This window comes from Scomber scombrus, chromosome 13 (assembly GCF_963691925.1).
Source record: "Scomber scombrus chromosome 13, fScoSco1.1, whole genome shotgun sequence".
Taxonomy (NCBI): domain Eukaryota; kingdom Metazoa; phylum Chordata; class Actinopteri; order Scombriformes; family Scombridae; genus Scomber; species Scomber scombrus.
In genome coordinates, this window is record NC_084982.1 from 25,098,371 (window position 1) to 25,170,459 (window position 72,089).

Below are 72,089 nucleotides of genomic sequence, written 5' to 3' on the forward strand. Positions count from 1 at the left end.
ACTTTGTCTTTAGTGATTCTGGGGATTCTGCTGCATATCTTCCAATGTACTTTTTAACTTTGCACATATTTTTATTTGCACAAATATATAAAACCATGGTCAATACAGGGTGTAAATTTCGAAGGGGAGAGTGATGGCATCTCTTGTTTCTAACATGCACTCAGACAGTAATATGAGAGCAGATAGGACCCTGTCAGTGGCATCAGGATGTTTACCCACACACAGTCGGCTGTCAGAGGATCCTGAGGTTCACGCTTTTTTCCTTCACAGGTCATTTGGAATTTCATTAGCCTCTAAAAAAAACTCTAGGAAACGTTAGAATGGCCATATATTACAATTACGGGTTGCTGTTTGCATATCTTGTTCTACCTGGATTCTTACTTGGGGATTTGGTTTTCCGATGCCCAAGTTGCACTGCTGAGCTTTTGGCTGCTTGTCCCAAAGTCACATGTACAGAAATAGTGAGGGAGCCGGGCTGCGGTTGCTGTCCTGTGTGTGCCAGGATGGAAGGGGAACTTTGTGGCGTCTACACACCAAGGTGCTCCAGCGGCCTAAGGTGCTATCCGAACATGGAGGATGAATTACCTTTGCAACAGCTCATCCAGGGTTTAGGACGATGTGGACAAAAAGTGGACGTTGATGTCACGGCAAGTCAAGCCAACCAGGCTACAAATGGTAAGCACTTTAAAGAAAACATTGTAAAGAATTGAAAGAGGGAAATTAAAGCTGCACTAAAATATATTATTTAAACATTGGATTTCATGACTATGTAATGTAAAAGAGAATTATCACCCGACTCTGCTGTTCCCCTCAGCTCTACAGAGCATTTTAGCATCTTTTACATCATTGTTTTGGTTTTACAGCCTTCACTGTCACACTTGAAGAATACAGTCTCATCACTCTCATTAACCTTGTTCCAGCAGCGGCAGTGGTTTCGGTGAAAAAGCTCTGATGAACCCACTGCTACATGCACAACACTATGAGTTAGCAGCCAGCTGGTGAACATAGTGGAGCATTTGGCAGCTAAGTAGCCAGATATTATCTTCAAGAATTAGTGGAGACCAAAACAAAGGTAAAAGGAGAGTGAATATTTGACTGACATGTGTGACAATGTTGCTCTTTGTCTGCTGAATATTATAGGCAATTGATTATTACCATATTAGCTGTGTTGTTTTGTGTTTCCAAGTGGCCAAAAATCAATGATTGCAGGTTTAGGACTGTGTAGTGCCAGTAATGCTTTGTTAAATTTCAGATGTAGGAGATTTAAGCTTTTTACAATATTTATTTTTCTTAGTTGTTGAGTGTTTTGTTAGCTATTTTACTGTTTCTCTTTTGTTACATTATTAACAGAGAGGATGCAGTGCTTTCACTTTTTTTGTTTTTTGTTTTACAATTTAATTCTTTCCAACTTTATTTGTGTTATAAATGTTTTTTTTTTATTCCCACAAAATCAAATAACCACCACAAAATATACACTCATATGGTCCCAAGAACATCTTCTCACAGTCTGGGTCAAGCTGCAACTACCCTATTGTAGTTTTTCAAAGGATCTTTTAACAACGAACAAAACATTTAAGATGTAGCACTGAGATAAAAATCTGATTTCCAAACAAGCATATGCAGTTAATTGTTTACAGGTTCCGCAAGACTTACAGCATGTTTTGACTGTCTGAGAAGCAATGATGCTGTTTTCAATAAGCTTGTAAGTCTGTAACTTTGATGAAAGGATGAACTAATAATAAACTCAGTAAGCTAATCATGCAGCATCCTGTAGCTTTCATTGGTTTGAATGAAAAGTATATTGAACCTTCTCAGGAATTCAGCCGTTTTTTCAATAAATGTACTTGAATTACGGCTTCACTCGTGCTGTTAATTCATGGATCATGAGTTTTTAGCGATATTGAGTGCTGCATGTGTTTTGTCTCTCTTTAATAACTTGTTTTTTAGAATGTGAGTAATGGTTTACTGCCAAATCCTTGAATACTGCAATTTAATACAAACTCCTCAAAATATCCATCAGGGACTGCGACACATTGAATGATATTTTTGCAAGTGTGCCAGCATCATCTAGCCAGCTAGTTTAAACCTGTCATCATACCTGTGTATGATGTTAAATCCATTGGATTGAAATTTCACAGAGAGGTTGTGCACTGAATCACAATATTTTCACTGCGGGGCTCTTTTTAATGTCAGAAAAACCCCATCCCTTCATCACATCAAAAGTATTTGGTCACAATAACTACCCAAAATAAATAACCCATAAAATCTTGCAGGGACATAGAAATGTCAAGAGCTGCTCTCCCACATTACCGTTATTAGGGACAAAGGGTCACTATTGATTCCTGAAAATGAATGTTGACATATGCAATGTGTTTGGCAGGCGATGGCAGGCCCACATCTGTGAGTGCAAACAAACAGTATCCCTCCGATGAACCCATAACATGTCTGTAACCCACAAATCCTCAAAGCACTGCTATTGGGAGTGTATTATTTTGACATAGCCTATTATGGTACTTCAACAATGCTATTTAATAAACATTTAAACAAGTTAACATTTTTGAACTTGTACCTGTAGTAAATATGGAGGATGCCAGCCACAGACCCCTCAGAATGGTGTTGGGAAAGTTGTAGATCTCCATAGCAACAGGTGCAACCTAATTATTCTAACAGCCTCGTTTTGTATGTATCTCGCCTCGACTTTATGAGGAAACAGTTTGATAGAACCGAGATATTTTCAGATGAAAATAACTGCTGTCTATCAGATGAAAATAGACTGAGCAAAGGTGAATTCTGTCTGCAGGAATCTTCATTTGTTTTTTAAGAGTTTTAGTAACCACAGACTTTGCGTTTTTGGTGGGAGAGGGCAGTAAAAACAAAACCAATTCCAGTCTCTGTAACTTTAGCTAAGCGTGATGGACTTGTCTGCGCTCTCTGCTGTGATTTACCGTCTTTGGTATTCAAACCAGTAAGAATACATGAAGGCAAGGCTGAAAATGAGCATCAGTTGAGACTGTGGTTTGCCCTCAGTTCACTGTGTTATGCTTGGCTTTCCGAGCATGAGTAACTGCTGGCTATCAGATGTCAACATCTGTCTCCTCTGTACCCATTAAAATGCACATTTGGGGTCGTTTCCTGCAGTTGGTTGAGAATACATTCTCACTCCTAAGTAACCTCAGCTAAACAACCGTACGGCTGTTCACTTGAAAGAGACAAGAGACTTTTCAGGCGTTTTGGTGTGGTTATAGTTCAAATGCCATTATTCTCACCTGTTTGAACAAAACACAACCATAACACCATAAAACACCATAAACGCCTGGATAAACAGGCCAGAGCTTATATGAGTTACTTTAGCTTAGCATGGTGTGAGCAAAATTCATATCCACTTCCAATTTTGCCATTATTTAGCACTTTTATACTGTTAATCAATGTGGTATGAATCATCTCTGCCTACCTATTCTTCCTTTGTTATCTACTCATTGCTTTCTGTCCTTTTTCCAAATTTCTACATTGCAAAAATGATGAATAACAACACTAATGTTTTTTAAAACTGTGATTTCAATTCTTTCAATCACAAATCCTTGTAATATTAGAAACGACACATAATCTTCCATGTTTCCACTTTAAGTATTTTTGCAGTCAGGGTCCTCGAAGGTTTCAGTCTGTATCAACAGCTGAGTGTCTGAGCTTCAGTCTCCAAATGAATCAAAACATTTCTCTCCTCGTTCTCGGCATTATGGCAGTTCCAGGAACAAAGAAAGTAATTCACTGTCTTCTAAGTCCAGAGCATCTGTTAATGACATGGGTGCACTGTCATAACAATGAGTGCATTAGCCATTAATATCTTAACACTTACTGTATTTATGCAGGAAGGTCTGTTGAGCGATGCATGCTCTTTGTTTAGCACTGCTGTGTCTTTTTGACATACTTGATAAGCTGAAACCCAATACTTCTTTTCCACTGAATTATTTTTAGTCCACTGCCAGCAGCAGTTTAGACATTTAATTACTCAATTATTTGTTACAGTGAGAGTTGCTCTAAAAAGCCTATAATCACATAATCACATATAATCAGTTGGGCAGAATCAGCTACCCCTTGAAAACACCTGCAAAAAGAAAAAAAAAGTTTCTGTCTAACCAAGACCACAAAATCATAAAAGCATTAAATGAATAATTTCCATTTAAATATTGAGGTTGGTTCACTGTTGGTAAAACATTAAATTAAGGAGAGAAAATAGCTTTGCACTTTTCACCCTTTGAATGATTGATATTAGTCCGATCGCTATCTGGCCGAATGGTCTCAACTAGATATCATTGACAAAACCAAAGTAATCTCCCCTCTACAAATTCCTGTAGACTTACTGTATGTTTATTTTATTTTTTTAATACTCTATATGGTACATGACGATAAAGAGGAAATTGTAACTGTAACTGTGTCAGGGAAAATATCAGCCAAGAGAATAATAAATAATAATAGATAAAATTATAATAAAAGTCAGGAACACTCTCGTCATAGATCAAACCATTTATTGCAATAAATGGAAGTGCAGTTTTGCTTGGCGCTGGTTGCTAAGCTGCAACAGGGAGTGCAATGCGAAGCCCTCTATATGACTTCTGTGTTCTGTATGAACTAACGCAGTGCATCATTAATAAAGCAGGGGTGATTTTTTTGTTTTGTTTCAGGGTTTTTTTTTGCCAGTCTGGTGTAAGCTATGAACACAACATTGACATACATTCACAAGCTAGTTGGTAACTCTGTCTGCTGGTTGATTCTGGGCAGGCAGCGTACAGTACTGACAATATCAGTACTCCCCCTCCCTAGATCTAAACCTTAAGAAGAGAGAGTAAAATGCTTCATAGAGCTGGGGAAAACTGAACTGTCAGGTTTCACTGTGAGCGTCTCCTTTCACATTAGAGAACTATTGACTAGTGCAGCCCCAAATACCTTTCAAACAAGCCTTTTTCAAGTTACTGTTTAAAAGAAAAGAGTTAACCACATAGTATCGAGAAATGCAAGTAGAAGGGCGATTGAGTCTTCTTTTCAACAACGAGACCACAGGTTATTCTACTGACAAACTCCCATCTTAAGCAATACCTTGTATAATCTTTTGTTGCACTTTCCTAGATAATCTCTATTTCTCTCATTATCCTCCCTCATCTTTCCTCATGTCATCAATTGTCTAAGACTATCCTTGTTGCCCTGCAGGGGATCCTCTGCTGAAACATGCTCACTCTACTTCACGCACCCTCTGAGGTCTTTAATTACTCTGTGTAGATGTGTGTGCCAACAGTATGTGTGCTCCCCCATATCCACAGGAAAAGGTGAAGCCATAGGAGATCACTTTAGGTGAGAACTGCATGTTGGTGCCTGCAATTCTGCAATAAAACTCCTCCTGAGATATAAATAGGAAGCCCTCCCCCATTCATGCAAATGTTAAAACAGTTCATGATGAAAAGTCACATGTTACATAATACGATTACAACATTAATGTGCAAAAATTCATTACACAAAAGTAAAAGGCTAACGCAAGTTCAATTACTCAAGTATGGTCCTTAAATACTATTTTGAGGTTTTTGTGCTTTACATTGTAGCATAAAAAGACCCTCTAAGACCCCCTGATTTTCACGAGCGAAAATTAGCATCAACATTATCACAGTTAACCATAGACTGTAAGTGCTAACCAAGCTTGCAGATAGTGTTAGGGTAAGCCCCACCCTCTTGTCCAAATATGGTCATTTCTGGCTCCAAAAGTCCAAGATGGCGACGGTCAAAATGTGAACTCAAGGCTTCAAAATTGGAGTCAACAAACTAGTGGATGGTGGCTACGTCCGTTATTTGTTACAGTCTATATTGCCTATCCACATCCAGAAGTTATGGAGCAACATTGTTATTGTTTTGGGTTTCTGGGCATCTGGTCACAAGTTCAATATTTACTCTCTTTTAGCTCTGTTTTTGGTCTCTAATGACTCCTTAGTGAACTATGTGGCTCTCACAATACACCGAGTCATTTGATACACTGTTGTTATAAAAATATAAATTTGAAGAATTCTTGCAGTGTGGTATTGATACTTTTATTGAAACAAGGTTAGTTGCCTTTATTCATTTGTCACAGATTTTGAAATTAAAAGTTTCTATGAAGAATAAAAATGTATGAGATCTTATGTCAGTGGTGAAAAAGATACTTTTTGTAAAAGAAAAATCACCTTGACCTTAGAGTGTACTTACTGCCTGTTTGAAAAACACTGTCGGAGCGCCAATTGGCAGCAGTTTTCCTGTTAGACTACAAAGGCAGCTTCATTTGGTTAGGATGACACACAGACAGCCACATGGAAGCACAGTAACATCAAGAGTTGAAAGAACCAGCTAACCGTAAAAGGTTTGAAAGGGATCTCTGGCTAGACAAAACCTTCCTTATTATTCAGTTGCTTTTTGTCCGTTTGCCAGCTGTAAAATGTTTGAAGTGGTCGGTTCTTGAGAGGAACCATTTACACTGACAATGTTTTGAAGTATTGTAGGGCCACTTTCTTGGACATGGAAGCACATTGAAGTTTTTGACACACAGCTCCATACGATAACAGGGCAAATGCATTCATGCTAAGCAACTCTGGAAAGACATTACTCATTCCGTGCTGTGAGAGAACTGTGAAAGCATTGCTTAAAGGCAATATCCAGAGCTGACACTCCCAACAGCTCAAGACAGGTAGTTTCTATGGTGCTAAAGACAGAATCAACAGCACAGCATTTAGATGACAGCTGTTGGCTACAGACATGTTTTTTTTTTCTTCCCACAAAATGCTGTCATGAGTTCCTATACGTTTCTATTGAAAACAAAACTTTGAACAAGGCTAGAGAAATATCCTGAGACTTTTTCAATGTACGTTTTATAGTGAACATCTGTCTATATTTGCACCTCAGTTAGCTTGTCAACAATGTTAACCTTCCGGTTCTGTCACCTTTTGTACAAGTGTCAATCCAATATTCTCACATCGCTATCCAACCTCTTTGAAGGTAAAGAAACACTACATCAGTGTCCCCATGTTGTTACAGGAATTTCATTTTTTTTCATGTTTTAGGAGAGAGACTTGAATAAAAAAATGTCAAGCTATCTCTACAGTATATTTAATGCATTCTGCAGATGCTTTCTCTACATGTTATGGCTTCTTTCATTATTTGTGAAGGTCTTAACACAACTTGGAATTCAATTTTAATCTCTACTACATGTTCAGCTGGAGGGTAGAATCTATTCATTTCATTCATCAATGCCACACTAGTGAATATAAGCTTTGTCTGATCTTTTGAAACCTAAGGTTGTTTGTAGCCGCACAGGTTTTTGGGATGAGCTGCCTATTTGATTCATCAGAACAGAAAAGATTTGCCTGTGGCTAGAGTCATGTAAAACCATATAAAGGAAAAAGGATGTTATCTGCAACTTGATTTTTTGCCAAAGTAGCAGCATGGCTCTAGGGGTGGGAATGTCTGTTGGTCCACCAGTCCGGAGTCCAGAGTGAAATATAACAACCTGTTGGATGCACTTTAAACAGATTTTCATTGACTTTGTTGATCCTCTGACTCTTCATCTAATGCCATCAGTACATTTTTGGTTAGAGTGAAATGTCTTTGGATTGTTATGGTCCCCTGACTCATAATAGTGCCATAGTGACGTCAGATTTGACATTGTATAATATTTTGGTAACGATATTCCCTTTGTGCAGTACTTTGTCTCCGGTGCTGACAAGCTAAATTAAGATTTGGGATAGAGAGCAGGCATAGGGCACCAGGACTGACTAATTGGAGGATGGTCAGTGGATATTGATCAGTACTCAGGCACAACTGTCTAGTTGCAAAATATACAGAAACCATATTATTTGGAGGTTTCACAGCACATAACTTCTTTCAAACATGCATTATTTGTATTTAATGGTTACTAGCGTCAGAGGTTCCTGCTGGCATCCTTTCAAGTTCATGCTTTCAAGTTTAATTCTGTTCAAAGTGACAAGATCTGGTTGCTAGATATAAAACAGGTTTAAAATAATTAATAGGCTAGCAATTCTTTTCTTTACAAGTAGAAGGAGGGTTTTGTGTGGGGAAAACAAGTACGTCCCTTTTCAATCCAACCTGCAGTATCTGAATAACAACATGATAGTTGCCCTAGTAATCATTTTTAAGAACGTGCTAGTGCATATTTAGTCTTCTTTTACACTTTCTCTGTCCACATTTTTGAGAACAAATTGGATTTTCACACCTTATTGGCAGAAAAATATTCTTTCAATAAAGAAAATCAGCATCAACATTTGTGGTAATGTTTTGTCCACACTTACTCACACTTACACCTGGCTAAGTGTGCACCCACATGCATTTGCACAAACATATGAGCAAGCACAGAAACCTTTTAGACAGTGTCAAAGCATGCGTAAGTAGCTCTGAAGATTCACTCGGGCACCTTTCCCTCTCAGGCATGATTTACAACCTCAAACTTCTGCTCCTGCTTTTACAATCCTAATTACAGACGCACACACTCCCGCACACATAGCCTCGGGCAGGTAGCTTAGGTACCAAAAAAATCCTTACTCAGCATTAAATGCCTTCATCAGTGCTTTCTCACGAGTCTGGACTCAACTCCATTACTTGCAGGCAAGCTCAGCTCTTTAATTCAATCACTGCTTTCGTCTCGGTTTTCCTGTTTCAATATGTCAGACTAGGACCTCAGATCATCATGACCGTGATGTTGATAAATGTCCACAGCGTATTAAACTTTCCGTGTTTTTTTGTTTGTTTGTTTTTTCACAGTCACAGTCATCAACGAGAAGTAGGTCTCAGTTTCAGGACTGATGTCCTGTATTAAGCTGCTGTTATACTTTGTCTGTGCCTGTTCTGAATTAACGTGTTAGCTTGTTGTTTGTGTTTTGTCTCTCCTGTCTCCAACAAAACGATGAGCATACTTTGGTATAATAAGCAGCAGGAGACACACTGAGCGTGACCCCGCTGCTCAGAGGAGACCTGTACAAACTGCGTCATAAGCCCAGCATTATAGAGCCACATGGGCTGGATGTACTAATTCACAGAAAAGATCTAGCAAGTCTCTTCACACTGTCGCCGTGGTAATTACAGCAATTGCAATGGCTGACTGTCCAGTATAACATTTGTGACGTGAGGTATGAGGGACACAGGATGCCTCGAGGACACAGGATGACTTTGTCTTCTAATTCCAAAATTAGACGGACTTGTAAAAGGACCTGTTATTAGAAAAAATGGTTGCTTTTAATGGCAGTTTTTAATTAAAGAATAGATAAATGTATGTGTGTATTTTTACAGCAGTAAATATGGTGATTGTTGTATGTGTGTCTAAGAGCTATTCATTAAAGACACAAAAGTTACATTTACACTGAGTGTTACTCACCAGAACACATTGTGTGTATCCTTGAAGTCTAACAAATGTGGTGACTGTACTTCCTTCCCCTTCATAAAATCCTACATTGTTTACATACAGTTTTACTAGCGTGTAGTGTTTCCTGCCTTTGCTAGCCCATTGCTGCCTTTCTTTCACTGGCATTTCTTGCATCACGGGAATAGTATTAAACCACTGGCATGACTATGTATTGTGTGATCCGCTTACATGTAGGCATACATATACTGTACATCCTTGTCCGCATGCCAGACAAACAAAACAGGGAACCACGCATTAAAAAAATGCTCTGTAGCACAGTTAGAGGTCAGAAATTCCTCAGGGAACCTTTAGCTACATACCTAAAAGACAAGACACATATTATTTCCATGCCCAAACAACTGACTTAAATTAAGCAATTCTGCAAAGAGCAGTTGCAGAACCCTTGGGTCCAAAGCCAGTAAGTATGCCAAAAGACTGAAGGTTTTTTTTTAAGAAGGCAGAGGGAGATTTTATGTACTGCAGATCAGCTGAATGTCTATGTTGGTTTCTGTGTTTGTTTGTTGCAGAGGTGCATGGGACTGAGAATCCACTCCCCAGGAGGCCTGCCATAGATAGCAGGGTTTGGCAGCTGGAATACGCCAAGAAGCAACACCAGAATGAGAATAAAAGCAAGATGAAAAATCAGCTAGAGGAGTCTCGAACCCAAAGAGTGCCTCAGGCAAGTGACAAGTCATGATTAACTTCATTTAAAAATACTAAAAAAAAAAAAAAAAAACCTACTAAAATGCTGGAAATAATTGTTTTTTGACCTTGTACATGAGTCCTAAGTCCAAAAATAAACATATTTACACCATCAGGATTTGTCTACACCAAACCATAACTGACACCCCTCCTGTACACTGAGCCCCCCTTGTTATTAGTTACTATTACTTCCAAACTCCTCTAATTGGCTGTTATACAGATAACAAACAAATTAGAAATTTCAATAAAACGAAAATTTAGTGCAATATAATTATTGACTGTTGTTGCTTTAATCTCTGCTTGTAGAAGCTGTGTGTGGTAGATTGCTGTAAAATGCTCAGTGTCACCATCAAAGGCGAGTAATCAAACAGTGACAAAAGGTCAACATGGGCTACTGTGTGAGCCACCTTGTTTAGTACAGTAGTGCCCTCCTCTGGGCAACCTTTGACTCAAACAAACAAACAAACAAACATACACACGTACACACACACTCACAACACTTTTTCTTGCTGACATTGCAAAGATTTAAATTCATTCCCTAGGGACTCCTAACTTTATATCCATTCCATTGTTAACCTCAACCCACACCATTACTTTAACTTAACCCTCACTCTCAACTCAACCAAGAGTCATAACTCTTATCTTTTATGGCTTACCTGATTGGGACCCCCCACCCTTTCTGAATGGAGAGTAAGTAGACCTGTGTGAACAGAAGTCAACAACACAATTAATACAAGTACATACACATGAAGATGAAGAGGGATCAGTCATGTAGTCATGAGTGATCTGGTGTTTGTTGTTTTGTGAAGCTTTTATGGGTTGTTTGTGTTTTTAAAATTGTTTTAATGTACTTTATTATTGAGTTTCGTGCTGTAATGTATTCATATGAATTGCTGAGTTTCGATTTTTGCTTCTTTTGCCCATCTAGGAAAGGGCATTGGAAACTAGATTAGGATATAAATGCTGTGTGGCATAAGTCCATGCTATATACTTTTTCCTAATAAACATGAAATTAAATGTGCTTTCATAGCTCTACCAGAAGTTTTTTGTTGATACTTTCAATTGGTGACCCAGTTACTGAGAGTATTATGTAATGTGACAACTGTTACTGTTGTAAAATAACAAAGTAAAATGGGACAAAGGGATATAAGTTTAGACTAAGATGGTGATATCTTTCTTTGCCCTTCTGTGAATGTTAGCAAATTATGTGTGAAAATCTGGAAGCACCATAAGCTGCGTTCAGACAGTTTTCTTAATACTGTAATTCCCTTGTGATGAATATTTTCATGATGAAAAGCGATAGTCTATTGCTCTCCCTGTGGAATGCACGGCAACAGTGTTATGCAGTCTATACATTACGACGCTGCCCCCTCCCCTCTTCATTCTTCAACACTCACTCAACATTTGACAGTCTCACAACAACAGCTTCAGAAATAATAAAAACGGTTCCTGGAAATCCCTTAATGGGCGTACAAAAACAGATATGCTTTCTGTTTCATGCAAATGAGCTTGGGCCCAGGGGGCTACGCATTTATGCCACTGCTTGGCAAACAATGATATGCATTTACTCATTTTCTCCCTCACTTACTCTAACTCACTCACTTGCAGCAAAACAAAACAAAATGAAACAAAAAATCATAAGCGGGAGGGCCCAAAACAATTGTCAAGATCATTAGAAGCAACAAAAGAGGGAATGCAGTAAAAGGAGTCGTGCGACTGGGCCGGGGGGGGACTTCAGACGGCTGGTGTCAAGCATGGATGCACTTCGTTGTGTGTGGTCTTGTGAGGTCAAATACGGTACACAAAATTCATGCTTCGCTGTCAGAGCTGGGGTCATGTCAGATTTGTTATCTTAATTCCACTATATAGTTGTTTTTTATAATTAAAAAAGTCTCTCTGGCATCGTAGTCACATTATTGTTGTCATATTATGATCCTGTTATCCCTGTTGTCTTGATTTGCATTTACATTTAAAAAAAAGCTCTGACCTTTGCCCTCATTTCAATGCTCCACTTGATAAATTTAAAAAAAATTGTGTTTGGTAAAGAAGCAAAAACAGAGCTTTTTAAATGTTTTATTCATGTTTTGTTCATGAAAAGCAGATTTTGGATGAAAAAAAGTATTTTCATGGCCTAAACTGAATAGTGAGTGTGAGTCACTGACACAGAAACCTTAAAATCTACTGTAAGGTTCCAATGCAAGTGCTACTTAAGAGTAACTGTAATCATACCTCCTCTCCATAATGCCCATGATGCATTCCCTTCCTAATAGTGCAATCAAAGTTAAGTAAAATAAGCGGCCGGAAGCCAATAAGTGGCCCATTCTTCATAGAAATTAATGGTAAATCCAGTAGGTCCAAACCATAAGGGATGGGGAACAAAATCCATCATGTTCACTACATGAAACAACACTTTCTAAAGTTCTGATGAAGAGGCTTTGACATTCAGAAGTTTTCAATTAGCTAAACCAAACTTATATGTGACTACTGCTCAGCAAACAAACACAAGAAAACCATCTTGATTGAGCTAATTCAGTGTACTTAGCCTTATATAAGTTTCATCAGAACCAAATTAATGCATTTTTTTACTGGAACGAGGACTGCAGATTTGATTTCCTCTTTCTCGCAGTAATCGCACAATGGAGGAATCTCTACATGATCATTATAGAAAGGAGGAATAATTACAACAGCTAATATATTCTCTCTGTAGGCGTACATATGGTATGTGAGTACTGTATTACAGAACATTTGTTCTTTACTGAGAGCAAGGAGGTGAACAGTGAAACTGCTGGGTGCATGCATTGAGGCGTGGGGTTTATGTGTGTCTTTATTATGAGAGCCAAAGAGTGTAAAAGAAAGTGTGAAAGAAAGAGCCAGAGAGAGAGAGGGAGAGGGAGAGAGAGAGAGAAAGAGAGAAAGAAAGAAAGAGTACTTTTCATCCATATGTTCAGATGTCTGATAAGGTTTGTGGCAGACTGCGCCTCCTCCTGCCCTTCTCTCTCATCCTCAGCCAACTAATCATAAGACTGGACCTCTTTGATCCCACCGGCAGCCTGATACGCTCTCTGTGTATGTGTGCTATAGTATAGTGTGTGTGTCTTTGTACGTGCATGTGTGTATATGAACACGTGTTTGCATAGGTTTATATGTGATTGTGTGTGTGTTTGTGTGTTGGTGTATATGTGTGTGTGTGGCCACGGCCACCTGCTGAGTTTAGCGGTGAAGCCACTCATGTTCCTCTGCACCAGACTTAAATCAATAATGTTGGCTGGGCTTTCTGCTTGCCTGACAGCTCCTCATAAAAATGTTGGCTTTAAATGTATGTATTTGTGACATTTTTATAAGAGACATTGAAGTATTTTATTTCTCCTTTATTTTTCTTGAACAGAGCACACTGCTTGGCCTGAAACTTCAGTCAGATGTAACTTTATTGTATGTCTTGTCTCCTCATCAGTGACTGCAGGTGGTTTTTTGTTGTTTTTTTAAAATGTACTTTTATGACTGCTCTGGTATGTACAGTACAGTACGAAAAAAAATCATTGTCAGAATCAGTATTGATGTTAATTATTATTTCTTTCCCCATAATTTCAGCATGCCTGTCAGCAGGAGTTGGACAAGGTCTTAGAGGAGATCTCCAGAATGACCTCTGAAGATAACAGAGGCCCACTGGAGAACCTGTATGTGCTCAAATTTCCAAACTGTGACAGACATGGACTGTACAACCTCAAACAGGTGAGCCATGGACAGAGCACTGGTTTCACATCGCACCACTTTACACACACACACACACACACACACACACACACACACACACACACACACACACACACACACACACACACACACACACACACACACACACACACACACACACACACACACACACACACACACACTGTTTATTGAGTAAAAAAGAAACAGTCATTCACAAGGCACCAGCAAAGCAAAGGGTTAACTGCGCTTCCAAGTAAATAGTGTCTCTATCCTCCCTTGCTATTTGCATGTATTTAAGTTAGATTATATGCACACAGTTGGTGCAAAATTGGCCCCTTTCTATGCAAATGAGCGTCATTGCAAAAACAGTCCAACTCACAAAGACCAGCACTAATAGCCACACGCAGTTAGTGTGAAATTATTAGCGTCTTCACAGAATTGGTGGTAACTGAAACACATTTATAAGGGGTGTCACGCCCAGACTTTCCAGTGATCATGGCATTAGGGATCATAGCCAGGCGAAGTTCCTTGCCTGAGGTTTTAAGGAATACCTCTGCACCTCGTTGGTCAGGATTTGTAGCTCACGGTCTGAAAATGTAATTTTCCTCTTTCTCTCTGCCATTGTACTGCCTACTGTGTTGTGTTCTTGGTGCAAAGGCAACATTTATACTTTGTCACATTGATATATGTAATGCAAAACAAGGACACTAAGCTATAAAGATCTATAGGCATGATGGCGCCTGTACTACCTATCTCTAAAGTAAAGAAATGTTGAGTATACAGTACCTGCACACTGGATTAAAGCACCTACATTTTACTAGTGAACATGACGAAGCTTTGACCCTCCCAATGATAATGGGTGAGAGATAGAATGTCAAAAAACAAACAATTAGATTCAGAAGTTCATAGAATACAAACACATGGTATATAGAAAATATAGAAATATTTGTTTAAATGGGATGCAGCACACTATTACTACAATTAACAATAATTGCATTAAAACATTTTATTTTTAGAGTGCTTATCAAGATACACAACAAGATAAGACAGAACACACAGTGACAACTTTGTAGTCATTCAGATTCAATAGAGCACAGTGACTGGGAGGGAGGGACGTAATGTGGCTAAATGGAGGAAATTCAACTATTCAAAAATCTAGTAAACAAGGAAAGTTTCAGGACAGAGACAAAGAAGTGAAAATATATGAAGAATCATATCTCTTTCTAACTCCTACACCTTCTCACCGTGATTGACATCATCCAAATGATTTCATTAATGCTGTATATATACCTATTTATAGTTTGGGTCCCAAAAGTTCCTGGCTCAGTGTGCATCAAGTGGTTTCTGTTATTTTACCTGGAAATGAGTTTTTAGAATATGCACAACAAAAGTAGATGCAAATTAAATCAGGGCCTAAAGACGAGGTCTTAAAACCTTAGTTTCTTCAGTTTTGTGCGTGCAAATTCTTAAATTAATGTTTTATCAGTGAGTCATTCACACAGACTATCAGAGCAGCTCACCTGCAGCCCATTAGACACACAGAGCCACATCAAGTTCAATCGAGACAGAGAGAGAGAGAGAGAGAGAGAGAGAGAGAGAGAGAGAGAGAGAGAGAGCGAGAGAGAGAGAGAGAGAGAGAGAGAGAGAGAGAGAGAGAGAGAGAGAGATAGAGATAGAGAGAGAGAGAAATCTACAACCACACACAAATTGGCTTATAGCTCATAAGATACACCCATATTACATGACTCTATGATCTTGGGGTTGTAATGCCACACAGCACACAGCACATTCATTGTGCAGAGAGTGAGGGGAATAGGGGTTTATGGGGACTCAGCAGCTCATTTCTTCCCCAGTGCCAACATATTGGTAAATTCATCAATGACGAGTGTTGTCGAACTGTTGCTTATTTAATTTAATAAAGTTCAATAAATATAATCCACTGTGCATTTACCCCTGACCTAAGTGTAGCATTGGATGTGTAAACAAGTATTCTTCTGTAATGAGGTAAACTAAACTACTACTGCTAATGACTAGTGAACATGACAGTACTATATTGTCTTGAACAGTGCAAATATGTACCTTTACTGATATTTAGTTTGAATTAGTGGTGATTGAAGAATTGGCAAAATAAATCAAATTTGGTTTGGTCTCAGGGCCCAATGTTTGTTTTTGTAAAAAAAACTCTCAGGAATGTATTAATAACCATTGTGTTTTTATTAGATAAAAAATAATGAATACAAATATCTGGCTGAAATATAACAACTGCTTTCTTCTTTCTAGTTACTCACACAGACTGTGGTGCATACTGTAAGCTGCTGATTTGTTTTTAACCCCATTTTCCCCATTTCTGTCCTCACTTTCTAAGACAGCAGAGAAATAGTTGAGCTCTGCACGTCATAGAGAACCGTGTTTACTATAAATTGTGGTTAACTGTGTCTTCTGCAGGGGTAGAGTTTAGATTAAGGTTTGGGAGCACAAACACTTTTAGATTTGTGGAAACATAAAGCCCTGGTGAAAATCAGTTTAAACCAACCTGTTCCTTTTCTTTTTTTTTTACAAAAATCTGGACAATTTTTGATGAAGTTTGACCATAAACGACCAGCTTTGCTACTCTCTGTTTATCTCCTCCGCCTTGATTACAAGCACATGTTGTGCAGACAAGCATCATTCAAACCAATTTGCCAAAGTTTCCAGAGATACCGAAATACAGTATGTCAGACAGAATTTAAGGAACATTTCTATAAAATGACGCACATCTAAAAATCTATAAACACTGTCTCGCTAATAGGGTGAGAGAATGTCCTTTGACTGAATTTGGCACCTGAAACTAGTTTGTGCCACTGGAAAAAATATCTCTCCTTATTATTCACATTTTTATTCAAATTCCATTACTCACCTAGACTTAGGTTGTTTCATATCACTTATTATGTGAACATATCTGTTCATAATTTATACATTAAATTATAAGCAAATCACACTACAGAAAACAGCTGTTCTTTATGGATGGAAACTTTCAGGAATGTCACAATACTGGCCCACAATCAGTGATATCACAGCAGGAGTTTTCCACTCGCTGTCAAAGGCAAAACACCTGCTGTGACATCACTCATTAGGTTTTTGGCCAGGACAGTGACATGTTTGAAAGTTTCAGCTCATAGTAGAGCGCAGTGTGGCGGCAGATGGATTCACTGGTGACTTACTGTTTAATGGTGAGCAGTAACACAAGAGCACGGAGAGACTCGAGTGGTTGCAGATGTCATCGGGTTTCAAATTCTGCTGGCAGTTGTTGCAGGTTGGATTATCGTGACCACTGACTTTGATGTAGGAAAAAGGCTTCTGTTGTGATCAGTATCAGTGAAGATTATTGTGCCTGCACATGTAACAGGTTTTGGTTTGGTCCACTTTTTCCCACTTTCCTATTTTGAATCGTTCTCTCTGACTTTGTATTTCTCTCTCTCACACATACACATACACACATGCATACATATCATTTTGTTCAGTTCTATATGGGATTTTCCCTCTTCTCTTTCACACTCTGACTCTCACACACACACACATAGGCACACACACACAGACACACACACACACAACAAATCCCTTGTATCAGCCTGGCAAAATCACCCACACACACACACAAGGAAAAAAAAACATCCTCCTCCTTTCCTCTTTCTCCCACCTGCCACCACTTTCCACACAACAACACCCCCGCCCCCTCCTCCTCCTCTTTTTTTGTAAACTCACACACACCCTCTTCCTCAGTGCTCTAACACACACAGATACACACACACATACACACACACACACACACACACACACACACACACACACACACACACACACACACACACACACATACACATGCATGGGGAGATGTCATCATGAATGAGGCAACAGCTTCTGAGCTCAAGGTTACAAGGCAATAAAACTGTTTGGCGTACTTCATGGGAAGACTTTTGTTAAGCCGAGGAACGAACTGTGCTTCCGACTGGGGGCTTGAATTAGAATTCTGCTCATCCATAGAAATCAGACAGAGGAGGACAAACAAGGTCACATATCCAGTGTTTTCTTACGAGGATAGTAGAGCAGAAAAGAAGATTTGAATAGGCGCCACAGTTTCCTAAAGCAGGGCTCTCAACCATTCAGCCAATTTTCATCACTGGTCACAAACAACAGCATTGTTTCGGACTGGAGTCCTCGGTTCCCAGGGAGGAACACTGTACCTCCTCAACACTCAGCTCCCTTTTGGAGTTGTCCCTCCTTGTCGTGGAGTAATTACTGTAACTGTCACTTTTTTGTTCTTTCTCATCGAAGGAAGAAAATGGAAAGTCTTTTCTTTCCCCCCAGCTCTTCATTCTTTTCGCCGTCCCCTCCACAGCCACCCCGCGTGCGCGGCGTAAACTGTGTCCACTTCAATTACGACCTCATTTCTGAGAAGAGGGGGGTTCGCCCGGGAGGGGGTGGGAGGTGGTGGGAGGGGGGCTGCCTACTGGCATGCCTGTATGTGTTTGTGTGAGTGTCTGTGACGTGCATGTGTGGCTGTGGATGGGTTGTGGGTTGTAAGTAGGGGGCATGACCTGAGGATGGGCTATTATTGGGTGAGTGTTGTCCCACCCAAACCATGGCCCACACTCTCATCCAATGGCCCCCCACCACCAGAAGACACACAAGTCCACACATACACAAGCACACATCTTAAGCCCACCGTATGCCATGGTTCATTAATGCACCCCCCCCCAACTTCCCACTGCGTATCTTTACCCCTCCTTCTTTTTTTCCAGTGTTTTCCAACTTGTCTAGTTTGTGTTTTTCTTCCCTCTTTGCAGTGCAACATGTCCACCCATGGCCAGCGGGGCGAGTGCTGGTGCGTTAACCCCTTAACTGGGGTCCAGATCCCAGCAACACCCAGAGTCAGAGGGGATCCCAACTGTAACCAGTTTCAGGAGGAGCACAGAGTGATGCCCACTGCAGCAGCCTTCCGCTAACAACGTTGAATTTCCTTCAAACTTCAAAATTTGTAAGGATTTGGCCATGAATAGGGTTCCTTCAATATAAACATGTAAAGAAGTCACTGTACATAAGGGCTTTTTTTAATTGACACTGTGTTTAAGGTTAAACTGGTTTAAAGGATAAGGCTGGTGTTATTCTCTATTTTTCTCAACACTACTGGCTTTGGTTGCACAGGTAATACTTGGTAGGAGGATGAATTCATTGTTTGTTTTTGGTCTTTTCGTGGGATTTGATGAAGACAAAGCTGCAGTCATTATTTCCGGGCCACTCGGGGGCAGCAGAACAAGCTGTACGCACAGTATTGACATATTACCACACACTTGCAATAGTATGATGAGTTTTCCCAACAGTGCAACAGGTAGTGAGTAACATTTGGAGTTGTGTCTGTGGCCGCCAGAGTCACCTAAGTCCAATATTCATTCTCTTTTAGCTCTGTTTTGGTCTCCACCAACTCCTGAGAAAAATATCTGTCCTCTTCGGTGCTAAATGCTCCACCATGTTCACCAGCTTGATATAAGCGTTGATGCTTATTTAGTGTAAGGCACGTAGTGTACACTGGGTTTAACAGAGCTTCTTTGCTTACATTTGCTACTGCCAGAAATGAAACTGATGAAAGTGGAGTTGGAGGGCCAGAAATCCAAAACACTGAGCTGAAAGATGTTAAAATCTTCCATACTTTGGGGTCGAGTTTTAATTCTGTGTGTATCTGCCACTATGAACGACCTCATTCACATTACATGCTGTAATTTAATCCATTGCTAGTATAAAAATATGAATCTTTGCAGTGTTGAGGTTAAACTCAATAAGGCTTTCTAAAGCATTCAGAACAGTTTGGATTTGATATTTCTTTTTGAGTTAACTGCTGTATATCCTGGCTTACTCTGGCACATTCCTTTTCAATAACGTGTTATGACTGTTATTGTTAAATAAACCAATAATTAAAACATTTTCAGATACTTTTTAATACTAATACTTTTTAATGTAATTTCATTATTTCCTGAAACTACAAACTGCAGCAGTGTGAAGGCCTTGAACACTTGAATGCTCACATTAAACATTGTAACATCTGTCTCCTACCAGCCCTAGACAATTGATACTGACGCCACATTTGATGCCATGCTAATAAACTGCCCCTAAAGTCAGTGAGGCACACATGCCTTTATTTTTCTTGAAATGTGAGAGACTTACTGGTGCTCCTTGAAAACCTTCAACATATCAGATCTGTGCATACAAATCTACAACTAAGTGGATGATTAAGAAGCTTATATTTTTGTATGATTATATCTTGTGAATTTTCTCGGTGAAGTTTGCTTCCTATATTTTAAGCTGTATTAAATCTGTTTTGCTCTGACAGTCACCGAAAAGAGAAAGTTGTTGAGGTTTTTTTTATTGCCACTTTTACGACGTTTTACGGTAAAGCCATCATGTGGTAAATATAAATGTGTTTCCATGAATCTACACCCATCAATTTGTTTAGTTGCAGAGAGTTGTTGTTTGTCAGCAGTTTTCCTATCAGCACAATGAACTCCAAATAAGAGACACTAGAGAAAAAAAATTGCACTTACGGTAACGATGCTGGGAACTCTCTGGGAGATGCTCTGTTGCATGAGTATTCTTATCGCTGTGCGTGCAGACATGCTGTGTGTGTGTATGTGTACAGTATATCCATGTGTTGCTTGGGTTACTAATGAAGTGTTGACATGAAGAGGAATAGGATGGGGGGTTGGCATTGACAAATGTGATACTAATTGGGTAAAGATGTCTATAAATAAACCAAGTGCAAATACACACAAACACACTCACACACACACACACACACACACACACACACACACACACACACACACACACACACACACACACACACACACACATACACACACACACAGACACACACACACACACACACACACACTCACACATACACACACATACACACACACACACACAGACACACACACACACACACACACACACACACACACTCACACATACCATACACACACACACACACACACACACACACAGATTATGGTCTAAAGAGGGGTAGCAGTACATGAAGACTTAGCAGAATGCTGCAGAGATGCTATTGGTTAAATGGGATAAAGTGTAACTTTGTTCAGTGTTTTCTCACTTTTTACAGGCTGGGCTGGATCCGTTCTGCCATCCATGGCTGTCAGCAGTCCCGTGTTATTGTCCCTTCGACAGCCAAGCAATTTCTCATCACCATGAGTAATGGATGACATTACATGATGCCACCATCATGTTTCAAAAGTGCTGCTGTAAACCATTACACACACAGTTGGATTATTAAGCATTTGCAGCGTCATCTACAGCGTCATCTAAAAGTTGCATTATATATTTTAGTGCCTGCTGCAATTAAGGCAGTATTTGGAGTGACTTGCATGTGACTGACAACAATAACTTCATAATCTGCTGACATGTCAACAGGTCCTTTTTTTAAGTTTAGATGAAGGTAACATTCACAAGATTTCCAGAGGTGTAAAAAAAGATTTATTTGCCTGTTCATGACTTGTGTTATAATGATTCCCTAGACCTCCAAGGCATCTGCAGTGTGACTGAGTTCAACAATTAGGTTGCATAGGTATAATTTTACACATAATTGTATGTGTAAATCACTGATACAACCCTGAACAGACAAAGAGCTGTAAACGTGTAACATGAGCTACATAAAATGGTGATCACACAACAAACTGTTGGGCAAATAATGGATGTGACACAAATATGTATGTGGGTGGATTTATGTTTCAGGATAAACTGACTGACATAGGTAGAGATATTTCCAAATCGGTGTAGACCAGTCCTTTTTAAAAAATGACTACACTGTACAACATAGGGAACAAAGTCCTTTGTCTTTGTTGATGAATTCTAAAGCTCCTCTGAAGCTATTTAAAGGGGTTTGTTCTTTTTAGTACCAAATTCCTTCTGTGTTTCCAAGGACAGTGTTTCCTTGCAAAGCTGCAGCAGAAAGACACTTCCTGGTAGTCACATGTAGGTTTGTTGCTGGGAAACAACACCAGCAATAAACCTCCACACGACTGCCAGGGCAAAGATACCCACTCAATCTGGCTAGCTCGAGTTAGCATGAAAGTATCTTTAGCGGTTTGGAATGCAGTTTTTGTAAAATATTGTCGCTGATTGTTACAAAGTATTCACTTCAGGGACAGGAGGAAGCATTACAGCAACACATAACTCTTTCAGCATGCATGTGGTATGTGAGTATTATATGGATGAAGAATCCAAACATGTCCTATAAAGGTCAGTAATGTCTCTTTAAATGTATTTCACCCAGTGCAGAAGATTATCTCTCACACAGTGACTAAAACGATTTTTATGATACAGGCAACACTTAGGACATATGTTAAGTTGCAAAACACTTGCAAATGTCGCCAACAAAAGTCACCGCTGATTTGTGATCAAAATGATTCAAGACATGGGTGTAAAGAGAGACTTCTTTGAAGTTCTGGCCAATCGTGTATCATATGAGACCACTCCTGACTGGCTTTGGCCTTGTAACCTTATGTATGTGCCAGTGTGCCAGTTAGGCGAGCTCAAGTCCAAGAGAGCAATTAATCATGCTGTGCAGAATATGAACACTCTTTCAGCTACAGCTTTACAGCAATGTTCCGTTTTTGTGACATGCTCGCTTTTATTTTATGTTATTTTTTTATTTTGTCTTAATGCCTGGTCTTTGGCAGGGACTTTGCTTTTAAAAATTTGACAACTTGGCTTGGTGTCACATATGGATCTCTGGTGTCTGTGGAGTGGTTCAGCACATTAATGGTATTTTGAGGCTGGCCTTTTTTTCCTTTTTTTCTTTTTTTTTTTGGAAAACAAATCACAACAAGTGTCTTTTGTTTTAGGTTTGATAGATCAGGGACAATGGGCTGAGGAGGGTGGTTAAGTAATGGGAGTAAGAGTGGGGGTGCGTATCTGTGTGCGAGCGTGACTGCGTGTGTGTATGTGCAAAAGCACGTGTGTATTGGCCTAGAGAGCCAAAGATCCGCCCTACTTCCAGGCTACTATTTCTTTTGTTAGCATTCAACAACTTCCCCTGATACGTTGATGGTGGGTCTAAGACTCACAGAAGCTGTACTTGTTGAATGTTAACAAAATAATTGTTGTTTTATCTTTGTTCAAATGACAAGGTATTTCAATGTTAGAGGGAAATACAACAGGAGGGACATCTATCTTTGAATATGGACAAAAAAAGCCCAGTATTAAATTTCAGCTTTATAGAAAGACTCATGAAAACCCCTCTATACAAAACAACACAGTGTAATTGAAGCTGGTGGAACACAGGCTAACCTGGAGGCTGGAGAAGACTTCAGCTCGTTGTCATGTAATGTATACTTATATTTTTGCACTGTACAAAAGGGGCAAAAGCAGAAGAGTAGATTTACCAATTTAATGTATTTATGTCTCTGTGGCATGGAGACAAATTCAAAGATAAAGACGTATATCTTAAAGGAAAATGATGGGTTACTACAACCTTACTGTTTGCTGTCCTGGCCATTGGTTAACAGTGTTAAAAGTAATGGCATTGATCTCAACCCCTTTTATGGCTTGTAGGATGTCAAATCTTAATCTCAAAGTTAGTTTACTTAACATGCCGTTATGGTTCTCACAGTCACATCCGATCCACGCTGAAGAACCCTTCATTTGGGATTCCGGGTCTAAGTCCATCTTTGATGAAAGGGCTTGAATGAAGACTAGCAGACACTTGTCTGCCGTCTTCTACCACCGGCATCGGAGGATTCCACTGCTAAGTCATGTGATTTACTCCCAACCGCTGTACATTCTTTCAAATATCCTTTCATCACCATACCGGTGATGAAAAGAACCTCCATTACTTCTTTAAGAGATAGCATTATACAACAGCACAAGCAGTGATTTGCAAAGATCCCAATTATGCAGTGTAAACATCTGCATGCCATTTGCTTACATCTTTAAATAGCCCATCATCATTTCTAAAAGTCACATTTAATGATATGAGCCACGGGCGAATCGATGCACTGTGAAAAAAGTGAAAACATTTACAAAGTTATTGCTTCTGATTTTATAGCTCTGAACTTTTGTTAAATCTCATGAGAGGAAGAATATCCAAACTTTCTCTAAGACTCCGAGGTCTGAGCGGGATAGAACTGCTCAACCGAGCAGTTGGCCTGGCTTTAGATGGGTGAGGTGCGTGAGCTGACGTTAGATGTAGCCATCAAACATTGTTGGTCTAATTATGTAATAAAAGGGGCATAAATGCTTTGAAGTCCTAAGTGCAGTTGTCAGTTTCTTTGAAGGCAAATAGTAATTGTCATGTTCAGTGCCTCACAAATCAAATCTTCTACACATGTTTCCTCCTCCCCGAAGTCAAAGTCTCTGCCCTCCCTACCACACACACACTCACACTCACACACTCATACATACACACACTCTCTCTCTCTCTCCCTCACACACACACACACACACACACACACACACACACACACACACACACACACACACACACACACACACACACACACACACAAACATACCACAACAACCTTTACGGCAGCCTTGATCTGCTCGCTATACAGGAACTGTGGGCCCTCCACCCTTCCATACACTGAATCAGTCACCCACATCTGGAGTTGGTCAAAGTCCTGAGGTCCCCAGGGAGAGATTTTGATGGCCCCCAAAAAAGAAAAGTCCCATTCTGTCACTTCCTGGAATTCATGTGGTGATGAAGATGACCAGACAACCCTTTGCAAAGATGCATGCAAAGACCCTTTGATTTTATTAGATATGTTATCCCCCTGTGTGGTTGTGCATGCTGAAGAACAAACTGCTAATCATTGCTGTTGATTTGTATGTTTGACCTTAACTGACCAGGTGATCCCATTGTGTTACAGTATATCACTTTATTTTTTAAAGACACCCAGCTAAATGCTGCTTTTTGACAAATATGTGAATTTCTGAGGGTGAATATCCAAATTGCTTGATGTGATTTTCTGTATTTTCAATAGCTGATTGTTGCTCTGTTTACCAAACCTTCTTGTTTTTTTCTCTTCACACTGTGTGAGTAAGTCAGAGTATACACATATACACTTGTGCTTGTATGCCTGTGTAAATGGACGTGTCTCAGGGGAGTCCATTCTGCTTCTAAGTAGTAAGAAAGGTAGGTTTTCCATAACATAATGAAGCCTCCTCCAGGCTACAAATCCCGTCTTCCCAGTCATTTGAAGAGTGAGCTGGTCCCACTAGATTTTATCCCCCCTTGAAGTTCAAACTCATGTTAAATGACTTCCTTGTTCCTGTGCAATCTTTTTGACTGTGGTGTTGAAAACCAGGTGACTTGCCCTCGGGCGAGGCTTTATAAAGTCACATCCTGCATGCTGCATGAGATCCTGTAGGCTAGCCTGGGTGTCTCAGACTTATGTCTAAGAGGTTTATCAGCTCGAGCCTCGGAGATTAGTCAGTGCTTACTATCAGGATGATTCCACTTCAAACTGCACATTTCAAGTCAATTTTAGAGGCGGCTCATTTCTTTTACACATATGCAACAAATAAAACAACCTCACCAGAATGTTTAAATGAATACATAACTTTATTTAAATAAATGCTTTGTCATAACAAAAAAAAGACAAAGGTTAAAAGAGTACATAAATTACAAGTTGAATAAATATTACACAGTGATATTCACTTTAATAATTTGAGATTTTTTGTCTTTTTTTTCTTATTTGTCTTATGTAGTTCCAAATACTGACCATTTTTATTTCCCACTGTCCTCCTGCCGCCGATGGGTCTATTTCACAAGCCAGTGAACACCAAATTATGAAAACCAATTGTATTGTCTCATTACATCCAGAAAGTGTTATGTATTCAGAAAAAAGCTGTAGTAACTGTACTAAAGGATGAATTGTGAAGATGAGTAAACCATGTAAGAGATGAGAAACCTGAGGAAGTCACTACTCGCAAACAGGTGTCGGAAACAGGAAGTTACTGACATTAATAAAGGAGAGACTTTTTTTTGTTTTTCAACCTTGAACCTCAACCTGCTTTCCAAACAAAAGAAATGAATACTTTCAAAACTGAAGTATTCACACCCTTAATGAATCTAGACAATAACTGGTCCCAGATGTCAGACATTTCACTGTTTTTGACTTGAGTATTTATATGAAATTGGAACTTGATACTCTCCTGGTTGCGATCCATGACTCCTGGTAACTCTCTTGCTAACTGTAACTAATGTCATGCAATTGGTGACCCCATATCGGGGAAGTGGCTAGGCCCTGATTGTGACCACTGCCCATGACGCTCGCTCTTCCTCTTTCCTCTCTCCTCTATCTCTTTCCCCCCTCTATCTTACCTCTCATCTCTGTGCAATAGGCCATGAGAACATCTCTAGCTGTGTGTTACTTTCGATCTATTTTTCCCTAAAGGATGTTGCTGTATTGGAGGTCCCAGGCATGGGCTGCACAGCCCCTGTCAACAAATATTACCTCAAAGCACCACCTTTAACAGGTAAGCACAAGATAACACAACATTTAGCTTTTGTGGCTGTTTTTTTTTCCGTTTTTACATTTTTTTGTGTTCCACTAACTTCATGATACCACATCTTAGGACGTTGTTGAGTATCAATATCAATAGTGAGTAACTGAAATAAGTGCAAGCTGCTTTTTTGTTTCGAAAGTGGTAGTGGGGATTTGGTGTTGGAAGTGGGGGCAAGAAGCCTTGATAATATATTCACAACCGGGAGCCGTTTTGGATGCAAATATCATTTCTCTTTTGTTTAAACAAAGGAAATGGTTGGTTTACCTCCAAACATCCTCAGGACTCCCCTCTCTGGCAATCATATACATTGGCATTCACAAGAAAAAAGCAAGAATCTTAGCTTATTGGTTGTCAAAGAAAGACAAGAGGGAGGTTTAACTGACTGCAGTTACACAGCAGTTCCTCACAAATCATTCTTGATCAGAATTGCCCCCGAGGTACAGGTGGAGATCACAAATGGATTTGCAATGTGTTGCTGAAACCATTTAAGGACCTACCACATTCATTGTTCTTCTCCTTATCAGAACTAAACCTAGACCTGTTTTATCATCATAACACCAACCAGTCCCAGTGAGGGGCTGTCGGAAAAAGGAAATTGCCCTGTGTCACTTTCACGTCACTACTTAAATGTATTTGCATGTAGGAAGGCACTGTGACTTGCACACAGAGAGAGAACAACTCTACTTAAATGACCCTGTTATAACCTGTAACCTTTGTGTTTGATCATGATCCCCTTAACTGTAAGTAAGCAGATAAACTTTGTATGGAGGCATGTCAGCAGAAGGTTTCCAGAGAGTTAGCTTCTTTGACTGCCCTGTAGTCAAATGACTCTCGGTCATTGTCCAGACAAGCTACAAGGAGGACCTATTCAAATTGTTTACAGGCTAAAAAAAAATTTCCAAGCACAATTAAATTGTTGTCATACTTTGTCTCTACAGGAAAAACAACATTCAATTACTATATTTAAAAGTAATACACCATGGTTACACTGTAGTAGCAGTACTGAGGGGAAACCATTTGATAAAGGAACATGGCTCAAAAGTGGGCGGTCTTTACTTCACTGAAGGCAAAGAAAACAGCACAAACAAAACCATACAAAACTACACTTCACACAACTGAATCAGAGAAGCAACCGGCCTGACTTGGCAAGTTTGATTATGCACTCAACTCAAAAGATCAAAGTCAGAAGTGAGTCCCATCACTTAAGCTGAAAACTGTAATCTTTATTTCACCAGTATAGAGTCAGTGCTCTCTAAGCTCTGTGTCGCCCTGCATGGCAGTGTCTGTTCAAATAGGCACAGTTGGCATATCAGGCTAGCTACATTGTCAAAGAGCCACTTACATAGGTTCATCTGTAATGATTTGCTTACTCTTTTGTTTCTGAACGCTCCGTGTCCCAAGACATACTTTACATTATAGAGAAGGCCAGCCCCAAGACCACCTCAAGCGCTAGCAATACTTGTTGTGACAAAATCAAACAAAAGAGAAAGAAAAAAAAGGACATTCTTTTTTTGTAATAGGCTCACTCCATCATACGCCAACACAGGCTGATACATACTACACATTCGCACTGTACACACACACACACGCATTCATGCACACATTATTTTGTGAAGTTACACATATCTTAGCAGGTTCCCCTATTTATAAGTGCTCTGACAGAACCACATACCCAGATAGAGTCAACTGTTACAGCATATCCCTATCTCTTGTTTCTTTTTTTTTTCTCGTTTGGAAAAAAGACAAAAAAAACAAACAAAAAAAACAACAAATTACTCTGCCAATCGTCAGTTCCACAGTGGCATCTGATTCAACAGCCTAAAATATAACTGTTTTCAATCAATGTGCCTTATGCTTTTTTCTTCACAATTATGTTATGTTAATTTTACATCATACAAAGTATTGTATTGAAACCCCCAGTTTCTATAAAAATATATCCATTGTGTGCATATATTTTCATGGATCTGCAGCCAGGGGACCCGGCTCACACAAGGGGTCCCATGAGCAATAGTCAAGGGATCTAGTAAATCTTCTGGGACTTTTCCCCTCATTCGGAGATGAGTGCTTGGTCAACAACAGAAAAGAAAAGAAAAAAATACAGGTGTCTTTTTTTCAGCCTGTTCTTTCGTTTGGATTTTTTTCTTCCTTTTTTTTTTTTTTTCAATTTGAAAAAACAAAAATCTTGATGTGAGAGCGGAGCATACAGGTGTGATTCAGAGAGGAGGTGTGGGCCCTGGGTCACATGGTGGTTAGGGGACGGGGGGTTGGGGACCAAGGGTGGTCCTCCCCTTTTCACTCGTTGTTGCTGCTCTCCAGGTCTTTACACTGAATGTCCCCTCCGCTGTAATCTGTCCCGGGGAGCTGAACTCCGTACTTGTCCACACACCAGCAGATGCCTCGTTTGCGGCCGCGAGATGGCTTGCACTGTGGGCCAGAAAACAGGATATAGTTCAGGGAAATAGATAAACAGTTAGCCTAGAAAAGATAGCTAGGAAGATACTACCACTAGTCAGTCACAATCATTGTCATTAACTTGGTTGCTATTAGTACAATAAATCAAGGCAGTTTATTCAAAAGACATATTTGAACTGTTATCTGCACACTATTTCTAATTTGTGCCAGAGGGGGTTAAATAAAAATGACAGGTGCAACACAGCTAATGAGTTATGATGGTATGGCTATCCATTGCCCCAAAGGTCAGCACTGTCAACATGACTTGGTCAAGGCTCAAATTTGCATGTCAAAGTTCACCCATGTTGACGTTGTTAAAAAAAAGAAGATTTGCACACATGCACAAATCCACTAATTGACAGCAGTGCAAAAATGTTGCATTTTAAAAGCTAGTGAGACCTTTAATGTTAAGTTCATGCAATGGTGGCAAAATGAGTAGGATCACTTTGGAGGGCTGTTCTAATGCAAAACTCACCTGCTTGCGCTTGAAGAATCCTTTTCTGTCACAGTTGGGTAGGTACATAGACAGAGCCATTATACGAGAAGTGTCCTTCATTCCCTGAATTATACCATCCAGTTTTCTTCTGCAAGGACCCTTTGGGGAAAGACAACACAGGGTTACAATCCAGCAACATAATAAGTCATGTTGTGTTGAAAAAGTCAACAGTTGATTAAGACGCAAAGGGATGGGCATTCACAACCACTTCCTTCAAACTTAATATAGTATATATATAAGTAAATTAAATCACAATTTAACAATTGAGTAGGTTGCCACACAGTCTGTTGCAATGCCTTTTACTATCACCAGTCGTCGCCAAAGTCAAAAATCAAAAAATGTTTTAAAATGAGAAGCATCACAGTATTATCCACCACCAGTATTGAATACTTACAAATTCAGGCTCATGCTTGTCAAAGGGAAGAGGTGAGTAGTCCATAGGGGAGCCCATGGAGCGCTGCCTGCCGAGCTTCCTCTTTTGCTCCTTGCGCAGAGCCACAATTTTTTTACTGTTCACAATGTCTTTGGGAAGGAGTGGCACTTTAGCTGGCTGCATCTCCTCTGTAATCTCTGTGGTCAGCGTGTCCTCATGTTCTCGAGACTCACGATCTACACAGGAACAAATGAAATATGGTCAATTAATATCATATCTTTCAAGCAACAATCAGGCTGTAGCTTTACATCAATGCAGAAGTTTGTTGACCAGCCCCTATTGAACCCCCCAGCCAGTATGTGGTTAATCATTCAGTCATTTTTACACAAGAAAATGCCAAAAAATTCAGCTTCTCTATATTATAATTATTTGTTGATTTCCAGTTTTTCATGATAGTAAAATCAACATCAGCCCATTTTGTCCAGTTGTTATTCCAGCCTTATTTATTTTAAATGTCTTTTTGTTAGTTAGTTAAATTATTTGGTCAGTTTGTCAGTGTCTTTGTTACATTACAGTAAAAAGCTGACAGGAAATGGGAAGGCACTACATGCAACAAAGATCTCTAGGGACTTTGTAATTACATGGTCACGTCATCAACCACTCTGCCCCTTGACAGGGAGAATGTGTTGTAAAATTGTAAGCCGCATTAATTGATATTTAGTCACATGGGAGCAGCAGATCAAGTTGTCTTCACAACACTGATATATTATCAACCTCATAATGTTGTTCTGGCATACATGTTAGCAAGCAGTTGGCTATTTACAAAACTAGAAGCCATTAGCATCCATTTGGAGTCATGTTTCTGGCCTGGTCAATGACTCCTGAGAAACATATGTGGCTCTTTAGCTGCTAAATCTCTAGGTCTAGAAGTACTTGACTTTAAAGTAGACTATAGCAAATGTGTATCTGAGAACAACAATGCAATGTATTTTAAGTCTGAACTTTGATTCAGTTTTGGGGGGAAAATGGTTTACACTGGCAGCAGTCTACACAAAACTCAAATGACTGTTCTTCAGGGTTATTTCATGATGAAAGTGGTGTTAATATTGTACTGTAACTATAATACGGAATTATGATGTAGAGATGTTATTTATGTTGGCAATATTTTACACCCAGTATCTCTAATATTGATTATGTTAATTTCTTGCTTCTCTTGCTTAACTTGTGACTAACAAGTGGCTTTTTAGTCCTTCAAACATGAATAAAATACCAGGTGCTTTTGGGGGGTTTGCACCACCAAATGTTGCATCCCATGTGTTTACAGAGTAGGGGAGGCTGGCACTCAGTCAACAGCTGATAAACTCCTTCAGCTAACACAGGAGTTTGAACTCATCTTTTCTCACCCAACCCCACTGTCCAACCCTCAAATGCTCTACAAGTAATTCTTAAACATCCATTCATAGACGAGTTACAGCTGATCTGCATCCATGAGATCAAGAAAGACATCGTATATTTAGATATTTGCCTAACAGTCTACAAACCACAACTCCTCTGATGTATTTGCTGTCGCTAATATGTCAGCGAGAATTGTTGGTCTTAGTAGAAGTTGGTTGAAGTCACACATACAGTAGGTATAGATACACAAACACAAGGCAGCACATATTTGTAAGGCCTCTACAACTTAAGAAAACTGTATCACATGTCGCATTACTGCCTACAGTGTGCCTGGAAAATTTGCTAACACGTTATCTGGCCTGGTAAACTTCAGGAGGGACCAAGGCCTCTGAGAGCAGTAACTTTATAGCGACGTGTCCCATATTAAACCGATTCAAATGTCAAATGGAGGAAAATCCAGTTGCTCTGTGGACTCATATAAATGCTTGTACATTTCTGTCACATTTTATGCAGTTCTTAAACGTAATTATAGCTCCCCCAGGGGGCACTATAGTCTCAGAGATCTGAAAGTTCCTCTTGATAGGATATTCACAGGTTGAGGTCCTTTATCCTTAACCTAGCCCCTCCCTCCCCCTCCTATCTTTGGGGCTCAGCCTCTTAAGCCAGGACCCCCAGCCAGAGGTGCTTTGAGGCCACAGAAAGAAGCCCTCTGCTCCCCCCCTTGGCTTAGCTGTACCATAAGTACAGAGTTATTGTGGGGACTTTGCCAGGCCCCAACTAGCCGAAGCGATGGTGCCAGTGGATGACCCTGGTTATATTTATCTGACAAGGAAACCCGCCGTGGTGCACAGGGCCAGACGCACTGAACCAGAGAGGAATGTTGGCTGCAGACTATAGGCCAACTGCTATTGAAAGACAAATCAACTTCCATACTTGTGTATAAGCGTGGAACTCAGAGAATACATTGGAAAATATGATTTAACGAGGTTGCCAACTTAGCGGACTGGCCTGTTAGTACACAGCCACCATGGAGAAAGGCACTGAGACGTAACAAGGACTCGAGCACCGAGAAACTGATGTTCAAAGAGCCTGACACAGCATGAGCGTCTGGAGTCTCTGGTAGGGGAGGGGGGGCAGGGTGATTACCAGAATTGGGTCTTTGGCTTCTGTGCTGCAGTGCCGTCTCTTTGAAATTAATCTCACAACTCATGACTTGGCAGGCCTTGGTTTGTGTTTAGATATGTCCTTGTGTCTCCCCGCTCAGACTACGAGGCTATTACTTGCTATAAATAAATACGTCAAACAAGCATTCCTATGTACACCATGCATGTGACCACTGTGGAAAAACTATTTTTTTCTGCTGTACAGTCCAATAATTTCTCAGTGCGCTTGATTAAAAAGCCACATATTTGGCAACGAAATATGCTGTTAAAGGATACAGACTGTGTTTTTTTAACATGCATTCTTGTTTCATGTGTCTCATTTGAGCATAAAAATGCCCAGACTAAGAAAGGTCTGAACCATGTCCCACAAGTCAGTCGCTTTGGGAGAATGTTTGTCTGAGAACAGTGTTTGGGCTAGAAAGGGTTTTGAGTATACCTTTTAAAAATGAACCCAGAGCATAAATGAAGGTGTTGTGTTGGTGATTGTGTCATCCTCAGCCAACAATATGGAGAGGAGAGCTTTTGTAAACAAAGTACTGTCTGACTTCGTTTTTCTTCCACACACTAAATCACCAAATTCATCTTTTCTTAAGTGGGCTCTTCGGTGCAGACGCGGAATCTCAGTTTTTCCATGCTCAGGGTACCCAGCTTGTAAAGGAGGCTTAGAGGGTCTGCGTTTAACTCCTGAAACTCAGCCAAGATGCTGGACAGAAGCCAAGTGAGCCAAGTCATGTGCCGCTCTTCCATTCAGCTGAGCCCAAAGCTGTGTTGCTATCTCTCTCCCTCCGCTCGAGCTAAAGATTTCATTAGGACAAGAGGGGCAGAGTAGCCAAAGGAGGTGCACCTGATACTTCTCTGTTTAAAAATTAACATCTGCACACAATTATGCTTCATGAATATCCTAAGTTTCTTACAGGCAACAGTCCAAGCATGAAAGATAAGCTACCCTTCTTTGGATTTTTCTCTCTACTGGATCTGTTAGACTTTAATAATAGCATTTAGAAAAAGACTGGACAATAGATTCTTCCACCTTTCATTGGATTTCCCAGCATTACACCACATTTGTTACGTCCTGCCTTTGATTAAGTCAGTCTCTGCACAGCATCTGAAATTACATCTTTACAAGATGTAAGAGAGTAGTGAATAGAGGTGCTGTTTAATCTCAACAGGGGGTAGGACAAGATAATTGTAGGGATAAATGAGCCTGAGGGCCTGTGTCATATAAAGCATGACGTTAGTAAACCATCCTTCAGCCTTAGACGGCCTCAGCTATTTAATATTTGAAGGCAAGGCCATGGCCTGATAACCCTGCAGTTTCTAGAGCAGAAAGGGAGGGAGGTGTGAACAAACCCGGCCCACAGTGGAGTTTTGCAAGTTACCGAGGATGTGTGTGTGTGTATGTGTGTGTGTGCAGCAGCACAAAAGTTGGGTCCTGATAAAACAAGGAATATGGGTCAAAGAGGTTTTTCCAAATTGTGGCAAAGTTACCATTGCTAGATCTCTGTGGAAATAAAATAATTAGCAGATAAATTGATACAGTTTGCTTCGCTAAAGTAAAAAAAAACCCAAACAAAACATAGATTGACCAGCTGCATTTTCATTAAGTGGCACTGGTGTTGATCCTAGCAGCCAATAAATGACACCTTGTGCACATGACTTGACATCAGTGCACAATCATGGAGATCGGTCACTGAAAAGAGCTCCATTCCAAACTAGTGGGAGAATTAAGAAAATATGCACTTTATCAAATGTCCTGTCTGTAGTTTTGTTTGACTACAAGTCTAAAGGAATTATGTTTCGACCCCTATATCCTGTTGTTTGAATGGAATTTCAGTTGTTCGGCCCTGTGCTTGGTTTCAATCAGCTTCTCAATATGCAGGAAATAACTCTTCCCATGGTATTGTGCATACAGAATATGTTTATTACAATCAAAAAGTTTCCTGCTTTTCTGAACAAGAACAATTCAAGGATTATAAATTGCAAAACAAGACTTATGAGAGGATGCAAGATTTTCCAAGAGGGAAATGCTGCTGTATGTAACAAACTGTCTGACCTGTTTACAGCTCCAGCAGTGCAAATAAATACTCGGCCCATGTTGCAAGCAGTCATGTGAAAAGTACATTATCAGAGTAATGCGCATGGCCGCTGTACTGTACATTCATAATTTTGGTCTGAGGTCTCATCCCACATCTGAGTTTGGGTTTTCAACAAGCCACACGGACAGACGCAACCTCCTTTTGGGTCACCAACACCACAACACAATTGCTGGGTGTGACTATGTTCTAACTCCCCAGTCGCATAAGCAGCTATTTTGGCGAGAGTCGAGCGCTCCTGGATATACTGTATAAAGCTGATCTCCGGGCAGTATAAAAAGAAACATTGCAGTGGTTGAGGAACTATCTTCCACATTAATTCGTGGTTAACACTTGCTTTGTGGGATTTACAGTATAACGGTGTGATTCATAGCACACTCTGCTACGGGTAAACTGCCAATTCATGTGACATGATACATAATTTGAAGCAACATACTTTTTATACTGGAATGGTTTTCTTTTAATGCTTCTAATGTGATCAAAACTGTGAATCAACAATGATACAGTACAACTTATTTAATCATGAAGCATTTACAGTAGCAGGAAGCACTATTTGATGCAGATGTGCTAACCCACCAGCATGAAGAACAATAAAAGGTCCACCTGTCTCACATTCTGGGTAACACCTACATTTCAGACACATGACTAAGGCCTTTATTGTTTTCCTAATCCTCAGAAACTAAGAGGCCTATTTTATATCCTGCTGACACTTGGAAATTTCAAAGAGTCAGACTGCGGGATAAGAACAATGAGATGATATCAGCTGTCCTATCCTTTCTCCCACTATGCTAGCATGTAACCAGGTGTTAGTTGTGATATTACAGCACACAGGTCAAGACTGATCACATGTGATACCATTTAAATCCCAGCATGTGGCCCTCCATGATTTTTTAAAAACGTTTTTACCCCATGCTCCTAACAGAGAAAGACTACAGTGAGTGCTGATTTCTTTCACAGCTGTTGCCACTAGCAGGCTAGGTGTCAGTGACCAATGAGCTGTACAAATACCACTATAAATTTTTACAGGGAGAAATCAGGCAAGTGTGCCAAAGAGGTTATTGGCTTTCCAACGACAGCTCCAGTGCTGTAGACTGTCCCTATGATCACACTCTACCACAAATTTTATGTGCAGACAAATCCAGTTGTACATCAATTATCTACCTTTTCTTGGCATCACAATTTCCTCGATGTGCCTGCTTTTCCTTGAAGTCCTCAATGTGATATCTCGAGAAAAATGACCTTTCAAATAATTCTCGTAGCACCTGCAGCAGATCAGTTGCAGCATGCTAAGCTTTCACTGCACTGTCTCGGATGTTCAAGGTGAGACGGATGGAAAGCCACATGCAGTCTTTCCTTTCGCATGAGCCCATCATGAAGCTGTCAGGCAGCTGGGACCACACGTGACCAGAGCTATATCTAACGTGGCATGTCTGTAGGAGCACGCAACGTCTACAACAGACATGGTGGCTGGTTGCCATTAGTCTAAGTGGATGGTCAGAGAGAATCAGCTTTTTACCACTTGCTTTAGTTTCGCGGCTACAACCCAATAACCAGCTGTGTCATTGACATTGTCTACATGGTAAAAGCAGATGGGAATACTCAAAGTTGAATAGCTTTCTAAAAGTATGTGATGACAAGTGATTCTGTACGGTGCTTAGAAATGACAAAGCAGCAGTGTGACATATGTGAAGTTCTTGGGCAAACATGCATCAGATCAGAAGTCTGCAGTTGCTTGACTTGCTGATGATTGTAAATATTAATGACAGGGACATGTGACATATGAAAAACCACTAAGTATTCAGAATGTGGCTGAAATAACTCAGAAACTGTCTGGCAACAAGTTGAAACTGCATCTACACACATTCAAAGAGCCAAGACAAATGTAAAGTATTAAAGTTGTCAGTTAAGGCACCAGGTTTCCTGTTGCTATGCTAATAAGGGGCATAGTATTTCTGTTCATGTGTGAGTCAAGTATTCAGGATTTGGAACCACCCCCTAATCATCTTTTGTTTCTTGGCAAAGAGCAATCTGTTAGAACATAAGGCCCTTTCAGAAGCTTGAAGGACGAGGGGCCTGCTGCCATGAAGTCATATCTGTTGGCAAGCTTTCCAGGGTCTGATTCACTCCTAGGGGGCTAACAAAGTCTGAGTACCCCCAAAGCATGTACCACCTCCTGTGCTTTACAATCCAAGCAACTCTGGGGATCACAGTGCAAGAGCAAACCATGAATTGATGCACTGCTGGGACATGAACCCAGACATAGACTGATGGTGAGGATTCTTTTTCTTAAATGAGCAGTAAAAGGAGGGGAGGGGGCAGGGGGGACTGTAGGATAGCAATGATTCCTTGCTTCCATTGTTTGTCTGCCCCAGTCAATATTTAGTAGGCTGCAGCTCTCGTGGCCTCCTGAGTTGTGGACACTTGAGCTCCTCCTCCCTGTGTTTGCCTTTCTCAGCTGATACAGCACACAGACAGCTGCAACCCCACACCACAGGAAACTAGAAGCTCACCTCACCAGTTCCCATCAGTGGAGCTGTTTGACAGAAGGCTCTCCAGAGGAAAGAGAGAGCCAGAGGCATTCTGCTGAATCACTGCGTTGTGACTTAGAGCCCATGCAATGAATGCACTGCCAGAGGCAGGAAAAGATGCTCTGATTACCTCTGTGGGCCAACAAAGAAGTCAAGTTCCCTCTCTGCCTGCGCGTGTGCGTGTGTGCGTGTGTATGTGTGTGCGTGTGTGCATATATGTGTTTGCTAGACAAAAGTGCCTGAGGTGTCATCACTCACAACAATCACATACAATGCACACCCAGACACTCACACAGCCCCGCCCAAGTATACATGAGAGCTAACACACTCACACCCACCAACACACACACACACACACACACACACACACACACACACACACACACACACACACACACACACACACACAAACTTGAAACAGACACAAAGGACTGATATCCTACACCTCTAAATCATTTTAGTTAGTGTTGCTTTGGAAAACATAAGTTTTGCTGTGTATTTTTAGAACAATGGCATTCATAGACAGAGGGGGTGCTGGTTGCTCACAGGGTGCAAGTATCCTAATGACTGTCCACAGCCAAAATGAGCCCAGTGGCAGCCTATTTTATAGAATGTGGCGTGTAGCCAAAACCTTTGTGGTTACCACCTACTTATCTAGTTGTTGACAAGCTGCTAAACCTCTTGAGTGACAGTGAACCTCTCTGCTACACCAAGAAATGTCTTAAATCATTCAAAACCATTGGCTCAACTGTCATTCTCCCTCGGTCTAACATCTCTCTCTCTCTTTCTCTCTTTTCTCTGTGTGTCTCTCTCTCACGCATACAGATTTAGTGGTAATCCGACTCTAAACACCATCCCAAGGGTAGCCTGCAGCCTAAATCTACCATCTAAATTCCTCTTTGACAAGACCCAAATTTTGGGGAGTAGCACCCCATTCCTGACCATATACACTATAATTTTCCTGCATGCCTGGATAGATTCAATGTCACCACTTTGGTGCGATGTATTGGAAAGGCGCAAAATAGAGGGGGAAAAAAAGGACTACATGATGCGCTCCTGCACGAGGATGGAAAATAGTGGCTTTGACAGACACTTGTTACAGTGCTGGATATTAAAGGCAGCAATGCAGTACCCCATAAACTCCACTTAGGGGTTTCCACACTTTTTGTCCCAATATTCCTCACACAGGCAGCCCACAGATCAATGTTCATAAAGTTTTGAAAGCATTTCTGTCGGGATAACAGCAGAGACGCACGGCGAAAACTGTTGGAATAAATCCCTTTAACAATTTGCTCTACATTAAAATTTAAAAAAGAACAGTAAAACTAAACATTTTTTAGTGCGAGCTGTCTGGATCCTTGTCAACCACTGCTGGGTGTTACTGGACAACCACTGTCCCGCACAAGAGGCTCAGCTCAGACGGGACATACCATGTGCGTTTAGCGGAGAAGAGTGTCGAGCCGCTCGCAACAGATTAACAGGCACCAATAAGCCCACAACCGGAGTGCTTGTTCACCCCGTGTAGGCTATTAGTGGAAGGATTCATAGAGAGCAGCCTAACGCAACAGTGTTATTATAGTGGGATGCTAAGCCTGCGACACTCAAGGTGCATTTCTATCTCCACAAAGACCCGAGAGGAGCGTATAGGAATAAGCTCCCGCAGCCAGTTTAATCAAGGCAGTGGATAAAAGTTAATCAGGTGGCACCTCATACCATCTGTCAAACAAACGGTCTGTCAGAGAGCACAGGATCTGGCTACTCATGGTTTACAGCCGCGGGTCTTAAGAGGGGAGGGAAGGGGGGGGCACCTGAGGTCCTCCAATGGGAGATCAAAAATGAGGAATGAAAATAATCAATATGTATGTAATTTAATTAATTAGTGATGAAAAACACTCTTACTTTGATTTACTCCTGTGGACATTTCAATAGCTTATCACACATCAACACGCATGGATACCCGAATGGGACAAGATGTCATCAAACATTGATCCACAGCCTATATTGTGGAGACTCTGCTTTAATGGACAACATGAGACTTTGGCATTGCCACTAATATCTGCACCATCACACTCTTTCAAGGAATCGTTTGGCTCCACGCATGCATTCAGACTGCAAGCCGGTGCGCGTCTTACCTATAGGCGGGTGGACAGGTTTGTATCCTTTCTCGTTGGTGCACACTCCCCTGCCGTGGAGAAGGGCGTGCAGGGGTTTCTCCTCCCCGCTCCTCGGAAGGCAGCGGAGGCCCTGGGTGCACGTCCCGGTGTAAACGCCGCACGCCTGTCCCTCAGACAGGGCGCATGTTAGGCAGCAGCCGCAGCCCGGTTCCTTGACCAGCTGGCAGCCGACCGGGACCGGAGGGCACATGGACAGCGCCTTCTGGTCACAAGGCTCGCACGGCACGTATGAGCCCAAACACCCGGTCAGCCTCAAGATAGTAAATGTCACCAAGAGGCAAAAACTCAGAATCATCGTTGGTGTTCTCTTCAGTTATAGCATAAACCTCAAATGCGAAGAGAGGAGGGGGAAAAGTGGACTGGTCTAATGAACACAATGCCTCAGTCAGATAATCCGATTTTTAAAGCTAAAGCCAAGAGTCTTTATCCAAGAGTGTTGCTATCTATTTTTAAAAAAAAAAAAACCCAAAACAAAACAAAAAAGACATTAATTGCAGGCTTTTCGCCGTGCACTCTGAAAAAGTTGTTAAAATGACCAATTTAAAATATGTGTGCTATTTTCCCGAGATGTGGTCCTCTGCAGGAGCAAGGCAGTTCTTTGCACAAAATCTCAACTCCTCTCCCCTTCAATTTGGACTCCAGTACTTTCTCCAACAGAGGTTTCCTGAGCAGACTGATCAACTTGAGAGCTGCCTTGCCTTTTTAAAAACAGCCGAGCCCAAACCCCTAACTATGAATACGCTAAACAGCAGGGAAGGGAGGCGCACTTGTTCCACGGCTTGGCAGGCGGCCAAACTTTTTTTTTTTTCAGCAGCAGGATCGCTCTTTCACCCTGAAGGCTGAACTGATGCCGAGGTGCAAGAGGCAACAGCAGAAACCAACGCAACCCTCATCAAAACATTTCAGCATAACACTCCTCAAAACCTGCAGGCTTTTATTATCGATGGATTTGTAGCTTCAAATCCCCCAATAGAGACATTGAAACTGCCCCAAACAACAAAACAAACAAAACATTCTCAATATCAACAATATCCAGCAATAAAATCAAATTTTATGTCAAGAAAAGCTTTTTCTTCCATCTGCAGTTGAGATAAATCCCAAACACATTCCCAGAAACAAATTATTGTACATTTATAGTCTGTCTTGATAAATGGCACGAAAAGGAAACTGGTTTTGTCTAACTTTGACAGTTCACTGGATCAAAATACAATCATGTCGTGCGAACTACAGATTTGGGGATGTGAAACCTGTAGGCGATTCCTGAAACTTGTATTCAAGTTTAAAGGAAAAACAATTTCCTTACGCCACGATTCTTCCGTGGCAGTAAAAAAAAAAAAAAAAAAAAGAAATCATCGGTAACCCCCTATTTGAGTCATAAGTGCCTCATCGTCACGGATTAAATGGAATATCCCCAGTACGGAAAAGTCCGGAGCAGATAAAGTGCTGCTTTGCATTCAAAATCGGAACAGGAAAAAAGAAAAGGTTCTCGTCATACACTGGAATCACGTGTTAATTATTTAATCATTCACTTACATCATGGTTTGGGAAAGGGACATTGATTTGCATTATTTTAGTTTCGTCCATTGTGTAAATTTTCCATGCTAAACTGTTTTTTTTTGTTTAGATTACACGCACTGCAGGGATACCTGCTCTGGTCAGTAAGTCACCTTTAAAGCCTGCACCTGTTGCTTCCATTGGACACCATTTGTGTTACAAAATGTAGCCAGAAGGGAAATCCACCAACATGCCCCCTTCCTCTCTCTCTCTCTCTCTCTCTCTCTCTCTCTCTCTCTCTCTCTCTCTCTCTCTCTCTCTCTCTCTCTCTCTCTCTCTCTCTCTTTCACGCGCACAGACACACACACAAAGCGAGAGGGAGAGAGGTAGAGAGAGTCATGTGCAGAAGGGAAAAAGAGAAACAGAGAGAAAATGGGGGGATGTGGGGGGGATGTCACGAACTCAGAGATTTGAGGCAACAGCCTGACAACTTAAGTGCAACTGGGCTCTATTATTTTATAGCCTGTATGCAGAATAATGCTTGATTGCTTCAGCGTGTGCTTTGCTTGCACCACATATGCACTCTAAATCAGTCCAGCCAGGGCTGTTATTTCCATCACTGCAGCTTTCAGGAAAGATTTTCCTCTTCCTTCAAGTAAAGTGAGTGTCAGTAAGTGTCAGGAAGCTTCACGGTTGTCCTTCCCATATTCACTCACTGTTTAATAAACGGCAACAGCGATTTCATAAACGTGGCTATCATTTTATGTAAAGCTTGCATTTGCAGCATGAGGATCCATAGAGAAGTGATTTACTCTCGTTAGTTTAGTAGTTGACCACTAGAAGGCACTGTTAACAATGATAAACTCTGTGGTGGAGCCCGGTTACATATCCTCTAATCTTGGAAGTCAGTAGACAATATAGTCCTAGACTCTGTACAGTGGGGTATATGTTCCTCTTGGACTGCTCTATATGAATCTAAAATTGATAACCACGTATTTAATTTAAACCATAAATGTTCTCCAAGGAATTTGTTATTTGTTAGATAATCAAAAAATCTTATTTATATGAAATTGAATTCACATACAGGCATTACTAATTTTCTTTGGAACAGCTGTCAAAAATGTCATTTGTTTTCACCGCAACATTAGTATCCCACATGCTTAGTGTTTCCTTTACTTCAATTCAGCCATGATTGTTTAAAACTTGGCTTACAGATAATGTGTAAGGGTTCCATAACCACCGTTTACATATCTGGACAGTTTTTTTTTCCTTGGCATTTCCTCTAGTTTAGCTTACATGCCTCCATCCATGCTATCACTTCCCATCTTTTGCATTCAACCGTAAACATCTGGAGCAGACTGATATGTTTTGTATTTTTTAGTGTTTGGCACAAAGGGAGAGAGTCTTTAAAAAAAAGGAAAAAAAGAAAAGAGGTTGCAAATTAATCCAGCAGCCACAGGAACTGCACAGAGTGACTTGTGATGGTTAAACTTCTCATCAGACAGCTCTTGAGCGAAGGATTGTGGTGAGTCAGTGTTCCCTCCAAAACCAACGGGAGCGGCAAAACCCTGCAAGAGCAAACTAAGACATAAATCTGGGCTCCTTAGGCCAAACCCGAGCAGCGATAATGAACAGGATTAAGACAGTAAAGTAGTATGGATTAATGAAGCCTCCACCAAATCTTAGCAGGGCATGAGACGATGGATGGAGAGTGTGGCTGACAAACTACAAAGAAAATATGCTCGCAATACAAATTCCAGTTTAAAGATGTACAACATTGTACATGTTACCATCACTAAAGAGACACAATGTTCTTCTTTGCTCGACACAAATTCAAATTCCCCAAACATCTGTTCATGCATCAATCCATCTGTTCTTCCCTCTGCCCCTCCCTTCTTCTATCCATGCATCATTCTGACTTAAAGGTACAATAACTTTAAACTTTCATGTAGTGTAAATTCTTAACACCTATGACGGAATGATTCCTTTCTTTTCTGCAATGTTCCTGATTCCTTCTGCTCAATTTCTGGCTTTTTCATCTGTTCAATAGTTGCACTGTTGCACAAAAGGGAGCAACCGTCACCAGAACACAACTCGACAATAAAGATTAAAAAGCTCGGCTCTCACGCTAAAACAAGAAAGTGCTTTGTTGGATCTTAGCGACTATCAAGGAGCAATCAGACTGGAGGGTAAAAGTCATGCCAGAGGTTTTTTATTGTTTGTTTGTTTTGTTTTTAATTAGGTTTTATCATTGTTGTTGTGGTTCCAACTGAACACAAGTAGGGTCAGTAAAGGTCATAGATTCACAAGAACAACGAAAGTGTGAACATCTTGCGTTTGTTGCCATCTAGTGGTTGCATTTTTCAAATTACAAAACTGATGCACTGCTGATATACCACACGCTGCATGATAGTGTTGCACAATAGTGCAGTGGGACATTGCTAATGGGTGTTGTTTTAACTTTAAACCCACTGGGCAAGTTATGTTCAAATAAAGTTAAAAATCTGTCTAAAGTGGCACATTATAAATCACTGGCTATTGACTATCTGTGATTTTAAATCTGTGATATCTCTAATTATCAGATTAGACACACAAGAGTATCTTATTCTGTGATGCTTTTGCAGAGTGCATCTCAGAACACCAATACTGGACAATTCTGCAAAACCTCAGATTACATTCAGTGATATATAAAAAAAAAAAAAAATGTTTCTGCAACAACCATGCATATTAAAAACAGTATGTTTAGGTCAGGGAAAGATTCATGTTATGGCAAATACATTATAGTAAAGGTATGGTTAATGTTATCAAATATTAAATTTATTTTAGAAGATTTGGGAGCAGTTTAGCTGTGTGTGGGTGTTTTTAGTTCTTTAATGGCAGAAAGTCAGATGTGCTACACCCCGTCTCCCACACAACTCTGTGTGTTTAAGATCTTTAATGAATTACAGAATACATAACAATTACATACAGAGTACATGAACAATTGTCTCTTTACAACCCTCTATATGAAAGGGACACTATTTCCTGCTGTGGGACAGATTGTAAATTATGAGCTGTGAAATAGTCAGTATGAATTGAATTGCTTAGGATGCTGGTCTTTTCATTTGTGATTTAATGAATCACTTTGTTGCTTTTCAGATTGGTTGAATCATGTACTCTGAAGTTGAACTGTCAAGTGATTTTGCAATGTCTTGTTAAATGAATAAAATGGCACCTCCTTCTCCCAAAAGGCCGTTATTCATTGGTTAATGTGACAGATTGATTTAGAATCTTTAATCTTTTCCAAGAACTTGTGATCACCGATTTGTTTTTATGGCTATGGACACTTTCTTTAAGAATTGATGGTTTAGATGTCACAACCTAACTTTACTTTTTAATAATCTATAATAAAGCTTAATAGCTGGGTGGTGAAATTTCACGTTCAGTGATTTATATGAAATGAGTCTTGTACTTCGTAAACAGCTGTTTAATACGACAATAAGACAATTTACAGTATTGAAACTCATTCTTAACTTTTAGTACAGTAAGTTCACCGATGATTTCTCAGCACACATGTGAATGTTTTTGAAGATTTTCAAACAATGTTACAAAAAAAGAAATACAATTTTCTTTCCGCTGTGCATGGCTGATCAGTTTGTTTAGCTGGTTGGCTTTATTTCTCTGTGTTGACAGGTGGACAGTTTCAAGGCGTACGAGTCCATTCATCCACAGCTGTTAAAAATGTCTGTTTTTGATTGAACTAAACACCAACAGGTATAAACTACTGATTTGATTATGACAATCTCAGCAAAATGTGCCAAACTCGCTGAGCTCTACAGTGTGTGCAATGAGAACGAACGTGTATATGATTGATGTACATTGCTTGCTTGTGTGCACGTGTGTGTTTGCTTAATTGCATGTTTATGTATGTGCGAGGGAGACGGCGCGTTTTTGTTTACGTGTTCTAATGAGCTGTTTAATTGTGAGTGTGTGTGTGGGGGCAGGTGTATTTGTGTTTTATGTCCTTGCATTCCCCATAGATGGAAAATAAAGAACACCAAAGAATGCAGCTTGTAATTTTTCTTCTTCCACTTCGTCAAGTCGTCACTTTACATATACACAAGAGAAGTGTGTGATACACAAACACTCTTGGGCACACAAACATTCCCATTTCCAAGGACATACGGAAAGGTGTTGTTGTGTATATCTGTTGAGACCAGACAGCGTGGCTCCAGGAATTACATTGTTAGCAGTCTGCATTCTGTCATTTAAACTGTGGAATAAAGCTCAGTGGAGCCAAAAACACGCTTTAAAAGTGTGATAAAGACACAAGGAAGTGTTAATGTAAGCATGCCTCATGGAAATATAGGACAAAGAGCTGGATATACGTAAGAAATGATTCAGGATGAGGTTTCCTAAAATGCAACAATGATGATCGAAAGCGGTTTCATTCTTTGTGAAAGCTGTGGATCTCTCTGTTAAACTCATATTGTTTCATTTGTGTTGGGGTCACTGGAGAGCTTTGTCTTATTATGGTATAAATGTTGTTTGAGTCTTTTCTTTGCTGTCGAGAATAAAAAATATTGACTTTTTGGGGCATAAATCTTAATGAACTGTATTGAATATCAGTAAAAAATATGAGCTATGGACAGCTTCAATAGAAAAACAATGATATCAATATCAGCCTTGAAACATTTGAAGTCCACCACTTTAGGCCTTTTAAAACTCATTGTCTAAATGACTGAGAAGAAAACTTGGTGGTTTTAGCTGTATATGTGCATTGGCTCCATGAAAGCAATTCCAAACTCACTTCTGAAAGAAAAAAAGAAAAAGATCTCACATATGCGGTTTATTTCTCTAAAACATCAGATCACTCCTGAGCATTTGGAGGCTTGCGCAAAGCTTTTAATTCATCGAATAGTGAGAAATACTCGACTCGCTCCCACATGGATTGCATCTCCGTAGTTGACAGTGTTGCTATAGTGGCATTGTCAACAGCGCGGTGAACTTTCTGGTGGTGAGCGTCCTGCGGGTTTTACATTGACATCGAACCGCCTCGACGTGACCATGAGAAGACCTGCATGATCTTGTAACGTGAGCCGGTGCAAATGCTTATCTGAGCGTTGTGATGGAAACTCTGCGGACCGAGATAAGCTGGCTGTTAAGTGTAAAACCTGGTGGTAGTCTTTTTATAGTCTATTAATGTATGGTTGGCCTAAAGCATTTCCAAAACAAAGCCCATTCAAACATGAAGCCGAGCAGAGACAGAGAGGGTGGAGTTGGAGGAGGAGTGTGTGAGCACCATGGGATGGTTTTGCTTTGTGGCCTGGTCCCTGGCCAAACCTTTAGCTTGAAATGGCTAACCCTGGGTTTTTGTTAAAAGGTGATGTATTTGTGGTTTGTCCTCCCTGCTATTTCACTCCTTCAACCTCAAAGATGATTTACGTAAGGCTACATTTCTCTTTGCCTGCTCCATATTTTCCTTTCTCATTCCTTAAACTTGTAATTGACAGACCACCTTACACAATCAACCTGACAAAAGAAATGTGTGTGTGTCTGTGTGTGTGTGTGTGTGTGTGTGTGTGTGTGTGTGTGTGTGTGTGTGTGTGTGTGTGTGTGTGTGTGTGTGTGTGTGTGCGTGTAGGTGTGATTATGTGTGTTCGTGGAGGCAACAAGCCGGGTCAAAAGTGACTAATCATACTTACAAATATTTGAATTTTTAAATCAAGTACTCTTCAAGTATTTTTTAAACACTTCCAAACAATGTCTTCAATTTTTCAGTTTAGGCATCTAGCCAACACTTTTATCCATTATGTCTTACACTAAGATCAACATTATAATCCCTCTGCTATAAATTAAACTAAATTCCTCTGCTGACAACATTTTACGAAAGCCTTGAGGGTGAAACAACTTTATACACATTAGAAGAAAAAAATGTAACCTAAAATGACTCATTAATCATCAGTATTAAAGAAATGCAGAGCAGAAATGAAGAGCTGAACAAGACAGTATCAAAACTGACAGGACTGACATGACTTTTAGTCCATTTTACGTAACAGAGCTATGTTTTATTATAATAGCTAACTGCAAATGTCAGGGTGGAAACTGAGTACAAGAGTCAATTGCATTTAAGTAATAAAATGAGCAGTCTAGGGAAAAGTAAAACCATCCCAAGCTAACTAGGTTCCTGTCATTTCTTTTGGGGCTAGAGCTAGTGTGTACTACTTTTATCCAACATGTCCCCTTTCCGTGCCAGATGCCGCATGGTGCGGTAAGAGCTTCTGGCAGCAGACTCTGATACCGGGCATCTCATCTACAGGCCAGTCTTTGAGTATGAATGGCGTTTTGGATGACAGCAGTGGCTGAACCTTAGTATCAGTGTATGTGTGTGTGTGTGTGTGCACTTGTATTACTAATGTTGTGGGTACATAAATCTGCTTAGACAGTCACATTGTAGGGATTTGTTTTCCTTTTGGGGACAAAAAGCAAGCATTTTAAGGTGAAGGTTTAGTTTAAGGTTAAGGCAAAGTTGTAGTTAGGTTAAGAGAGAGTCAGTGGAGCAACCACATGAGTAACCTTTGACCCCTTAACATCCAAGTGTATTCTTCTATTGCCCACTGAAGGCCCCTTTGCAATTTGTGATTTTGGGCTGATTGATTTTAAATCTGAGGGTCCTTAGAGAAATTTGGTGAAATCTTTGGTCATCAATTCAAAATGGTGCAACTAGATTTCACAACACTAATTTGGAGGTTTGGCAAATCAAAGACAGTTTGAGGCAAAATTCAGTTTAAAAAAACGTATTTCATTCCATGTCATGTTTATTCCCTTTGTATCTATTTCCCCACAATATTAGAAGTTATATAAACTAACATGAGCTCAGCTTTTGTAACAATCCAACACCGAATATTTTCTTCTCTATTTTCTGTCTTACCTCTTTAGTATTTCATGTGCAGATTTCAACATGATTAGCAGTTGTTTTATGTTAGTGTTGGATGTACCATCAAATTCATAGAGAGCAGTGAAATACAGATGTGCACACAAGTGTTCACTTGGGGTGGGCAATATTATGAAATCTGACTCTGATCTGATACCAACAAAATACCAAGGCCAGAATCACTGATATCAATAACAACACTTTTTATTACTAAAGGCAGCTAATACTTTCATGTTTTATGAGTTTAATGCATCATAAACAGGCTTGTGAGTACATATTTATTTTATCACTGAGTGATTTGCCAAACGTTAGTCATTTCTTTTTACTATTCTTCTCTCTGTTAATGACCTGATCAAATGCATGTCAAAATGCAAGACAGCGTTTAACAGTAAATAACATATTTAGTGTATTCTTTGAACTAAATAGAATGGAATTTATATAACGCCTTTTTGGTCTTACGACCTTTCAAAGCACTTTCATTTCACTTTCACATTCATACACTGAGGCTGCCATGCAAGGTACCATCCTGCTAATCAGGATCTAATCTAATGCGCATTCACACACACACACTCACACACCGCTGGCAAAGTCATCAGGAGCAATTTGGGGTTCAGTATCTTGGCCAAGGACACTTCGACATGTGGATTGGAGGATCTTAAACCGCTGATCTTCCAATTAGTGGATGACCCGCTCTACCTCTGATCCACAGCTGCCTCTTACATACATAACAAGGTGATCACTGCATGCATTCACACAACACCAGAGAAGTAAGAAGTGGAGAGCGTGTGCACAAGAAAGTGCGTTCATGTGCCCAGAACATGATCTAATGTGAGATGTATCATTTTGTTTTGCACTGATCCTATTGACGATGGTAATAATATTCAAAAAAGGCGTAGTATTGCTAGTATTAATACTTTAGGTGTCAATCTACCCAGTTTTAATGTATAAAAGTACTTTACAATGGATAACTTGGTCAAGTGACACAGGTTCACACAGTTTATAAATCAACCATAGCCCCCATACAAGGCAAGTGATTGAGTGAGTGAAGCCCTCCTCATCCAATAGCTTTTTTATATTTAAAAACAATCCACATGTGTAAATCAGCAGCAGTAACACACTGATGTTTATCATTTAAAATTCACGTGCGTCAGTGACAGTATAAGTCAAACAGGCTGTGTTTTCACAAATTTATAGATCTCTGGATGGCACATGACAGATACAGAATGGATGAAAGTTTTTGCCAGACACAATGTCAACCTGAGGCACGAGGTGTTAACTCAGCACATACCTAGACTGTTTCACATTCTGTTTTACACTAAGGTTCAGCCTGCTCTCCCCGGGACTCAAACTGATCAAAGCTACTAGTCATGAGTAGGGCTGGGAACCGAAAACAAGTTCCACATTAGAACCATATCCAAAATACCAAAGCTGTGTTCCCGTAAAATAAAATTTTGGTTTTGTCTATCAGTTACAAAACGTGTTAACCCTTTATTATTGGAAACAAAAGCTACATATCTGCCAGAACCTGTCTACGTCATGCATCGATGCAACAGCCTGTCAATATATTTAGATAAAGGCATGCGTGGCTATTGTCACAGCAGCGGTGAAAGATGCAGAGTATAATGCAAACATTAAAGGCAAAATGGCGTAGATGTGAAAGAATGTTCAGTGTTTGATGCTTTGCGGTCTCCTAGCCGGAGTGTGTCATCAGCCAGCAAGTCGCGATGCCAAGTCTCTTTGAGAATAAAGGGAAAGCTGACAAAAGAGAAAACTGAGGAGTGTTAAATACCAGAGCATCTACAAGAAAATGTCACTGTGGATCATTGTATGACATTTTTATTGTCTGTATTTACTTTGTAATTGGTCAGTTAAAAGACTTTGAATTTACTTATTTTAATGAAACAATAAAAGTCAAAGTAAATGGTTGTATTGTATTATCTTAACATTTAAATTTGGAACTCAAAGTTGCAATCATAAGCAGAATCCAAACGATACCCAACCCTAGTCATAAGCATAAATCCCGAGAGGGAGACCCTGCTTAGAGCTACAGTATGATACATATGATCTACCATCAATCTGTTACTTTTGAGTCTACAGTCTTAACAATCCTGATAAACCTGTGTGACAATGACCAGACTGTTGAGAGCAGTTTTTTCTTGTTTTATTTTTTTTATTCATTTTTTTTTTTTATGGGTACTTCCCATGAGCCGCAGTGGTGACTTTGCTTCAATACATTTTTCTCAGAGAATATCCTGCCAACTGTAATGACGGGACATGTTTTGCAAAAGCACTGCGCAGGCTGCTGCGTCTCAGCTGAGTGCTAGTTTACAGTGGCTCAAAAAAAAAAAAAAAAAAAGAAACGTTTGGCTAAGCTGCAAATCAGAAATTACACCCCAATTGTTGGTGTAAGGGTATTTAGCAAACTGCAGACATAAAACTTTGCCTCTGGATGTGTGTTTTCCAGTTTTGTGATTAGAGAGTGGGTTTGAATTTTGATTTGGTCAAGGCTCTGGTTGTGACTGCAATGCTACAGAGAATCCCAAACGGGCCCGAGTGGACACAGAGGCTTTTGCAGAGTATGTAATTACATAGTAAATTATTCAGTTGGTCCAAACCAAAACATAAAGGCATTCATTTTCAAAACCAGCTTACAAGGAAGCTTCTGGCAGCACAGAGCCACGCTATTTAAAAAAAAAAAAAAAAAAAGAGAGAGCGAGACCTTCTATGTATGCTGGAACGATATACCTGGAAGTGGTTTATTGTTTTTGTAAGACAGGATGTTTTGCATTTCTATTTTCACGTGCCCTCTGCGAAATATTGTCAACAAATATGAACTATACACATCATATCTGCAGGAGGGAACAGTCAGTATTATATTTTGTTTTAAATATGCAGAAGTGTAGTGATGACGGCAAGAGGGGGAGAGGAAGAGGTAGATATGTTATGGGAGTGTGATGGGTTTTGGCTGTGATTTTGAATCTGTGTAAGCAGATCCAGTAAGTGTGTTTGTATAGGCAGAAGGTATCCAATGGATCCTCTATCTTAAAAACTTAATAAGAAGCACAATTGACTTCTGTGATGAGTTCAGCATTCCTATCCAAGTGGAACATTCTCTTCCACACACAATAATTGTGTGATGGAGTGACTGTATTTCAACACATATTGCCCAAGAGAGAGTTAGGATTTTGGTTTTAAGTCATCCAGATAAGTACTAAACCGCGTTCCTTATCGCCTTGGAGACTTCAAGGTTTGTGTTTATGCTGCTAATTCCTCAGTTTTCAGATGAACTCTACTGCTCCATTCAGTTTTCGAACCCATAAAATAAATGACACAGATAAGAAAGACATCACTGTTTGAAGAGGTTCCACTCATTACTGCTCTGACATGTGGGAAGGCCTCTTGGTTTTGACAGAAAATACATGTGCGTCGGTATGAATGGGGATGGTGAGGAGAAGAGGACACATCTAGTTCACGCTTATCATATCCAAGAGCAGTATTTCTTCGGTTTGGATCTGGTTCAGGAGGTTTGGGAGAAATCCCGGTGGGTCGGTACCGTTCTGGACTGATTACTGTGGGTTGGAGCTTATTGTTCACGGCCCCCTCGTTCAAACAACCACACACACGCACACACACACACACACACACACACACACTTCTTAACGTCAAAAACAAGTCAGGCAGCAAATTAGCCACACTTCCCAAAACGGTCCACTTTTTCCTTGACCTTTGGACAGTGGATGCCCTGGTCAACTTCAGTAATGTTACACACACTGCCTGAAAGGGAAAATTGTGGAAGTACTGCCAATAACCACCATAGCAGGCTCCTGTGTTCATGTGAAAAGTGTAAGGGCAAAGCAGCAGCAAAATGCTAACTTTGCGATCTAGATTATGTCATGCCTTTAATCAATTTGCAGGCATCCCTGAAGAGGAACATGTTTTAAATAGCAGAGATTCAGTTCTGACATGATTTCCTTGAATAGATACAGACCTGATCCTGTTTTGAAAAACAAGATTAAGTTTTAGCTAAGAGAATGAAAATATATACAGTACAACTCAAAGGTTTGGACATACTTTCTCATTCAAGTGAATTGGAAGGCGTGTCCAAACTTTTGACTTTGTAATGTATATACAATATGTACTGTTGCTTCAGATGGTCCCAACCTTCATTGTTGACGAACATATGAGGTCCTCCCTAATTTTTGTGCATCTTACTTGTTATTCAGTCACATGTTTCCACTCAGATGGAAAGAAAAAGACAGAAAGAGAGAGAGAAAGAGAGAGAGAGGGAGGGAAAGAGAACGAGATCTGGGCTCATATGTTAAAATTTATGCAGTGTTCTCCAGTGTTGTTATCATGCATTTATGTGCTTTGTTACACGGAACCTTACGGCAACCCTGGTTTTAAAAGCACTTCATAAATTACAACGTTGACTGGACCAGACATCTCTCTCGTCTTACTTTCTGCACCATATGAACGGCTGGAGATAAACTTGAGTAGGTGCAATCAGTCCAACAAATAAAGTGGCTCCATCTGGTTTTGTGAGGACTCTGGTGTTGACATTATTAAGTCAGAAAAACCTCCAGTGTGGTGGGGCTATTCTCCATAGTGCATCTGCTCTATGTCAGCTCTAAACCAATGCAACAGATTTGTCACAAGGGAGCAAACATTTATCATACGTCATCTCAGAGAGCCTAATTAGTGGTAAATATCATTCCTCTTTAATGAATGAATTATGAGATTTGTTAGTTTTGTACCTTCAACCAAACAACCGTCGTAATTGCAATTTGGGCCTTCACTCTCATTCAGACATTACTGTAATTTTAATAGGCTAGAAACCAAAGATATGTCTCTAATGAAAAATGATTAGCTGTGGTCAAAAACTAGACGAGGCAAATTATGAAATGAAACACCAATCCACATGTTCGTATGTTTGGAAAAACAGAGGTTGTGAGAGCTCAAATGCTCCTTAGATTCAGTGGTTGACAAATTACAGCAATGAAATAAATGAGATATAGGTTGGCGCTTGGAGCTGGCAAAGCATTAATCATTATTAACTTAAAAGTAGATATTAATCATATCTATTTCCATTGTAAATCTAAATCAAAAGCGCCCAAGAAGACGTTGGCTGAAACGAGTCTCATTACAATCCTCATTCCAGGCCAGGACCCAGGCTTGCTTAATGGAATCCCCTAATTGCCCAGAAGCCTCAGGGGATTGTTATCCCTGGAGATTCTCCGTTGCCACACGTCATGGCTGGGGAAAGATCTGGTTTTGAGGTTGCGGGGGTCAGAGGGCGTTCGTCAACATGTAGACCTACTTTTAACATGTGACTGCTGACCCATGCATTGTATCACATTGCACTCATTTAAAAGGTCAAGAGTTGTGGACACTGGTGCCTTTTGCCTAATGTGACTTCTGACCTGGTGTGGACACTTGCTTCGTCTTAATCCCCAACAATAGGGTCCATTCAGAGATGGAGAACATGTAGAACATCTGTTTCTGTGGCCTGGAGCAAACCATTGATCAGGGAAGGAGTCTGATGTAGGAGAACATTTACCTCTTCCTTGGAGGGCTGATTGAAAAATATGACCAAAAAGACACATTTGGAACATTTACAAGCATAAAAATGCAACTTTAACACAGTAAAGCTGGTGCTAATGAACCTGTTCTATTAATAACAAGATTCTTACATTTTATAATTGCATATTTATCTCATTAATTTTTACATACCAACATATACTGTTATAAAAAACATTTTATATGCGTAGAAATAAAAATAAAAAATAAAGATGTTGTTCCGCATATCACTTGTTTTTGTGTACATGTGCTTTGGAGGTCCACATACTGTTCACAACTCAAGAATTTTATATTATATTTGATCTATTTTCAGTGTGTGTGTGTGTGTGTGTGTGTGTGTGTGTGTGTGTGTGTGTGTGTGTGTGTGTGTGTGTGTGTGTGTGTATTTGCGTGTTTGTTTTCCAGCTATTGATGGGTTTTTGTTGGGTTTCTTTTTGTACTTTTCCATCTGTTAATCATTTTTACTGAGCAGTAAATGGTTTAACGCAGGCTTGGTTGGAGGTACACTACAATGAAATGTGATGTGAAAATTTGGAATCTGTTTTGAACCCCTTCAGGTAGGGAGGTCAGGAATTATTGAGAAATGAACAAACGCATTGTTGGTTTTGGTCTCTTTGTGGGATTTGTCGACAGAAACATAAATATCCTTTTCCAAGTCTATCACTTGGAAACTTCTATGTCTCTCCAGGTGATAAAGAACAACTGACCTCTAAGAATTCCTTTCGAAGTATACGCACTTAAAACGTACCGCCTCGTCTCATCCAAAGTAATCAATCATGTAAACAAGTCATTGTCAGTGTTTTCAATTTATTTAATTGTAGCAACATATGAATGTTTTTTATTACTAGGACATACATACTTATCTCATAAGGAGAAACATTTGTTTTTATAACAAGATAAGTTGCTATGTAATAATAGTGAGAAAAATATGACTTGTTCACATGCGAGTATTTTGTGATAATGAGAAAAAGATTTTATGACAAAAAAAACCATTTCTTTCTCATGGTAGCTGTATAAATTAGATGTCAGGAGCATAAATCTTGAAATCTTGGCCAACTCATGTAATAGAAAGCAGTGAGTAATAGAAAGCAGTGAGTAATAGAAAGCAGTGTGGAATAACAAGAAAATAAGACAAAAAAAAAAAAAAAAATAGATACAGATCCAGTTGATTCAGTTTGGGTCTGTTAGTACCTCTGCTACTCAAAGTAAGCAATGGTATTTACTTGAATTGCTTCGAATGCTGGGTTATGGGTATCGGTAAATGTTTTACACACTCTTAAGTGATTTTGAACTGTTCACAAAATGACCTTTTTGTCTTTGCTGCTCCTTCCTTGGTGAAATATTGCTTTGACCTCATTTTTTTGATGAGCATTTCTCTCATCAAATCTTAGAAAAACTTAACTGTCCTTTGGATTAGGTAGAAACTTGAAGTAATCAGCACCTTAACTCCCAGGTCACCAGGGTGCATGATATCCAAGTTTATAGCATACTAGAATTGTGACTTTTTACTTCAAGCATACGATCGACAACTGTCAAAGTTTGGTGTCCATGTAACTTTTATTCCGTGTAATGATTGACAGCATAAACAGGCTGCTGGTGCAGGCCTGTCTTCCATTATTTATCTCTTGCAGTGGCATTTTCATCAGGTAAGCTCCAGTGATGTTTTTGCCAGTGACCGATGACCACCTAAATGCGAACACCTGTTAAACGTTGTCATATAATGTTTACCCAACTTTATGAGTCGATGAGGAATGCCTGAACGCACTGTTGAACAATTGTCTGGTTTTGGGATACTGAGGGCTGAAGGAATACGGCAGCTGTGTCACAAAGTCCCAAACGACGGTTGTATTTCTCAGCAGCATTTTAAGTTTGCTGTGCTCTGCTGTGCATTTACTTGACAACATTTTTGTATTTGCTATTTTTTTTTTTTTTTTTTTTTTTAAAGTTTGCAGATGTAGTTTTTTTTAAAGCAGTCATGAAAGTGAACAAATGAACCAGTACTGTTTTTTTTGTCATATGATCCAGATGTTTCTATGTGCAATGCTTAAGTAGACCCAGAGATGTAGTCTATAAATCCTATACCCTGTCCTAATATTTTACCAGGTATTGACATATGTTTGGTGAGTGATCTAAAGAAACACAGTGGTATGTATTATTCTAACTTTTGTGTGCCTCACATCCACCACAAATCTTTTTGGTTTTACTGGTATAAGTCTCATGTACACAAAACACATACACAGTAATGTTCCATTCACATTCAGTAGTGCACAGTAACACACACGCTTTCATACTTTTACACATATGCATTCACATTTTGCTTTCAATTATCAGCCACTTTTATATAAAAAATATCAACCTTATGTTTGTGCTATGAGGACAAATTAATGACACCTTTTATCATTCAGTTTCATTGTATTTTATGGTTTGAGTTGCCCTGTTAAACGTGTTTAATCTTAGATTTCTAAAATAGATTTCTATCAGGGATGAGAAAAAAGGTTTTATTTTCTATTTCTTAAAAAACATGCTGTTGCAGATGTACGTTTTTACCCAGCAGCAGCACTGTGCGGATTTTCTGCCATGCAGATCCAGTTACTCATGTGAGCCACTATCTACTTCTCTCTCGTGACAGCCTCATAGCACCTCAGGCGCTGCGATGTTGGCAAGCCACAACAAGATGTGATGAGCCACTCTAACAAAAAAAAGTGCTGACTCGCTTACTTTTCCTCTCTCTTGTTCAAGTTACTTTGTTGTGTTTTTAATATTCCTAGAACAGTCATAATGTGGGTTCTGATTTTTTTCAATTTATTTATTTTTGGTGGGGGGAGATGTTTTTCTTTTAAAATTGATTCAGTAGTGGTTGAGGAGTTGGCTGCTTCACTGATGTAAAGTGCATGAAAAATAGGAACAAACTGTATGCATTTCTCCTCAGCAATTAAAGTAGAAACAAGAAGAAAACCTTTAACCACTTTTACTTTCTGTCTCTTGCCGTGCATTTGGGACCATGACAAATCAAGCCACATGGAGACTATTCAATATCACAGATGATTTTAAGCAAGGAGTTTCTTGTCAAACTACTTATTCTTCCTATATTTGTGCGTTTCTATCAGTTCCAATTAGTCTTTTTGATCAATACAATGAACGAACATCACAATAAACCAGTGAAAAATGAATAGCTCCCGCATCATTGGGTTTAAAGTCTTCAACATATTTTTTAACAAAGTTTATTTTATTGGACAAACTCACTTGGGCAATGTGTGTCTTCCTGAGGGAAACACATATATTCAGAATAAAGAAAGGGGACAATGTGAGATTTATGTGTTTGCAATATGTGTGGCTGTGTGAGAGACTGTGCATTGGTAGTGTGTATTTTGTTTGTGCACAAGCATGAGTGAATAGGAGCCAGCATGAGGTAATACCAGTATCGCATGCTTGTTAAGTATAAGCATGCTCCACTGTCTTTTGCTATGGGCGTCTGTATAGTAAGATGTTCCATGTGTTGGGAGTTTCATAGAACATTTCATCAAGTGAAATGATGCACAGGTACTCTGAGGTAATGACACAATGTTGCTAATCTGATTAGCTGTAATGATAGCACCAAGAGAGGAGTCCCATTGCAATGACGTGCTAATGATTGCCTCATGAATAATCTGATTGGTTTTCCTTCTGGCTGAGGTCGAGTTTTGATAAACAATAATTCTAAAATGCATATGAAGGGAGGGGTGTGTGGCTTATTTCTCTTTCCCTTTTCACAGTAACCAAAACCTTCATGGTTTTCTGGATCTGCTCAACATTCTTACTGGGTCGTTTTTGGATGATGTGATGCACGCAGTAAAAGTTTTATGAGGCTGATCCAAATTCTCCTAATTTAATTTGTAAAAAAAAAATTAAAAAAAAAATCTAAATGTACTCACAGAGGACTTTCTGAGCGTGCGTGCTGCTTTTCAACAACATCCTGCATCATTCACAATGATACAATTATATGCATTCACACCTGGGAGTCACGCAGTAAAACTACTGTGCATGAACACGTAACACTGAGCAGTTGCAAAGCTGCCTCTGGAGGTTAAGAAAATTTCACAAGAGGTTATTAAAACAGGGAGGATATTATACATTTACTTCACTGTGACTGTACTTACGTGGTGCTCTCCTTTTTTAACATTCCTATACTGGTCCCTCATTTCCTTCCATGTGGCTGGAGCGCCCGAATGATAGTCAACATACCTGACATATCTATATCTTGATAAATGTCTTTATCTGGTTAGCTGCATCCTTTTCAAAGTATGTGAAAAGGGTTGACTATCATCTAATGGTAACCCACGAAGTGAAATTATTTCGAAAGGGTTTTCTCTAGGTCAACATGAAGGTAACATTCTCGCAAAAGTGTGGCTAGAGTAGTATCATTAATGTCCTCAACATCATCAATCAGATTGTTCAAGACTGTGGATCAAGCAGGCCATGTGGTTCTTTGTTGACTCAGTGTTCTCCTGATTTCCATCCTTTTAGCCTGATAGTCTGAAAACAATCAGATCATATTGTTTCCAGACTATCAGGCTAAAAGGATGGAGGTGTGTGATCCACCTCAACCGCCTCCTCTCAATGGGAAAGAGCAGCAGTTCAACTCCGAGGTCGTTCTCTCCGTCTGAGCCCCTCCTCCTCCCTGTTCCAGAGGGTAAGCCTAACACCCTATGAAAAGAAGTATTTTTAGCTGCCAGTGTCATTCTTTTACTGACTATCCAAACAAAGCTCACGTCTGTAGGTGAGGGTCGGAACGCGCTGTATATCAACTGGTAAATCTTTTCACCACAACGGTCTGGTAAAATGCCTGCAAAGACCCCCAAATACTTTAACTCCTTCAGTTCACTTGGAGGTGCTTACTCTCATTCCAGCCTCTTCACACTCAGCCGCAAACTGCCTCAGAGTGTGTTGAAGTTACACACCAATGACATTACTACAATTACAAGAATGGCATCATCGGCAAAAGGAAGAGACGTAATCCCAAAGTCACCAAATGACCAACGTAAAATGTATTATTAAGAGTTATTAAAGAGGAATTAAAATGAGTGAGTTAAAATGGATCCTCTTCTCACTTCTATCAAAATGTAAAGAACATGCTACAACATGTCCTGGATACGATCTTTTATGCCTGGTTTTAGGATTGAGTGATCGAGCGATGACGATAAGCCAACAAGCTGCTGAAAACATTGGCCCTTTCTGCTTCCCTGCTTTTCAGCTAAAGGAAAGAACAGAAAGGAATGGGATGGTTGGTGGCAGTGAAGTTGATAGTAGGGGGGATGCGGGGGCCAGTGTGAAAGGGAACAGCTGGGGATGGATGATAATCTCAATCTGATAATGCTCATGTACCGTGCAACTGAGCATGGAAACGTAAAACATGATGCCACAGACCCCACTCCCTTTTCTTTTTTTTTCCGTATCTGGATTTCATTGCCTTCTCTCACATTGTATGCCTCACTGAAATGCAGAGTTGTACAAAGAATATAATGTTAACAGCACATTTATGTGGTAATACAGACAAGCCAGCAAAGATCTTGTGCTGCAGCTTTGAGGAAAAAATAAAAAAGATCAAATTTGAGAAATGTACTTGCTATTTTGGAGCAAAACTTCCAGTTGAATACAATACCTCAGTACCTTTTATTGTCTCTCTCCTTTCACCAACTCAGACATTCCAGGGTTATATTTCTGTGTCTGAGGGCAAATGTGCCTGTGGAAACCACTCTGTCATTGTATAGAGCTAAATGTCACAACTATGCCACAAAAGGAGAGAACATAATACACATTGTAGTCAGATAGTGGTAACTCATTGTTGCAAAGAATATGACAAAGGTTCTCTTTTTCTTTGTGTTTTTTCCCCTCATTATAATTGTATGGTAGGTGTAGCTACTTTCAGACACATTGACAGATTTATGATTCAGTGCAATAATAAGTTGTTACTTCAAAGTGAGTCCTGACGCAGTATGCAGATTCTGAATGTACCAAAAGGTATGGATAATTAAATGATTATTAAGCTGATATAGATATATCAGTATTTATTCTTGGTATTTGTTTAATATTTCTACTTTTGCATGCCATCAGAATAGTCATGCATTATAATCAGCCCAGGTTCAGGTCAGACTGGGGACCTTTCTTGCCCTTTCCTCTCCATTTCCTGTCATCTCTAATAAAGGTATAAAAATGTCCCATTACATTTAAATTTGAACAATAGTTTCTCATTATTTTTCCTGCAAAGAAAGGGTAAAGAAAATATGCACGTACCCCTTCCCACACACAACTGTAATGCAGTGTCAAGATCCTAATTCCCACTCACAAATACTGACAACTGTGTTTGATGTAGTGCACTTAGAGCAACATTGGTGTAGATGCAATTCAATTGTGAATGTTACACTCTGGTAGATAAGGAAAATGTGATCTGATAGACACCACAAATCTTCAATGATTTTTTGGGCCCCTTTAACTCCTAAGCCTCTGGTTATTATTTAACAGTCATGAGTCACATGCTGGAAAAATGCCATTTTAATGCCTTAAACTATCATAAACTAGCAGTACAAAGATGCACATCTGGTCCCATAATGTCCGTGCCCCCTGGCTAGAATATCCCTCTACCTCCCCAAAAGAAAAAAATAAATAAATAAATGAAAATGTTCAGAAAACACCTGCTCCAAGGTAGAAAAATGTCTTTTTAAGGCCAACACAAAGAACTTGAGGTTGAACAAAATCTATAACTTTCAAACTGTCTGAGCACTGAGTTCTATCAAATTGTCTGAGTGCTGAAAACAAAAGACCAACTAATAGCTTGAAATGTCATTCAGGCATTTTTGTGCCCACATTAAACTCTTTATTGGGGAGAATTTGCAAGAAAATTGTCGTTAATCTGACACATACAGTATTAACGATCCTACAATAGTCTGTGGAAACATTTCAGAGGAACAAAAAATAGCACAAACCAGCAAAAAAACTGTGAAGTCATTAAAAACCAGTTCTGTTTTCTTTTAAACAATTAACCCTTGAATGCATACTGTAACATGTTCAAATTCACTTACAGACTTTGGACTGTGCCACATAGAAAGGGCCATAAGTACCGTAGACTATTTTTGTTATAAATTCCAGCTCAGGACTGTTCATGGACAGATTATGCTGTCAAACTACACGCACAACACACAAAATCCAGCATCATAGACAATATCCTTGCTGTCCCACTAACTTTGAAGGATAAGTCTGGCACTCTTCTAGAGTTTTGTTATTGTCAACAAAGCCCATGGAAAGACCAAAAACCATGTTTAGACAACTCAAACCAAATTGCATAAGGCAGTCCCTGTCTCTTAATATTTTTCAGCTTCCCTACCGCATATGTGGTATTCAGCTCCAAGCACACTGGTTTATCCAGAAATGTACTTTTTTTTTTTAAACAGTTCACAATTATATTGTTTAATTTTAAAAAAGACAAAGCAATTTTCTGAAACTGCTGGGCATTGTAGTTTTTGGCAAATGTTGCTCAAACAGAAGTGAATCATGTATTTGTTAAGGATTACTTTCACTTGATGAGGTATGCAAATCATTTGTTTTAATGTGTGTTTACAGTGGCAGGAAGGTGTCTGGGTTTGATTTTATTAAACCACAGTGGCCGTGTGAATAAAAGTGAAGGAACATGTCAACCAGTGCAACTCAAAGATTTGTTTTAATAGTTTTGGGGCAGATGTGTTAGGCTGTGGCTCCTCCGATTTTGGTCTTCTTTTGGGATGTGTTGTCTAAAAGAAAGCTTTATATCAGCAGCTGCAACAGCAAAAGATTTTTAAATCAACACACTAAATTTATTCAATTATGGTGATTACTGCAAGGTTACAACTATCTGAAGATCTCACTTGTGTTTTGAATAAAAACAGTAGCAAACATATTTTCTGAATAGAGTTTTCAAGCTGTTCACAAGGTCAGCTTAGTGAGTTAACAAGGCAGACATGAATCATGAAACTGTAGCTTGTACATGAGTGGCAGATGAGTGGTTTGTGAATCAAATACAGAAAACTCTGAGGATGGTTACAGTGTCTGACCTCTGCTTCGTAGGAATGCAGAGAAAACAGTGCCGTCAACTAATTTAACCATGATCTAAGGGCTTACTCACTTTACAAAAACAGTTCCCCTAATGACTCTTTTGTTTATGACTTTAACACTTTGTTTCCTACTGACAAAAGCACAATTCGTTTGGTACCAGGGAGAAGTTACACCTCAATGAGGTTAGAAGCTTGATACTCCCTGTGGGAACAATGACGAGCCCAGACACTGTATAAGAGGTGAGGAAGGGAGAGGGGGATAGACGAGGAAATATCATGATCATCATCATGAAAAACAATTATGTAGGACTAGAGGGATGGATATTTGAACATTAACACAATGCAGCGTGGCGATAAGGCTCTTTGTCAATGCCAAGCAGATGAAAACACTGTCACCCTTGAACCACTGTTAGTCATCAAAACTAGTAATGGAAACATTGAGTGGAAACATCTACTACAACATTCTCTGAAAAGTACTCACCCACCAGATCTTAAGAGAAAAAGCGGTGTTTTTCTTTATCATGGTAAATGAAGCTGACTGCTCCTCAGTATTGTTTTAGGAGAGCACGCGTCTGCATCCCGCCGAAGCGGGGCGAGAAACCATGTTGTGTTTCCTTGAAGTCAAGTTGGGCGTTCTCACATCTCCTCCCTTGGGGAAACGGCCTCAAAGAAATATGGCCGTGGCCCATCACATCCCTTTTAGAATTTATAAAACGTGCTTTAGTTCATTCTGCAGCAATCACATTTCACACAAAGAACAGGGGTATATAACTGTAAGACTAATACATCTTGGCAATAAAGCAGAGAGGACCTGTCATACCATGTCATTTTAGCCATTACTTCTCAAATGCTGGCAAGCACTTGAAATAGTTATATTGTCTTTGTATGTCTGTGTTTGAACTCTTGCAGAGAGGCTGTGAGCAAGCATAAATATGAACATTTTTAAGTTGATTTGATGAGAATCACAGTGTGCTCACATGAATTGATACTTAAGCAATATTTGCATGACTAAAAGATGTTACACAATGGGAGTTGCACATGAAATACGCTTCCTACATTTGTATTATTATGATTCTAGGCCACAACATGGGCTGCAAGCGCCAACATTTCTGCAATAATCACCTGCTGTTGTGGCTGAGGGTGTAGTGTCCTGCTGTAGCTCACTTTGGTCATGGGTCTGTCTACTCTCTGTGGCAAACATATGGTCACAAACTAAGTTTTTAGATATTTAAGTTTACCACTATTGAATTCAGTCTGAAGCAGGGCCTCTTTGCAGTTATCTAATGGTGTCAGCGTTCAGTTTTACATGACTACAGTATCAGTTTGAAGAACGTCTATATGGTGGACTGTATTGTAATTAGTTTATGTATGACAAGTTCATTCCTTCATTTCAGAGGAGTCTGACTCTGCTTTGTACATACAGCAAGTCCTTGAAAAGAAGCCAAAAAGGCATGACCATGTGTCATTAGAATAACAATACGTAAATAAGATTAGAGCTGACATCTTTTAGTGTGAATAAGTCTTGGCATCTGCTGGATAGAGGCTGTATCCTAATTACTTGACTTGATGTGCGCACAACGACGCATTGTGCATACCAGACTGAGAGCAAATCAAGTGATGTAGCAAAGATAAACAGGTGGAGACAAGATCGCCATTATCAAGCGATGACGAAGGTTCAGGCGTGCATTGGGAGGGTAGCATTGTGATGAGCACAAATGGTAATGCAGACATAATCTGGAGCGTCAGCTTTTGTTCAAAAATGAGCTGCCAAGGCCTGAATTCTTTGTACCCAAACAACGCCTTAAAGGACAAGAAAAAGCCACAGCGATTCATTGGGTTACAGTTCTGGGTATGTGACTCAAAAAAGGCTATTGTTTAACATTTATGCCCACCATGACGTGGCAATGGAGCCTAACAAAGAAACTGGCAAACGCCATGGCTACAGTTTGGTCATTAAGGCAATGCAATAGCTTTTCTTTTCTTTAGAAACTGCGATACAAAAGACTAATGAACACAATGAGGTCTGGACTTATAAAGTTTCTGATAATTTGTAAATGTTGTCAACAGGCCCGAGGTAGCTAACCAGCCCACACACAGATTTCTAAATGTCCCCAAAAGATTGAACAATGCCTTGAGGTTTTTGTGTTGGACTGATGGTGTGGCAATGTGGAACCAGCCTGGATGAATTAACAGGCTTTCACAGAGGGGGGGAGTTTAAGGGCAAAAAGCTTTGGGACAGCAGGGGAGCGACAAAATGAAATATTCTGCATGTCATCGAGCACTCTGACTCTCAAACTCAGTGGGCTCTTAAGGCTCTTAAGACTTTTCACCCCAATAGATTTAAGTGAAACGCTGATGCATTATTGCACTTAAAGTCTGAATTACTGTGTGGTGAGATCATGCCTATGTAGACCCTCTGATCCACCCGTCCTTGTTTATATAGACCATCCAACTCATTTGGTAAAAGTCTTACACACACATGGGAAGCTTTTGAACATTGCCAGCTCGAGCCGGAAAGGTTCCTTGCATTCCTCCGATGAGGAATCCCTGCCTGGCACAAACCAGCCAGGAGCAGTCCATGTCACCACTAGTTCATAATCCCCAATAATAAAAGAGAAACCTGAATCAAACCTTGTTCTTTATTAAATAACCCTATTTTACTGTAAAAAAAAAAATTAAAAAAAAAAGTGGGTAATGTTAATTTTAAAAATATGATGTTTCTTTTACTCTTGTTGTCCACACATTTACACTGCAGTCAAATTTTCCAGAAACTGAGATGTTTATCTTTGAAAAATTTATTTTCATCTGAGTTTGCTGGTTTGTTTTGCTTATTCCCCCAGCTGTTCATGTTACACAGCACTGTCATAACAAAAAATACAGATGTGGCTTGGTTTATTGTGTTTTTTTATATTTTTTTTGGGGGGGGAGCTTGATGATGAAGAGCTTATATGACATTTCCCAGACGACTTGTAAAATATAATCTGTGCAGCATCAATCTCCACTGTGATTTTTTCCTCCCATTTTTGCATACGTGTCAACCTGTCGGCTTTAGAGGCCACACCACTTCAGTCCATAGGTGTGACAAGATTGATTGCTGGTTTTAGTGTGTTGAGCCACTTGACATCAACATCAATGAGGGAGAGGACACGCTCATAAAACTTTTACAGGAAACAGACTGCTGCATGAGAAATTTTGTCCATTTCTGCTCATCGCGCCCATCCATCATCGGATCTTTCATAAAGGCTGGCTGAATGTGACAGAAAATGAAGAAGCCAACTGACAGATCATTGGCAGTACTAATAATGAACGATTTTTAGTCCGTAAACTCTACGTCCTAAATAAATGAGAATAAATTGATGTAAATGACACAGTAAATCAATCTTTGCTAATCTCTTTAGGACAACAAAAAACCACATGCAAAAACAGCAACAATAAAAACAACAACTCCACAGAAATGCAACATTAAGCACATTTCGTATCTGCTGGAGGCATCAGTGCATCTGTTTCCACAGAAGATGGAACTAACATGACTTTTTGACATACAGTAGAAACATCTGAGCAGTGACATGAGTACAGAGCCTTTGTGGCCAGCTGCAAACTAGATTAATTATGTGGAGATGTTTGTTAGGAGTCACAGTATGAATTTAAACTCCTAAAACTAAATTCCATCCATCTCATTAAGTGCAGAAAGACATGTGGGTGCCAAAGATACAAATAGAGACAAATTATGTAATGTTCTATGCAGGCCAAGTATATGTTTTTTTCTCAGCCTCACAGTTTGAGGTCCTTAATGATCAAAGTTATTTTATCTGTCTATTTATTGTCTTTCAAATGTTACTTCTGTTAATCTACTTATCTAACAGCAAAAGATCGTTAGTTGCACAATTAAAAACCTGTATCCTTTCTGTAGATATTGAGGTCAGCAGATTAAATTATTCAGGAAGAAGTGTGTGAGTGGTATGATTTGGCAGAATTTGAAAGTGGGTCCCATTTTTCGTTGTACTCTTCATATTACAATAACTAATAATGGCCAAATTAACCTGCTAATTGGTCCTGGGGCAAAACTGAACTGCCAGGCCCCCATTAAGCACCCATTCCTTTCATTATCTGCACAATCAGTACAGTATTTCTATTATGGTATATTACATTGTCCAAACTTTGCTGTTTGGGTAATTTCAGAAACAAAAGTTAATATTGGAATATGTACAGTGTAAGCATAATATCAGATGAATTCATTAAGATCCAACAGAATTTTGACACAGGGCCACAAGATCAGGTAGTATAGCAAAAGCTATCAGAAAGACATTATCATGTCAACTGATTTTATATAGCAGTACATTTTTCAATATTCCCAGACAAATTTACAATCAATCAAATTGTAAAGGCCAATTGCTACACAGTTAAAATGAGATCATGTCCACACTAAGCCAGATACATTTGTGAATGCATCTGCGTCTCTCTGTTTTGGCCCTCTGTCCAGACTACAACGAAAACTGAGCATTTCCAAAACTGCCTCCAAATTGCATTGCATAGTTTTTCATTGGAATTTCATAGGAAGAGGAAGGAGAAACACAACAATAACAACAATGATGGATGGCTTCATGCAAGTGTTGTTCTCTTTGTTGTCTACTTTGGTAGCTTGTCTAGACTTAAACATAGCTATCTACATCCTTTCTCTCACTGAAATTGTTACACTCTGCTTGCAATAAACAATGTGTTCAAAATGTCGTGAAGCCACAGCGGAAATGACCTGATATATTCTGGTGTACAAATAATTCAAAACTGGAACGGTTGTTTAGGTTAGCAAACTGTTTTAAGTGTGGGAAACAAGGCTAGACTGATTTCTCATTTTGTCTTTATTTTGATTTGTCTAGTACTTTACAATTATATATGCTTTATTAGTAATCATCAGATAGATAGATAGATAGATAGATAGATAGATAGATAGATAGATAGATAGATAGATAGATAGATAGATAGATAGATAGTACACTGTGTATATAATTCATGTTTCTATCTATCTATCTATCTATCTCTCCATCTATACCTTACAATTATATATGCTTTATTAGTAATCATCAGATAGATAGATCTATCTATCTATCTATCTATCTATCTATCTATCTATCTATCTATCTATCTATCTATCTATCTATCTATCTATCTATCTATCTATCTATCTATCTATCTATCTATCTATCTATCTATCTATCTATCTATCTATCTATCTATCTATCTCTCTATCTATCTATCTATTTTTTTTTCTTGGACTCTTGTAGTGTATGTAAATGTTTGCCTGCATTCTGGATCGGGTTTATTGTAATTTGGGATCTCTTCCTATCCAATGCATGCCGGACATACAGTAGGTGTTTGCATGAAATTAACAACCAACTTCATCATCAGCACCATCCTATTCAGTATTGGTAGTCTATTTTTTGTGATATAATTAGACAATGCACTATTTGGTTTTCAGATATTGCAGCAATTTGAGTTATACCATCTATCCAAAGCTGTAGAACCTTGGTGATAAATATACAAACATTACTGTCCACTCTTTTTCAGTGAATGTGAACACGGAGATTTTTTTATTCTCACTTTGACTTTAAATAGACCACCTGGTGCATGTATTAAAGTGTTGCAAGCCATACTCTCTCATATTGTTCACATTAGGGAGGCAATGTGTGTGTGCCAAGTCAGTTTTAAATGAATGCTGTTTTTATGATGTTATGTCTTTGGCAAAATCAGCAGCAATTACTTATCTGGACGAGTCACATTTAACAGGCTTCTCAGCCCTCCCTTCTCTGCCTTGTAAACCACGTCCTATCCTTTTTGGAATATCATGTGGTTTTGCTGGCATTAATGAGTTACTTCCTTTAGCTTGTTATATAATGATGTCACCTTCATAAACAGTTTTGATTGTTGGAGGTTTGAGAAAATAGAGATCACACAAACTTTTATTTAAAGAAGACCTCCAACGCAGTGTATTATATATTCCATAACAGAATTTTTTTTCTGTTGTTAATCAGTTGACTGTGTCATTAATTCAAGATTGAGGAAAATGCTGCACCCTCTTTAAGTTTATCATCGAATTGTACATAAATAGACGATGGGGGTGGGAAGGGCGGGGTGGGAAGGGCGGGGTGGGGGGTGCATTAATACCATATGAACAAACTAAAGGACAGGCATTAATGACACCAACCAACTGACAAGTTGCATGCTAACTTTTTCCATATCGCCTATTTATACTTACATCTAGTGCAGCAATTAGACTGAATTGTCATTTCAGTTTACTCTTTCAGTCTGAGGTTGGGTATATCCCAATAATTAATGATGGATAAGACCTTTAAAGTATTATTCTAGTCAGAATGGAAGCGGTGGTAGCTGTTGCTCGGACTAGTTAATGTGTTTCATGAAAAGGGGATATAATATGACAATTTAAGAGTTATTATTTGTCATATTTTGTTGTAGGTTTTTATGGATATGGCAGGATAAGGAAGGATATCAATATTCTTACTCGTTAATTGGGCAATTGTTTCCCCTACCAGGAGAAATAGCCGCCAATGAATGTAACACCAAACCTATTTGAATTGCTTAACAACAATATGGGAAGTGATTCAGAGCTCTGAAACCAGGCTGACTTCCATCCATCACGGGCATATTAAAAGAACTGGATAAGGTGTTCCAGGATGCAATAAAAAGCACCACCCGGTCATTCAGTCAGGCATCTGTGATTTTAGACACATGGAGGATATTGGTGGTGGGTGCCCACACACACAAATAGCACAGAAATGATTTACTGATATGGCTCTTTCAGATTTAATAACTTTTATTGGACCTACAGCAATGGCTCGCATTTTGATCATAGAGGGGGACAATGTGAAGTCAGTGAGGCTCAGAAAAATATATTTCCTGTTTTTATGTATGTGAAGTATTTTTTTGGACAGTGGATGTCATGTGACCCACTATTTCAACCAGTCAAGCACTGTTTCTGGGGGTTTGGTATCCGCAACCAATGAGACTCACAAGGAAGCGGTGAAGGTAAATGATCTCCAACCTGCAGAAACAGCCAGGTTCTAACTCAAAATACAAAAGTATTACAAGCTTTGTGGTCTTGTTTTGGCCACAAGACAGTTCATTTTCTTTGTATAATTAATAGGGATGGAAACTCATCTGCAGTGACAAAATGTATGATAAATTTGGTGACAACTGAAGAATAATGCATTTGTGATTTCTACTTCTCAAAGCTTGAATTGTGGTTTTATAGTCAACCTTTCTTTGGCAGAATATACACAAAGAGAAAAGTATTTGTTTTTGAAATCAGAATATTGCCAAGAACATGGTCCTCTTGTGAGCTCTTAGCTATATTGTACGCACATCATTATTTGACGTATTATGAAATATCTATTCTCAAATATTTTCCCAAGAAGGAGCCCAATGCTGTACTTGAGATGCACCTGTTATCTGTACCTCTATTCCTCTTGGTTTCCAGGAATGTAGCATTTACAGCATTATAGATGTGGGTGTGGTTATGATTCCCACTTGGTGCAGGCAGCAATGAAATAAGCCTTGGAGTTCACATACATCCATTCCCACATGAACCTTTATCAAGGATGTCAGAAGGTTGTCAGACAATTACACGGGGGACGACAGGTCATCAAATTTTAGTGCAAACACATGAAGACAGATCTTTTGCACTCATCAGAGACACAGAATACTTTATTGCAAGGATGGTGTTGCACAAGGAAACAATTTTGGTTTGTTGAATGTGTGTAATATTGTGTATCTGAAAGTGTGTAATATTAAAGGGTAATTTTGGTGTTTTTCACCCTATCTTTGACTCTATTTTTAACCCTCTAACCCTCAAACTGGTGTGACCATGAGCCCACAGATTAAGAACGCTTATAAAGGTTGGGACCAGTTGCTGCCCAGTATTGGTAGTCTTGTAGTGTCTAGAGATGAAACCTCCTCACATCAGAGGATTTCGTCCCTCTGATCAACCGGTCTGTGCTAAGGACATTGTTTCATGTGCCCACAATAAACTGGAAGAGGCGGCCAAGACCACAGGGCCAAAATGAGCAAAATATACCTCGAGTAAGTATACGTAACATTTTTACATGCATGTAATTTTACCTAGAAATATCTCTGATTGATGAGTAATTACTGTTGCGTAATTTAGTTTGGCTTCATACTTTCCACCAATCAACTTGAAACTTTCGACTTCTTCAATGCAGATTTGTGGCCTACTGTGTGATGCTGGTGTGGATGCTCAAAGGAGAACGCCTTGGTCGTGGCAATAGAGGAGTGTTGCATCATTGTTGCCATGAGAAGTGTACCCCTCCCCCTTACATTGGGTTCAAGGAGGCGGAGGACCTGTTCAGAATTATCTTATATAATTCTGTATACAAACTTGTCTCGCCAGTGACTCTTCAATAACTGTATGTTTGACTGTTCTGCTGAGCATCTGTTTATTTTCCATTTCAAATCTTTGAATGCAATCACTGTGAAAGTAAATACCCCTCCCCTCGCTGAGTTACATTATGTTCAAAGAGGCACAAGACACTCTGTATACCTGCCTATGCCATGTCTGATGTTTTAATATCGGTATATTTTCAGATATTGATGCTGAACACCATACATTTCCATCATTTACAACAACAACAATAATGATACTAGCAGCACATCTGCGTTTCTGTCTCTGTTTCAAATCTCTAAACACGATTGAAGCTTGATTTATTTCAAGTAAGTAAATCTGCCTTACCAGTCCTTGGAAAAGGAGCAGTGTTGTGAAGTAGTCTTCTTTTGCATGGTTGACAACACAGCAAAGGCCCTGAGTAAACAATACTCTGATCCTCTCTCCTCTTCAGGACACGCTCAATGAGGTCATGATGAAATGCCTGCTTGGTGTATTCATACTTGGGTCTTGCAACTCATTGTTGACTTTGCTTGAAATGAATGTCTGTACCGAGAAGTGAAAAAAAAGAAGATATATATTAGTGTCTACGCACACAAATTCACCAGGTAGTTTTAGGTCAATGGGTTTGAGAACACAATGCTGGTGTGTTAAAAGATTTTCTACATTATTATGAGCATTTACAGATTCAGAATGAATGCTTGTCTCTTCCTTTTTTTGTACACCACAACATCATAGTAGCTTTACCACAATTAGTCAAGAACATGAACTTTTCTCTCTTTTTTTTGCAGTAAAGTATAAATAACACTAACTGATCCAACTTTGGCAAGTGTGAGTCTGTTTCTTTGTCTTTTTCCAGGTTCTATACAAAGGTAAATAAGGCACATAATGTTTCTTCTGTATATTTTAGATACTACACAGTGGTTTCATGGATTTTAACATTTCTCAGCTTCCTTAATGCAACTCTATATCTCATAAGACATGCTGCTAAGCTCTGTACAGAATATTTTCCCAGCTAGTGAACAATAACACTGTGATAAAACCAATTTAGACTGTGCTGTATCCATCACTAGCCATTCCCAGTAATTAATCATATTATTACCTTCTTTTGTCATTGCCTGTGGTCTGCCAGCATTGACATTTTGATCCATGATCACCAGCTGGGTACAGACCCTCATATAATCATATCTGAAGTGCAGCCTCTCCAAAGATCCTGTGTTGGTGCAAGTTCAAAAATCACAGTTGGTGCTACATTCACAGTTGACAGATTACCTCATAATCAAGTTGGTAGAAATAATGTTACAGCAAGAAACAGATAAAGTGTGAGTTTGCTAGCCTGGTGTAAAAGTACTGTAGCAGCAGTGTTAGCACTATTAGTGTGGTGTAGACAGTAGAGCAGTGGTATATAGTCCTCAGTGGACCACCACCACCACCACATTTCCCCACCAGTACTTTCTCATCACCAACCGCTCACTGTACAGTAAAAATGTGGACGACAAACATCAGACACCACAATGGTTTAGAGATGGGAGATCAGATGTCCCTTCTCCAGCAGCTGGGGGCTTCTGCAAATATTTCCTGAGTGTATCTGGACAGTTATAGAGTAGATATTATCCTATCACAAGCAAAAACATGTAGCTGCAGAGTAGAACAAGCAATGTATGTAGCCTGTTGCATCAGCTACGTGTCAGTTCAAACTTAGCCTGGTTATAACGGAATTTATGATTATGTTGTGATTTATGCATTACTAAAACAAACAGGGTTGCGCAATGGAGATAAGTTACAACCTAACTGTAAATATCAACTAAGTGGTTCCACATGCCCCTAGGGTAGGTGTAAATCATTAAATGTCACAGCATTATACCCACTTACTGTAAAACAGCAGGTTTTTCTGCAAGCAGTATCATTCTTTTCACTTTTTCATTTTTAACGTCATTTTGCAACACATTTATCCAGAATAAGAAGAATTTGTATTATAATGATTTTTTAAAAATCAATCTACCTTACTACCATGTGCTACAATGCAAAGTGGCTCATGCCAGCCAGAAAGCTAATATGCATGGTAACTGTTGGCCACTTGCCTTACTTATAACTTTAACTAAGGCACACTGAATCACCTTGAATAATTCAAACTGAACATGTTCCTTTGTAGCATCCAAACAAGAGATTCATTTATATAGATATTTTATAATCAGTCATGGTTTAGTTGATGTGTTTTTCTCTTTTTGCTATTATCCTGCCATCCTTTCATATGTAGCCTACTGTTGGCAGGTCAACACCATAACATTAGCAAATAACATAACCTCCACTCTGTCTGCAGCAGTGGGTCTCTCCAGTCTTGGAGGAGCATTTCTCTTTGGTAGAATAGCTGGCAGTTGTCACGCCAGTCAAAATGGTCACTGCAAACCAGGCGGTCTGCAAAGTGAGTGTACAGACACTCTGTAGCACAACTAGCCACAAATTTAGCATGTCCTTATCCAACAAAAGTAGTCTATGAACGCTGTGTAAAGTGTGGCAAAACATTCTGTTGGCAAATGTCAGAAATGCATAAACACAAACCATTGTTTGTT

The 72,089-nt window shown here is 39.5% G+C and overlaps 2 protein-coding genes across 2 annotated transcripts; one reads left to right on the forward strand and one right to left on the reverse strand.

Moving 5' to 3' along the window:
* The first annotated feature begins 214 nt into the window (after positions 1 to 214).
* On the forward strand, positions 215 to 28,164 carry igfbp2b (insulin-like growth factor binding protein 2b). Its single transcript, XM_062431545.1, has 5 exons — positions 215 to 675; positions 9,949 to 10,100; positions 13,712 to 13,852; positions 18,658 to 18,848; positions 20,985 to 28,164. Exons 1-4 carry the CDS (start codon positions 321 to 323, stop codon positions 18,814 to 18,816), a joined length of 807 nt encoding a protein of 268 aa, XP_062287529.1. The 5' UTR covers positions 215 to 320; the 3' UTR covers positions 18,817 to 18,848; positions 20,985 to 28,164.
* On the reverse strand, positions 25,431 to 39,744 carry igfbp5b (insulin-like growth factor binding protein 5b). The gene is made up of 4 exons (XM_062431546.1): positions 39,024 to 39,744; positions 29,734 to 29,948; positions 29,319 to 29,438; positions 25,431 to 28,816 (listed from the first exon to the last, which is right to left on the reverse strand). Exons 1-4 carry the CDS (start codon positions 39,358 to 39,360, stop codon positions 28,685 to 28,687), a joined length of 804 nt encoding a protein of 267 aa, XP_062287530.1. The 5' UTR covers positions 39,361 to 39,744; the 3' UTR covers positions 25,431 to 28,684.
* Positions 39,745 to 72,089: the final 32,345 nt, after the last annotated feature.

What these genes read in the sequence shown, in the direction of transcription:
- igfbp5b (XM_062431546.1), bottom strand. Translation starts at nt 39,360, where the DNA reads ATGATTCTGAGTTTTTGCCTCTTGGTGACATTTACTATCTTGAGGCTG. An exon ending in ACCTGTCCACCCGCCTATAG is followed by an intron (nt 29,949 to 39,023) that starts GTAAGACGCGCA and finishes GTTCCTGTGTAG; the next exon opens with ATCGTGAGTCTCGAGAACAT. An exon ending in GATTCTTCAAGCGCAAGCAG is followed by an intron (nt 28,817 to 29,318) that starts GTGAGTTTTGCA and finishes TCTGGCCCACAG; the next exon opens with TGCAAGCCATCTCGCGGCCG.
- igfbp2b (XM_062431545.1), top strand. Translation starts at nt 321, where the DNA reads ATGGCCATATATTACAATTACGGGTTGCTGTTTGCATATCTTGTTCTA. An exon ending in AGCCAACCAGGCTACAAATG is followed by an intron (nt 676 to 9,948) that starts GTAAGCACTTTA and finishes TGTTTGTTGCAG; the next exon opens with AGGTGCATGGGACTGAGAAT. An exon ending in GAACCCAAAGAGTGCCTCAG is followed by an intron (nt 10,101 to 13,711) that starts GCAAGTGACAAG and finishes CCATAATTTCAG; the next exon opens with CATGCCTGTCAGCAGGAGTT.